The sequence below is a fragment of the Hyaena hyaena genome, unplaced genomic scaffold (genome assembly GCF_003009895.1).
Source record: "Hyaena hyaena isolate Hyena2069 unplaced genomic scaffold, ASM300989v1 scaffold_1840, whole genome shotgun sequence".
Taxonomy (NCBI): domain Eukaryota; kingdom Metazoa; phylum Chordata; class Mammalia; order Carnivora; family Hyaenidae; genus Hyaena; species Hyaena hyaena.
The window spans coordinates 78618-148318 of NW_024082476.1; the positions used below are offsets into that span (position 1 = coordinate 78618).

Sequence of the window (69701 nt, forward strand, 5' to 3'; positions counted from 1 at the left end):
TTCGTTACAGAGATGCTAAAAAGCTTATTCATTTGGTTAAAAATAATGATGATAGTAATGTTAATTATAACTGATGTACATTAAAGGCTAGCTTTGTGTCAGGTTCTATGTGAAATTAATAGTAGGGAAATAAACAAGCAGAGGGGGTGCTTGGATCAGTTAAGCGTCAGTTAAGTGGCTGGCTTCAGCTCAGGTCATGATATCACAGTTCATGGGTGCGAGCCTCGCATCGGGCTCTGTGCTGATAGCTAGCCTGTCTTTGGATTCTGTGTCTTCCTCTCTCTCTGACCCTCCCCTGCTTACTCTGTCTCTCAAAAATAAATAAAAAAATTAACAAACAAACACACAAGCAGATATGTGTTTGTTCATGGAATCTGCAACCTAATGGAAGGAGACAGACTTTACGCAAATAAGTGCACAAATAAATAAATATATAGTTACAAACAATGGTAAGAGCTATGTAGGAAGAACTGGGTGTCATGATAAAAAAAATAAGGACCATATAAATTAGATTGGGGTCAAGAAAGTCATAGATTTGACTAAAGCCTTGGAACTCAGAAAATTCAGATCGGAGGAGAACAGCCTGAATTTGCGCTGGACGTGAGAGAAGAAGACATTGAGTGCTAGGAGATAAAAGTCTGCTCTGACTCCCAAGGAGCTTTCAGCTCTGGAAGTACTTGTAAAAAGTACAAAGACCATTTGGGCATGTGGAGTCAAGCAGCTACAAATGATGATTTCCCTGTGTCCCCTCTAGAGCTGGGATTCCACAGCCCTGATTAATCGCTGTCTAGGACAGATGGAATTGGGGGCAAGTAACAAACCCCGGGGTAGGAAGGGGCTGTCCCAATCATCCCCAAGGTGGCCTTCCTCAAGTCTATGCTGTGACCCAAATGGCAGTATTCAAAAGTTTGGTGAAAGAAGCTCACGTTCCCAAACGTTTGAAAATCTGTCCTCCAGGAGCCATTTTATGAACCACCAGAGAAGAAGGGGCAGGTCATGCAGACCAGCTCCAGAGACCACAACTAGGGCTGGTTCTGTGGTGAGTCACTACGCTCCAGGGTTCTCTGTCCCCCTTGGAGGAAAAAGGACAGGCCATTGCAAACGGCTCTCCGAGAACCTCATCATTAACCGTTCTGCAAAAAGTGTCGCTCTGTTTCTGGCAGAGTTCTGAGCTCTTTGTCCCTGGAGTGGGGGATCGGTGGGGGGCAGGCTGGTGGCAGTCTGGAGTGACTCTCAGTGGGAACTGGCCGAGCATATAATTATATCATGAGTCAAGCTCTCTCCAGGGATGTAAGACGACCAGAGGAAAATGAAATAACATTATATCCCACATGAATAGAGGCGCTGGTGGGGAAAGCTGACTCCTGAGAAAGAATACTCAGACGAAGAAGTTTCCCAGCACTTCTATGCCTCATGATTGTCCTTGAACCCCTCCCTCCTCTTCAAAATGAAGGGATTCTGTGGGCGCAGTTTATGCCTATGCCTTAAACCTGGGGAGTGAGTGACTGGACAACAGTCCATGTGGATAGATGGCCTCAATAACAGACAAAAAAGCCATTTAGCTGGGAAGCTTCGTGTATCATTCAGCCCCGACTGAGCACTGTTTATACAGGAAGAGACAGCACTGACAAATGTCGTGGTGGGAATTAAAAAAGACTTTTTCCTCCCTACACCACTTCCAAAGGTATATGTTTATGGATCCAGGAATAGCAGCCTGTTTGTCTTGCTCGTGCTGGTTCTCGCTCTTGTTTCTTTTTGGTCAACATCCAAAGAATTAGCCTCTTTGCACAGTGGCGACCTCGTGGCTGAAGCCAAATTAGTATGAATGGTGCTCGCTTTCCTCCACGGCCTCTCCCAGCTTCCCAGATGATATAATTAGCCAGGGGACTTTTGATCAGTTCACCAAAGGAAAACAATTATAGGACAGCCTATAATTGTGTTGTGCGGTTAGGAATATCAAAATAAGAATGACACCCTTTGCAGTTGATTTCCAAAAAGGGTTATTTTAGAAACTGCCGAAACGAGGAAATGCTCTGAGCAGGAGAGAATACAGCGATTATGATATTCACCTGCCTTCAGTCATTAGCAACGTTCCTGAAGGGAACAGGAAGAAGGTGGACTGGGTGGGAGAATTTGGGAGGTAAGTGAAAACCTCCAGGAGAGATTGCAGGGCAAGGTCGAGACTGTCCGTCTGGGGGAATCAATCAAGGTAAGCATTTAGAGTTCAGTTGTGATTTGTTCAATGTTTGATGTTCAATTTGAACGTTAAAGTTATTCATGGGAAGGTGACGTGTAAAAGGAGGAGAAGTGCTTGAAAGAGACTGTAATTTCAGCATCACGTTTACCCTTGAGTGGTGGCTGTCCTTACAGGAAACTCTTCTTCTCAATTAGAGGTGGGTAACAGAATCAAGTGGGATACACCCTCGCATCCTCATCCTCAGAAATAAATATGGAGGCTACTTGGCATTAATATTGCTCCTATGTTAATATCCCTGAAATGATGCTATCAGATCAGTCAGTCAACATTCACTGGCTGCCTACTGGCACTTATTTATATAAGGAGCCAAAGGCACTGTCGGAATCCAGAAAGAAGGGTCTAGTAAACAAACAAACAAAAACCTATGTCTAATAGAGTGGTCAATGTACAATGTTCAGTTTCTCATTAAAAAAATTTTTAAATATTTATTTTATTTTTGAGAGAGAGAGAGAGAGCATGAGCTGGGAGAGGCAGAGAGAGAGGGAGACAGAGAATAGAAGCAGGTTCTAGGTTCCGAGCTGTCAGCACAGAGCCCAACGTGGGGCTCAAACCACGAATCGTGAGATCATAACCTGAGCCAAAGTCCAATGCTTAACTGACTGAGCCACCACACACCCCCAGTATTCTGTTTCTTCATGAAGGAACATTGTGTGAGTATGAGCAGCTCCTCTGCTTCCATCCTCACTCCCGGGCCGACCTACCCTGCAAATCTCTTTCGTGATGTTAGGGATGTTTAAAACGTGGAGCTAACTGGTCTGAATGGATCTCCACGTGGGGTGCCATCCTGCTATCCCTCTTTCACAGGCCATAATGATTTTAATTTAATTCCAACCATTAGAGATTTCGTTTTCTGGATATTGCAGGAGTTTCTTAGTTTTCAAAGTCATGTGTTACCAGGTTTCTTCTAAGACAGTTTTTTCTCTTGCTTTTCATGTTTTTTAAGTTGAGATGCACCTTGAAATCAATGGGTATATATATTTCACCTGGAAGTGTTTCCCCTCCCCCTTGTATAGTCCTGGAACTGATAAAATTGATTTAATATTGAGGAAGTAAGGGAAAAGGTAAGTCTCTGAGGTAAAGGATTTCTCTTTTCTCTTCTTTCCTTTTCTTTTCTCTTTTCTTTCCTTTTCTTTTCTCTTTTCTTTTCTTTCTTTCTTTCTTTCTTTCTTTCTTTCTTTCTTTCTTTCTTTCTTTCTTTCTTTCTTTCTTTCTTTCTTTCTTCCTTCCTTCCTTCCTCCCTCCCTCCCTCCCTTCCTTCCTTCCTTCCTTCCTTCCTTCCTTTCTTCCTTTCTTCCTTTCTTCCTTTCTTCCTTTCTTCCTTTCTTCCTTCCCTTCCCTTCCCTTCCCTTCCCTTCCCTTCCCTTCCCTTCCCTTCCCTTCCCTTCCCTTCCCTTCCCTTTCCTTTCCTTTCCTTTCCTTTCCTTTCCTTTCCTTTCCTTTCTAGTAAGCTCCACACTCAACACAGAACCCAACGTGGCGCTTGAACTTACAATCCTGAGATCAAGACCTGAACTGAGATCAAGAGCCAGATGCTTAATTGATTGAGCCCCCCCAGATGCTCCTGGGGTAAAGGACTTCTGAGGTAGATGTGTATTATGGACTAAATTGTGTCCCCGCCCCCACCCAACAGTTCATATATTGAGGTCTCTACTTAAACTCAAGTACCTCAGAATGTACTTTAAAGTACTTTAAAGTACTCAGAATGTACTTTAAAGACAGGTCTTTAAAGAGGTAAAATGAGATCAGTAGGGTGGGCCTTTATTTAGTATAACTGATATCCTTATAAGAGGAGAAGATTAAGGTAAAGAAACACAGATGGAAGACCCTGTGAAGACACAAGGAGAAGAAAAGCATCTGTAAGCCAAGAAGAGTGGCCGTCAGAGGAAACCAACCCTGTTCACTTCTTGGTCTAGGACTTCTGTGAGGAAATACATTTCTGTTGTTTAAGCCCTATAGTCTGTGGTGCTCTGTGATGGCAGTCCTCACATACTATTCTAATGTGTTATGAGTTCCGGCTAGAGTTTGATTGGCAGCATGGCCAGTGGGAAGAGAGTCGTGGAGCCAGAACACAGAGGGAGAAGTTTAGAGATACTTTATGTCAAAGAATGGCTATTTCCCAGATGCCATATCTCACTGCAAAGATGCACCAGCTCTTTCTCTAACTTTATAAAATGACAGAGAAGCATCAGTATAAGGACCATCCTTAGTTTTGTCATTTTGCTTTTTCATCAAATACCAGCCTTCTCCAGAGGCCTCTTCCATCCCCAGAACTTCATTCTGACTGGTCCATCTTTCCTTCCTCTTTTACCTGATTCTGTATGAAACCAAAATAGCAGGTCAGTTCTGTCAAGTCACTTGGGAAAGCAGATCACTCAGATTGGTTGGTAATATTCAGGTACAATTGTAGACAGTGTCCTGAAAAGAGCCTTTATTTTTTCCATCTCCCTTTCCAAGTTTTTTTTTCCTCAATATTATCTTTTAAAATTGTCAGACCATTATTTATAGGATCTCTGCAAAATAGCTTTAGATGCTCTTGGTAGAGGAGATGTGGTAGGGAATCAAATTAGATTGGGTCGCAAGGGAAAGTGTCTGTAAGAAATATGAATAGGACCCACGGGAAATGAAAATTGAAGAGAAACCAGACTTGAGCAGAAAATTCTTTATTTTGCCAAGTTGGACTTGGATTATGTCATCATATGTAATTTCAAGGAATGGGGCAAACTAATTTGGATAAAAAAAAAAGTGATCTTTGTTTCCCAAAGCATGAATTAAACCAGAGAAAGAGAGATAGAATTTTCTTGGCTGCAAAATAAATGTTTTTGATATCTTTTTCCTGTGTTGTCTATTCTCATGAAACTCATTGCTTTTCATTCTAAATAAGATGCAAAATGCGGGAATTACATAAAGATGATCATTTTCAGTGTATGGATAACTTCCTCACACCTTGGCATTAATATTATCACATTGCATTCAACTAAAAGTGATCATTTTCCTCCTTATGAATAGCTGCAGGATATATCCCACATGCTTATGCCTCCTCTTCTCACTTATAATTGTATTTTAAATTTCTTTTGTATTTCTTAAAGAGTATAGCAAATCCTTGATAGATATCAGTTTGCTATTGCTGCGTAACAAATCAACCCAAACCCTAGTGTCTTAAAACAACTAAAAAAATGATTTAGCTCATGATTCTGTGGGTCACCAACTTAGATAAGGCTATTTTGGTGGTACTACTTATCGGTGCCAGGCTTGGCTGATCTCAGCTGGGATTTACTCATATTTCTGCAGTCATCTGTTAGAATAGCCAAACGCTGACTGACTGATTGTTAGCCTGGGTGCCTCAGCTCTCCTTTGGGCTGTCCCTTAACTGGCAGGATGGCTTGGGCTTGTTGCTATGGCTGCTAGGTTTTAAGAGCAGGAAGCAGAGAAGCCTCAAGGTAAGTTTTGAAGTTTTTCTATAACTCTGTTAATGCATAACATCATATGTGCTAATGGTCCATGGGCCAAAGGAAGTCACATGGCTGAGCCCAAGGTCAGTGTGGGAGCCACCACCAAAGGGCATGGATCATGGGAAGGGTGAACAAATTGAAGCTGTTCCTGCAGTCAATCCACAAGAGTCGGTATTTCAAAGTCTGTTTGATAATGACAGTCAAGGTATCTAATTTTGCCTACTTTCGTAATTTGTCATGCAGCAGATACAGTAACTCCTGCATTGCCAAGGGATGTAAATACCATCATTCAAATAATATTTTTCTTCTGAGAGCAAGAAATGACAGAAAGCCAGTTATGGAATGAATATTTGTATCTCCTCAAAATTCATGTGTTGAAGACTTAACCCTTAGTGAGGCTGTATTGGAAGATGGGTCCTCTAAGGAGGTAATTAAGGTTAACTACAGGTGGGGCTGTATTGTGCCCGAATTAGTGTCCTTATAAGAAGAGACATCAGAGCGTTCTCCTTCCTACCCTCCTTCCCTCCTTCCCTCCTCTCTTCATTTCACTCCCTCTCTCCCTTGCTCCCCCACTCTCTCTCTGTGCACACACACTGAGGAAAATGCCATGTGAGGACATAGACTAAAGGCAGTCCTCTGTAAGCCAGGAAGAAAGCTCTGTCACTAGAAACAAATTTTCAGGCACCTTGATTATGGATCTCCAGTCTCCAGAACCATAAAAATAAATGTTATCTGTCTGTCTGTCTATCTATCTATCTATCTATCTATCTAATTTTTGTTTGTATTTTTGTTTTTTATTTTTTTAAATGTTTATTGTTTTTTGAGAGAGACAGAGAGACAGGGAGTGAGTGGGGGAGGGGCCGAGAGAGAGGGAGACACAGAATCCAAAGCAGGCTCCAGGCTCTGAGCTGTGAGCACAGAGCCCAATGAGGGGCTCAAACCCATGAACCATGAGATCGTGACCTAAGCTAAAGTTGGATACTTAACTGACTGGACCACCCAGACGACCCTGTTTGTTTGTTTTTGGAAGAGAGAGGGGACATTTGCAAGTGGCAGAAGGGCAGAGGGAGAGAGTGAGAAAATTGTGAGCAGGCTACATGCTCAGCGTGGACCCCAACACAGGGCTCCATCTCACAACTGTGAGATCATGACTTGAGCTGAAATCAAGAGTCAGATGCATAACCGACTGAGCCACCCAGGTGCCCCCAAATAAATGTCATTGAAACCACCCAGTCTGTGGTATTTTGTGATGGCAGCTCCAGCTGATTGAAACAAATCTACAGAAGAAAAACCTTGCTCTCCTTAGATTTTTTAACTAGAAATCATAAATTTGAGAACATTAAGATTCTTTTGGGTGAAAAAGTCGATCAATGAATCAATCAACCAACCAACCAACCGATCAGTAACACTGAAGCCACCTGTATTGGGAAGCCACAATATTATATGTTGATCACGTCTCAACAAAGCTGGGGGGAAAGTAACCATATATTAAGCATTTGACCATTTATCTGGCACTTTACTCATCTTACAATCTTTAATCTGCACATGCCTGAGATAATTACTATTCTTAACGTGTTGCAGATGAGAGAACTTAAGTCTAGAAAAGTTAATTATTTGTCCTGAATAACACAGCCAATAAATGGCAGCGTGGGCACTCAAACTGTGGTCTGTCTCCAGGGCCACTCAATGTTCCCCACTCACTGGGTATGTTGTCACTCCCCAGAGCTTCTTCGAACACCCTCCGGGGAGATGACAGTAGAAAAATGGCATTCTTACTGGAGTGCTTCCTGTCCTTACCAGAACTTCTTCTTCCCCTCTCTTCTGGCTTCTGTAGATGCCCCAATAAATTCTGTTTTTGCCTCCGTGCCTGGTGCCTGTTGCAAAAGAGTTTAACAGTGCAAAGTTGTTTTGACGAGGTAGGAAGTTAAATGTTCTTTTTTACCAGGGCTACAGTTAACTCTTGTCAACTCATCCAGCAGAAAATGGAAAAGAGGCTTCCCTACATCCAAGAGTTGTCCATCAAATATGGAAGTCCTTTAAGAGGAACATTGCATCTTGGGAGGAGGCTTTGACCCAAGATGTATGTAGGAAGCCAAGTAATATTTCTGAGTGTAGATGGTAATTTGTTGACAAGGGATGTCTAGGTTTAAGGGCAGAAGGATAGGTTTTAAGGTTCTTAAATATTTATGTATGGTATAATCAGTTGTCTGGGACATTTTAACTATCTCTTTGATATTCCTCTATGAATCTAAACCAATGTGAATTCTTTGTTCTCGTGAGTAAAGGGTATATAATTAAAGGAAAATTAGATTATTAAAACAAACGCCCCAAACATTTGACACTATGTGGAAAAGAACCAACTGCTATGCAAATGATGAGGGCCTTTGTCTCCTTTGGTACAGACTGATTTAAGGAGAAGTGGGGACTACGGGATGTGGGAAAACTAAAGGGCACATCATTGTTTACTCTTCAAGGGAAAGAGTCCAGAGCAATTACCAAAGCCGCCAGGGCAATTAGAGACCCTGAGGGAACTCTTGTAATGCTTTTTGGCTTCAGTAGAAAGTGACTGGAAAAAATGAGTCCACATGGTTAATACAGGAAATCTCAGATCGCTTTGCCTTTGGGCACCTCACACCCATTTACCAAACAATGGTGTCTCAGACTCTGCATGGGCAGCAAGTGTATGTCATCATTTTCTCCATGGTCGAGTATGGCTTGGAAACTGTATTATGTCTGTAATTTAGGGGGAACATCCTTGGGATGGAACGCCAGCTTGGAAGGCACAGGGGAATAAAGGTGAACATGACCTTTGCCATTGTAAATCCTGAGTTGTCAAGGAGTGCCTGCCAAAGTGGGGGTCATGGGGAGTCTGGCTCTGAGAGCTCATTACAGCCTGAGGCTAATGAATTCAGTGGCACTGGTCACAGTCCTGCTACATTCATTTTTCTTTTCCTGGGGAAATATTGCTTTCAAGGTCCAAGGCAGCCATCTTGTGGGTATATATCCATGTCAGTCATCAGCAGTGTGAATGGTGACCAATTCAAGCTGGGGTTACTGTTCTTAGTTCAGTGGGAGCAGCTGGGATGGTTAGGCCAATTCACTGCATATTCTGAAGATAATTGAAAGCAAAGAAGACCAAGCCATTGCTTGATGATTTCAGTGGCTGTGGATAATCAGGAGAAGCCAAGCTGAGATTCTCTTCCTCACTAGCCTATCATTCTCCTGAATAACTTAGATAATGAACCACTTTGACTTACTATTTGTCCCCTAAATACAGCTTTAGGGTGAGTCTAAAAATCTTACATCAACTAGAGTCAGGTAATTAATTTATCAGCAGAGTTTAATTCTAATAGACTAGTCACATCAGTAGCCCCCCAGTATAAAACCCATTCATTATGTTATTTGTTTATTCATGTTGCTGTCTTTTTAAAAGCAGATTATTTTTTAGAGCAGTTTAAGATTTACAGAAAAATTGTAGGAGCACCTGGTTGGCTCAGTTGGTTAAGTGTCTGACACTTGATTTCAGCTTTGGTCATAATCCTAGGGTCATGGGATCAAGGCCCGCTTTGGGCGCTGTGCTGAGCATGGAGCCTACTTGAGATTCTCTCTCTTCCTCTGCCCACTCATACTCTCTCTCTCTCTCTGTCTAAAGTTTTTTAAAAAAATGTAAAAATAGTAGAGACTTAACCATATACACCATCCCCAATTTCCTCTGTTATTGAATCTTCCATCAGTAGAATTGTTATAATGAATGAATCGATATAAATAGAATACTATTAACTAAAACCTATAGTTTATTCAGGTTTTCTTTGTTTTTAACTAATGTGCTTTTACTGTTCTCGGATCTCATTCGGAATACCACACTGTATTTAGTTGTCATGTCACCTTAGGCTCCTCATGGCAGGGACAGTTTCACAGACTTTCCTTGTTTTTGATGACCTTGACAGTTTTGAGTAGCATTTGTCAGGTATTTTGTAGAGTGTCCCTTTATTAGAATTTGTCTAATGTTTTTGCCCATGATTGGACTAGAGGCTTATTATGGATGACATTGACTTTATCTGGCTGAAGTGATGTTTGTCAGGTTTCTCCATAAAGTTATCCTCCACTCCACCCCCACCCTGTTTCTGTACTGTGTTCTTTGGAAGAAGTCACCATGCCCAGCCCATAGTTGAGGACTGGGGATTTGTGTTCTCTTTTCTTGAGGGAGGGGTATATACATAAATTGTTAGAATTTTTCATGGAAGATTTGTCTCTTCATTTATTTACCTATTCAATCATTTATTTGTATCAGTTCAGACTCATGAATATCTATTTTCTGCTTTGGGTTATAGTCCAATGCTCCTTTGTTTATTCTGTCACAGAAATTATCCCAACCTTGGCCACTAGAAGCTCTCTCAGTTGGCCCCTGCAGTCCTTTGGCATACCCCTATCATTTTCTTTTCTTCTCTTCTCTTCTCTTCCCTTCTTCTTCTTCTTCTTCTTCTTCTTCTTCTTCTTCTTCTTCTCCTTCTCCTTCTCCTTCTCCTTCTCCTTCTCCTTCTCCTTCTCCTTCTCCTTCTCCTTCTTCTTCTTCTTCTTCTTCTTCTTCTTCTTCTTCTTCTTCTTCTTCTTCTTTGGAATTCTTTACCTTTGGGCATTGCAAAATGCTTCAGGGTCTTGTAGTACATTTTCTGCTCTAGTTGTAGAATCAACCATTTCTTTATGGAACACCTGTTACTTTTATTGCAGAATGGTATTAGAAAGCAAGACTGAGAGGTGCCTGGTTGGCTCAATCAGTTAAGCATCCAACTTTTGATTTCAGCTTCGGTCATGATCTCACCATTTGTGGGATGGAGCCCTACATCGTGCTCTGTACTGACAGTGCAGAGCCTCCTTGGAATTCTCTCTCTCTTTCTCATTTGCCCTTTCCCTGCTCTTTCTCTCTCAAAATAAATAAATAAACTTAAAAAAAAAAGAAAGAAAGATTGAGTGCTGGGTGTACTCCTTTCTATCAGGGTGTCTTTGCTTCCAGACCTTTCAGCTAACAGAGTAAGGAAATATATATGTGTGAATACTAACCCAGGTATAGACACACACCCATAAGTATTTTTATCTATAACTATTTGCATCTACATTACACTAAACATGAGTTCACACTGATGTATCTAATACTAATCATTGCCATATGGATCATTCTAGCCTCTTCCCTTACTTCTCTGTAAAATCTCACTGCAACAATGAGACACCTGTCCCCACCATCTACCATCCATTTTCCTAATTGTTCAGATCCAAAATACATGGGCAGGAGTATCAGAATTGTTGATTCATATCCCTATGGAAAACAATTTAGTAGAGTTCAGTGATTAGGTGCAGTTCCTTTTATCTCTAGTCTTGAGGACTCAAATCATTTCCAAAGTTCCTATGTTAACACTACTGTCCCTCTTCCTAACAGTGAGGCTGTGTCATAACTTGAAATACAATTTGATGCTCTTATCCCAGTCCTCCATCTTTTCTGGGATCTCTGATCTCCTAAATGATTTTTTTTTTAAATTGCCTACATTAAGGTTTTCTATTGGTTCTATACAGTTCTATGGGTTTGTCAAATGATGTCATGTGTCCACAACTATAGCCTAGCACAGAATAGTTTCACTGCCATGAAAGGGCCTTGAGTTTCACCTATTCAACCCTCCTCCTGTCCCCTCAATACCCTGGCAATCACTGTAATTTTTACTGGTTATAATCTTGCCTTTTCCAAAATGTTATAATTGGAATCATGTACCATTTAGCCTTTTCCGATCGACTTCATTCACAAGCAATATAAATTTAAGGTTTGTCCATGTTCTTTTCATGGCTTGATAGTCGATTTCTGTTTAGCACAGAATAACATTCCATTTCATGGATTTACCATGGTTTGTTCATCATTTATCTATTGAAGGACATCTTGGGTCCTTCTGATTTGGGGTGCTTATGAATAAAACTGCCATAAACATTCACGTGTGGGTTTTTCATGTGAATATAATTTTGTAAATCAGTTGATGAATACCTTAGAACTTGACTGCTGGATCATATGATAACTGTGTTTAGGTTTGCAAGAAATTGCCAGACTATCCTCCAAAGTGGCTGGATCTCCTAGCAATGAGAGGTCCTGGTGCCCCACATCCTGCTAGCAATTGATGTTTTCGGTTTTTTAGATTTTAGCCATTTTATTTATTTTTTTATTATTATTTTTTTTTATGTTTTATTTATTTCTAGGAGAGAGAGAGAGAGAGACAGCATGAGCAGGGGAGGGTCAGAGAGAGAGGGAGTCACAGCCTGAAGTAGGCTCCAGGCTCTGAGTTGGCAGTCAGCACAGAGCCTGATGCGGGGCTCGAACCCACGAAACGCGAGATCATGACCCAAGCGAAAGCCGGACGCTTAACCGACTAAGCCACCCAGGCGCCCCAAGATTTTAGCCATTTTAATATGCAGTGATATCTCATTGTTGTTTTAAGTTGTAATTCTCTAATGACAAATGACGTTAAGCATTTTTATATGCTTTTTAGTCATCTGTACATTTTTGGTGATATATTAAATCTTTTGCCGGGGCACCTGGGTGACTCAGTCTGTTGGGCGGCCGACTTTGGCTCAGGTCATGATCTCACAGTTCATGAGTTCGAGTCCTGCATTGGGCTCTGTGCTGACAGCTTAGAGCCTAGAGCCTACTTCGGATTCTGTGTCTCCCTCTCTCTCTGCCCCTCCCCAACTCAAGCTCTGTCTCTTTCTGTCTCAAAGATAAAAAATAAATGTTAAAAAAATAAATAAACATTTGCCAAGTTTTAAATTGGATTTTGTGTGTGTGTTATTATTATTATATTTTTTAGTTTTGATAGATTTTTGTGTATGTGTATATTATAGATACAGTCCTTTATCAAATATTTGTGTCATGTATATTTTATCTATGTTAGTGGCTTGTCTTTTCATTACCTGCTAGGAGTTTTTTACAATTTAGAATTTTACATTTAAGTTTTTAATACATTTTGAGTTAATTTCTACAAAAAGTGTAGGGTCTGTGTCTAGATTAATTTTTTTGCATATGAATGTCCATTAGTTGAGAGGATTATGCTTTGTCTTTTGAATTTCAATTGGCTATATTTTCGTGGGTATACCTCTGGTATACCACACCTTCCCGGATTACTGTGGCTTTATAATATGTTTTCTTTTTCTTTTTAAGCATTGTTTGTTTTTTTTTTCTGGTTCTTTGCCTTTCCATATAAATTTTAGAGTCTATTAATATCTATAGATAGATGTGCTGGTATGGTGTGGGGAAGGGGAAACATTCTATAATTTTACAATTGAATCTAAAAAGTTTTTGAAAGCCTGTGACCTTGAGCTGTTTCCTCTACCTCTTTTAGCTCCTCCATGTTCCCTCAGATGAAGCAGAAAGGCTAGAAGTGGTGGAGTTAGGTAAAAGCCCTCAACTTCTTCTGCTTGGGTAGAATAATACTCTGATAAATTCTTTTTCCCTGAGGAGAAGGACTTTGTTATGTGGAATGTTCTGGGTGTATTTCAAAATGGTTCCTTTTACCTCCATCCTCTGCGCCACCCCCACTGCATCCTTGCCCAAGTCAGGTCACATATTCCTTAGCTCTTTATCATGAGAGCCTGGTAAGCTTCCTAGAGGTAAATCTCACCGAAGTGTACATTGTTCTCGAAGACTTCAGCCCCTTGGGGTTTCTCACTGTCATGAAAGTCCACACTAGCCTCAGCAATTTTTCACAATTACCATCAAGTATCTCCTGGTCAGTTGGCTGCTATTTTGAAGACCGAAATCCCTAGTCTGGGGCCATTCCACTTACAACAATAATAAAGTCTGCTTAAATTGAACTAAATCAACCACAAGTCACTTAAACTGTCCACATCTACATTATATACAGATATTCAGGCCAGAGGAATCAAGACCAAGGTTAGGGTCTCAGGTAGGCAAAGGAACAGAAGAGCCCTAATGTGTTTTCCCTTCTTCCATTCTTACTGTAGGATTTCCCTTCCTTGTTTGGCCACTTTGTTGTCCCTTAAGATATAAAGAGACCACATGAACCAAAAGAGAGGAGTAAAAAGGGAAGAACAAAAAGAATAAAGGCCAGTGAGAAGTGTTGTTTTTTGCCGACAAAGAAGAAAGAAAAGGCAGTCGGGAGAAACTGCTCTCTCCACTCTTGAATCCATTTTAATGATGTCTTTGGGTGCCCTGACCCCCCCCCCCCCCGCCTCCGAAGCATGCCATCTGAATGCTTAAGTCCCTCACATGCACATGGGTATATTCCTCGGTGCCTCCACCCAGCCAGTGCAGCCGTCTCCGATGTCAGACCAAGTTTAATCCTGGCTTCCCCTCCTATCTGCTGTATGATTCTGGACAAGACACTTGAATTCTCTGCGCCACACTTTGCTCATTGATAAAACACCCCTCAAAATTAAATAAATATATCGATACTTATACATCTATATCCGTTAGAATGGTGCTTGGTGTGTAGTCCGTATTCGATAAATGTTAACTTACCGCACCGTTCCTTGCCCATTTTGTCCCCGTCAGGCCCAGCTGTATGTGATGAGTTCAGTGGCTTTCTCCCCAGGACTCATTTTTAGCTTTCCTGAACAGGTATATAACCACAGGCTAGCAGAGAGGATGATTTTTTGGTCGGCTTTATATCCCTTTTAAACTACTGGGATCTGACTTTAAGTTCAACCTCAGACTTTTAAGAGTTTTGCTAATTTACTGGGTCCGGCAAATAACTCCTTGTGCCTCATGCCTACAGGGCGTGATACAAGGTGTACCTTTCTGGCTTGGCACTGGCTTCCCTGATAAACTCCTTCCACTCCCTACTCACTCACCCTTCTCTCACATAAAATTATATTCTTTGGCCATTGCATTTCATGTAATTGTAGCATTTAGTTTTGAACCTATGCCCAGAGGCCTGTGGGCAATGGGCATGTTTAAGAAATCCAATAAATGAAAGGAAATAAATGTACAGAGTGAAAAGTAAATGGGCCAATACTATTCGGAGAAAAACCCCAAAGTGACTCCTTGCTTGCTAGAACAGGGATAATTTTAGAACAAGTCAGTAATATAAACAAAGTTAATGAAAACATTTTGCTTAGTAAATACGCCGGGTTTGTGCTTTCTCTCTTTCTCCTGGGCCTTTGCTTTATAAGAGGCACCATTATGACCCTCTTCTGGTGAATAAAGTGCCTTGACCAGAAGCCAACAGAGGTCAGCCTTTGCCTACATTCAGCTCTCAGGTGACTAAGGAGGCAGTGGACTGATTTAATTTTCCTTTACTGGCTCCTCTGAGTAAGGTAACGCACACGTTGAGGGTGCACAAATGGGGATCCTCCCAGTCTGCTTGCAAAGGCTTTTTCATTGTTGACTTTGTCCGTGGATGTGCCTTGGTGGGCTTCATTTCTGTTCTGCTCCCTCCTCGGTGCAATTAAGTGGCTTCCTGAGGAACAGATCACGCGGGTACACTTTCACCCAGTTGGCCACACCAGGGGCAGAAAACACTCAGACCGGTGTCTTTCACTTATTTTCTTAATTGATTCTTTTTTTTTTTTCTGTTAAAAAGTATACTCTTCTCCTGGAAGCGGGACCTACTGAGCCATGTACAAGGCGCCAGACAAGATAATCAGCGCTCTCTCTCGTGCCCTTCCTTCCATTTACCCAATTTACAGTCAACTCTTTTTTTTTTTTGCAATTCCTGCAAGGAGCCATGCTTTCTTCTGTTCCTGGGCCTTTTACCTGTTGCCGTGTCTGGGCCTGAAAATCCCTTCTCCCTCTTCACTATGAAATCCCAACATCATTCATTGCTGTTGCTCCTTCAGCACCCCACAGACGCATCCTCTCCTCCAAGAAGCCTTCCTTGATAGACCACCAGCAAAGTTGGCACATGTAGCCCTCCCGTGCGCTCGCACCAGCTTTTCGTGTCCCTCCATCATGGTAGCAGTTACCACAGTGGATGTGACTGCCTGTCTTCCTGTCTGTCTCTACCACTAGCCCCCCTAAAAGAGAAGCTCTCCTGCTCATCTGGACCCAGGGCTAAATGCACTGTTGTCTTTCAAGAGAATCCTTTGCACAGCTTGGGTGCAAGATCAGCTCTGCACAGACCCCTTCCAGAAATTGCTGAGGACTCATAACCACAGGCCTTGCAGGAACTTCAAGGCAAAAAGAACTGTCTCTCCTCTTTGTAAATATTAAGGGAAAATTATGGTAAGGATTCTTTGTCAGTTATTTATTTATTTATTTATTTATTTATTTATTTATTTCTCACCGGACATTATCATTTTATTTTTTTCATCATGATAAGTGTACTTTTTAAAAAATGTTTTTTAAATGTTTATTTATTTGAGAGAAAGAGAGAGAGCGAGTGAGCGTGAGTTGGGAAGGGGCAGAGAGGGAGGGAGACACAGAATCCGAAGCAGGCTCCAGGCTCTGAGTGGTCAGCACAGAGCCTGACGCAGGGATTGAACTCACAAACCGTAAGATTATGACCTGAGCTGAAGTCAGACAGACACTTAACTGACTGAGCCACCCAGATGCCCTGGTAAGTGTATTTTTTAATCCCCATTCTCTCTATATTTTTATTTTACTAACTGATTTTTTAAAAAGGCTTTCTTCTATCTATCTATCTATCTATCTATCTATCTATCTATCTATCTTCTACCTACCTATTTATCATCTATCTAGTTAATAAATAAGAATTTTTATTTATGGATTTATTTGTTTCCTCAGTGACCCCTCTTGAAGAATAATTATGCTTTACATTCTTAAAGTACTTTGCACTCGACAAAGGACAATTCACAAGGACTTTTTTTTTTTAATGTTTTATTTATTTCTAGGAGAGAGAGAGAGAGAGAGACAGCGTGAGCAGGGGAGGGTCAGAGAGAGAGGGAGTCACAGACTGAAACAGGCTCCAGGCTCTGAGCTGGCAGTCAGCACAGAGCCCGACGCGGGGCTCGAACCCACGAACCGCGAGATCATGACCTAAGCGAAAGTCGAAAGTCGGACACTTAACCGATTAAGCCACCCAAGCGCCCAACAAGGACTTTCACAAAGAAAGGAAAAAGCCTGGGGCTGATCATTGTATTCCTGGTTCAATCCCTGTCTTTGTTAGTTGCTAGTTCTGTAAAGTGAGGCAAATCATTCATCCTTTCTGAGCCTCTGGAGGCATCATTATATATGTACCATGTACTGCGTGCTTGCAGGAGTGTGTGAGGAATGTATCACAAAATGCCTATGTGAGCACTACGGATTAGCACATAAATATTACTTGTGATTAATCTTTCAACCATTCCATGAAGTGATTGAGGCAAACTTTTTTATCCCCATTAAAAAGGAGAACACTGAGCGTAGTAGGCACCTTTTGTGCCCTGCTGTGTGAGTTTTTCTCCTGTGCAAAGTCAAGTGCAGTTACTTCTCTTATGCTCGGTGAGCTTCCTGGACCTTTCTGCATGAGGGCGTGCTGTGTCCTTTGGGCAGGCCGGATGTGCTGGAGAGCTAACATTTCAGGAGCGATGCCCGATTAATGAGGGACAGGAGCAGATGGGTAAATATGCTGGCGTCCTGCCCCTCGGTGGCACAGTTCTGAGCTGAGTTCTACACAGCTTCACAGAATTCTGGGTGAGGTGGGTGGGCTGGGAGGGCGGACTGAGCCCCAGCTGCCCAGAGCCATAAACCACACTCTAATGTTCCCTTTTCTGCCTCTCGTCCCCACTGGGTCATAGTGCTTCCCGGGATCACCCCACCGCCACCACCTCAGATAAGCTATTTGCACCCAAATCCTTGTCTCAGATCTGATTTTGGGATGACCCAAATAAGACAGCGAGACTCTCAGAAGTTAAGGGGCTCGTATGGTCATAGCACTTGAGGGGTGGAGAGTTTTATAAGCCTTTTCTGCTGAAATACACTACCATTGTGTTATGGGATTACACAAGCAGGGACCTAAAAATCAATTTTATTTGATTTTTTAAAACGGAGAACATAGTGATTAATTAGGAAAAAAAAATCCACCACCTTTCCCCCATATCCTTAGACTTATACAGCATGTATTAGAAAGACAGGGGCAGAAGCACAAATCTTTGGGTGAATAAACAGAAGTCGCACAGCCGATAAAAATGACTTCTGGGAGGCAAAGGTGGAAAATGAGTTGAGATTGCTTTAAAAATTTTTTGAAACCATCGGGAAAAAGTTTAAAACAATTATCTTTACAGTAAGAAGAACAAGAAGAGAATGGCATTTCTGCCTGGGGACGATGGCTTAAAAGTTTACCAAATCAGAGAAAGCAGAACCGTTTGAATTTTTCTCTTTCATTTTCTTTTTTCTTCAAGGAGAACAGTCTTCAACTGATAAAAGTGGACACTCACTTGCTAAAGATGAAATTGGCATCAGTTTGGGGAGGATCCGCTAGGCTATCATTTAAGCGGCTCACAATGCAGTCCTGTCTCAGGCCAAGACATTACTCGCCTCCTCCGAGAAACTAGAAGTTGTGATAGAAGAATCATTCCAATACTTTTCAACTTACTCTGAAGATGTGGAGGAGTCCCTGAAGTTCTGACCCATCAACCTACAAGACAGGAAGTATGGACAACATGCATCTGAATTTTGTGCTAGATAAAAACCCTGAAATTATTAGGATACACTTATTTTAATATTTAGAAAAAGGAACTGGTCTTCACTAGGAACCAGGAAAGGTTTAAAACAAATTATTGTGATTAACTTGACTTTGAATTTTTTTTAAACTTTTTTATTTTTTAAATTTTTGGTATAGAGAGAGAGCATGAGCAGGGGAGGGACAGAGAGAGAGGGAGGCACAGAATCCAAAGCAGGCTCTAACCTCCGAGCTGTCAGCACAGAGCCTGATGTGGTGCTCAAACTCACAAACCGTGAGATCAATACCTAAGCTGAAGTTGGATGCTTAACCGACAGAGCCACCCAGGTGCTCCATTGACTTTGAATTTTTGATTGCACTATCAGATGAAAATCAGGGCGTGTTGTTGCGGCGTGGATATCGTTACACACACAAGAGTATGTTGATTAGTATCTTTATGTTGTTCTAGAGTTTTGTTTGTCGATTTGTATATTACGGGGAGAAATGTGAACTGCATGGCATTCTTACTTGGGGGATTCAGATCTCATGGAAGATGTACAGAGGCTTATTGCTCAAAGCAAGATTGCTGTTTTTGCTATCATGTAGTTTGGGAACAGTGAAGTTTGTATGGTTTCAATGTCAGGCCTGGGTTCAAATATTGGCTCCAAAACTTTTTAAATAAATAATGAAATTCTGAGTGTTCTCAGCTATAAAGGAAGGTAAAAAACATATAAGTTATTTCACAGTGTCCTTTGATGGTTAGATTCACTGGAGTATGTCATGAAACATTATGAATTATAAAGCCATATATGAGTAATAGAAATCATTGCATTTTAGCAAAATCAGTATTAAACAGTACTTTAAATTTCAATTGTGAGAAAATAATGATTTTGTTATCCTAAATTCTAAATTTATCATTTTAAATACAGAATACATCTCTCTTGCTTATTGGTGTTGGAACCAAAGTACAAAGTATTCTCTCTCACTACAGAGGGTTTAATGCTTTGCTACCTAAAAACCTAACCCATTTTTAGAACAGATACAAAATTACTTGACCTGCTTGTTTTATGGAAAGGTTGCCTAAACAAAGCGTAGCAAACTATAGCTCATGGGCTGAATGTTTTCTAAATAAAGTTTTATTGGAGTATAGCCACGCTCATTCATTGACATACTGTCTATGGCTGCTTCCAATCTACAATGGTAGGGTTGAATAGTTATAAAAAAGACCTTATGACTCACAACGCCAAAAATATTTACTAGCTGGCGCTTTGCAGAAAATGTTTGTCAACTCCTGGCCCACACTAGAAAGTGTGTGTGTAATATGATACAGTCATACGTAGCCATATTTGGGAAGGATGTGTTTTAAGCAAAGATGAGGAAATTCTGGTGTTTACGAGCTACAGTGATCACAATGAAAATCCAAATATTATAGACAGTGTGCACATTTTATCTATTAAAGTCACAGGAGAGTTATTAATTTTTGTAAGCTTGTAGCCAGAGAGCAGAACACAAAAAGCGTGACTTTGAAGCATGGGTTTGAAAATGTAATTGGCAATGGAATTCAAGGAGTTGGTCTGAAGAAACACTGAGGAGAGAGACTCCAAAGAGAAACAGTGTGCTTTGGGATTGCTTGGCTGAGATTTTCCTGTTTAACTGACGGAAGTACTGGACCAGCGCTCTCACAGATCCAATCATTTGTGAGAGCTTAGGAAATTCTCTATATGGCTTCCAGAAGCTACAAGCATTATGCCCCTGAAAAAATATATTGCTTGCAATAATAGTTGCTTTGTGCTGAGAGCCTGGCATATTGAGCTCTCTATGGTAGATTGGCTCAGTGGTACTTGAAACAGGCCACCAGCTTTACTAAATAAGAACTGATCTCACCTTTTGCCCAAATTTACGCTGAACCCAAACCTTCTTTAAGAAGTTTCAAAATAGTTCAATGCATTTCCAAGAACATTGCCAGGCAAGCAGGTTCCTCTGATTTCTGATTCAAGGGTAAAGGTTAAGCGAAGGCATTAAGATATGAATTTCCTAAGATTTTCCAACTGGCCAGAGATCATGGATAATGCTGGGATAATGCTTAACCGTAATAAAGTTTCTAATGGTGGACTCTGCTTATAAGTTAGAGCCCAAGGACTGCTTAATTTTGACAATAAAAGCTCTTTGAATTTATTATGTATTTTGGGGGTGGGTAAATCTTTGACTAATTTTTTAAGCCTATGATTTTATATTGGTGAAAGTGAATTAGGAATAAGGATGTTTGATTTCCACTGCTTATCGATGTGTGAGTTGCACTGATTTGTGGGAGGGGAAAAGGACAATTTGAAGGAGTCTGTGGAAAGCACCGTTAGCTAGGGGTACAGAAATACCTGCAAGCTTACATTGAGTCTGGATAACCTGGAATCAATTCACAGAATTTTAGAGTTTGGAACATTTGTAATGATTTATATCAACGCTTTCCCATTTTAACACCATTTTGTAGGTTAAAAAGCTGAGGATGATTTTGCTATAATCACACATCTAGTTTCTGGAATAGCACAGATTAGGACCTGACCCTGAGGTTTAGTGCTGTTTCCTCTCACAACATCCTTAAACTAATTTAGAGAAAGTGTGTGGGTGAAGGAATTCAGTTAATGGGGTATGAACTGAGAGAACCATTTTGTGTTAAGTGAATATGGCTAATACTGAGGGAGGTTGAGACTGAGCACTGAGGAAATGACTGTGTGAAATGGATCTGAGAGGAAAATTATTGCCATATCAGGAACGATGTGGACAACTTCATGTCAGTGACTGATGGGAACTATTGCTCAGAAACACGTCTGACATGTTAGAACCTGTGAAAATCCTGTCAGGAATGCGGCCAGAGAAGCTCCTGATGAGGAGGCACTGAAGGAATGACACAGGCTGACGTGAACTTTTCAGGGATTGATTTTTAAATAGAAGAAATGAGATGATGCTGGTGATGACATTTGGGATCTGTGGGGGGTGGGGGGTTGCGGGGGTTGGAGTCTAATCAGCATTCAAGTTAATAATTTATCAATCTTATAGGTGAGCAAATAATTTCACTTGCATTTATAAATGGGGGCCTGTCTGTGTCTTACCTTGGTAGGAAGGTTTCTGGCTCCTGCCAAGATGGTTCTTTCTTCCTGATTAATCCTGAAGAAAAGAATATAAGTAAACAGAAGAGAAACATGAATGCCAGAAAATGAATTAAACCAACTAACAAACAGATTCTGATAACCTCCTGAGGGAACAGAAGGCCGTTTGTACTGGTGCAGGTCTGCTGCAGACAGAGGTGGAAGGTGTCCTGGGGTGGTTAGCGAAGATCTTTAAATCTGCTCTTGTTTTTCCCCTGTCTTTCCCCTTCACCGCAGAGATGACCCCGGATTAGTAGCCTGAGGGCAGAAAGCATTGCAGGGGGAGCAATTCATAAAAGCAGATGCTGACTGACCAGCTGGTCTTAACTCCTCCACTGTCCGCCCACAGGGTTCATGGATGACAACCTACGGAGACTGCCTCTTTCCCAAAGCATCTTGCCCTTGAGGTTTAAGGTGGAGTCCTGACCAGTGGCAGTATCTGGTAAGTTGGCTACAAATCAGAGTAGCTCACAGTGGTTTGGTGTTACCTGAGCATTCTACACTGAGGCTCTTCATCTAAACTGGACAGAGTGGCTGGTATCCACATGGAAGAATGAGCTCCCGGGCTGAAATAACTAGACTTTGGAGGGCTACTCTGAAGTAGAAATATTGGAAGAGGTAGACCAAGAACTTATTTTTATTTTTTTAAGTTTATTTCTGTATTTATTTATTTATTTATTTAGAGAGAAAGCAAGGGAGGGGCAGACAGAGAGGGAGAGAGAGAATCCCAAGCAGGTTCCGCACTGTCAGTGTGGAGCCCAATGCCGGGCTTGAACTCACGAACCAGGAGATCATGACCTGAGCCAAAATCAAGAGCTGGTGCTTAACAGGCTGAGCCACCCAGGTGCCCAAAGGTAGACAAAGAATTTAAAATAAATGAATGTAAGTGAAGAAAAATATATGCCTAAGTAGTAGGTTAGTACAACTGCAAAATAAATTAATGAGCTGGAAGAGTATATTGAGAAATTCTTCCAGAAGTCACTGGAATGCATAAAAGAACAGAAAATTAATATATAAACCAATGAGAAAACCTAATAGATATGGCAGAGAGAAGTACAAGTGTCAGTATCTCCTAAAAGACACTCCAAAAGAACAGAGAAGATGGATGGAAGGAAATAATCTGAAGGAACAATGGGGATAGATTACTCATACATAAAGAAGGAAGACCTCAGTTTGAAAGGGCTGATAGATTGCCAAACATGGCATAAAAAGAAAACTACATAAACATATATTATGATAATATCTAAGAACATAGAGTACGAAGAAATAACTTTATAAGCTTCCAGAAAGAAAGTGAAGGTCATCTAAAACTAAGCAAGAATCAAATGATAGCAGACTTTTCAGTGGCAATACTGGATACAGGAAGACAATGAGGTATATTTTTTATTTTTTAAACACGTATTTAAACATTAAAAGTAAATTTAAACACGTTTAATCTTTTTAGAGGATCGAAGAAAATAATTTTGAATATAGAATTTTACATCTGGCAAAATGACCATTCAAATGTGAGGGGCAATAAAAATATCCCCCAGGGACGTCTAAGGCCTCAGAAAGTTTGTCTTATGAAAGTGCACATTGAGAATCTTTTTTGGAAAAAGCATTCATTTCAGAAGAGAAATACATTCAGGGGATTGTGCAAGAGCTATGTTGAAAGTGAGAAAGATAACAGGCTGTGGGATCCTAGACAGTATTGATGTGATGTGGGGTGTGGACAGCAGAACACTAAGGGGCCACACAGACATAAGGGTCTGTGAACTTGCCAGACCCCTTTTCTATTTAGGGAGGAGATAGAGATCTTGACAGACCAACTTCACGCATTTGCTAGGGCCACCATAGCACAGCACTACAGACTGGGCAGCTTATGCAACAGAAATTCATTTCCTCACTGTTCTGGAGGCTGAAAGTGCTTGACCAAAGTCTCAGCAGGTTTGTTTTTTTCTGAGTCCTCTCCCCTTGGCTTGTAGATGGCCAATCTCTCCCTGTGTCCTCACATGGTTTTCCCTCTGTGTGCAATTGTATCTGTGTCCTAATATCCTTTTATAAGGAGGCTAGGGAGATTGGATTAGAGCCCACTCTAATGACCTCATTTTACCTTGAGTACCTCTTAAAAGACCCTACCTCCATATATGTAACATTCTGAGCTACTAAGCGCTGGGGCTTCAACATAGGATTTTGGAAGCATAAAACTCAGTATATAATACTGCTATTCTTCTGGCACACTAGCCAATGATTATTCTGATTGGTTGGTGCCAGGGCAATCACCAGGTGCTCTATATTTTCATTATCACCTCTAGATACTGCAAGTTTAAGATATAAACAAGGGTGAATAATTATGTGTATAGGTTAAGAACTATCATGTAAGAACAAAAATTGAATATATAGCTTTTAAACCGGAAGGAAAAATAAACTGATCTGTTCAGTAGATAGCAGGAAGAAGGAAGAGAGGACCAAAATGCAGGACATGGAAGATATAAAAATGAAAGAACAAATATAAGGAAGTAAAACAAAACTCAATAATTATATTAAATGTAAAAGGGTAAATCATATTAATTGACATTCTGATTGGATTTTTAAAAGATACAACAGTATATTCATTTTAAAAAGTACAGTAAGATAAAAGGTATAAAAAGTAAAAACTGAAAAAAAGATACATTTGGAAAATAAGAATTGAAGGAAACCTGGAGCGGGCTTCTTCATAACTGACAGAATAAAGCAAAAATGACCAAGAAGGATATCAGAGGTTGTAAATGGAGCCACAAGACAGAAAGATATAGGTATTTTGATCCACTGTGGACCTAATTACACAGCTGTAAATAATATCAAGCACCAACAAGCAGAATTTCAGGAAGAAATGGATAAATCATCAGGTGTGGCTAGAGATCTTTACACACCCCTCAAAAGCTCATTGATCAGGCACATGTGTGTGTATTCACACACACACACATCCCTTTTATTGTACATACACACACACACACACACACACACACTCCCCACAGACCAGCAGGAGGATCAAGGACCTGAACAATACAATAAAATAAATAAGCTCACTTTAATATATAGAAATACATATGTATGAATTTCTACATCTAACAGAGAATACACATTATTTATAAGCACACCTGGGACATTTACAAAAATAGGCTATAATTCAATTTCATTGCCCAGGTTCTCTGACCATAAGTTCTCTGAATTTTATATGTGACAAAATGAAACGTTAATTACCAAAACAGCAGCAAAGACACATCTCGTGTATGTGAAAGCTAAATATTTAAAAACAATTCAGATGTTAAAAATGAAAACATTATCTGTCAGAATTTGTGAATGAAACTAAGCAGAAAAGACTTATGGCTTTAAAAAAAACACAAAACTACCAAGATTAAAAGTAAACGAGCTGCTTTCAGCTCATGAATTTGGAGAAATAACAGACTGCAGATGCAAAGAAACAAGAAGGAAGGAAATGGTAAGGATAAAAGCAGAAATCAAGAAAATCCGAGAACAGACAATAGTGAAGATTAACAAAACCAAAAGCTGATTCTTTGAAAAGATTAAGAAAGTAGACCTCTGATAAGATTATAGAAGAAAAAAGCAAATAAACAAGACACATAAAGAAATATGATACAACCATAGATACAACAGAGATATGAAACAGACATTTAAGATCCCAGACGAATTGAATAGATTCCCAGTAAAACACAAAATGCTAAACTTGTCACAAGAGAAAACTTGCATAGACCAAATAAATAATAAAGTGAAAATATTCTCAAATAACTATCCAACATCAACAGCAATAAACAAACTAACCCCCCCCCCCAAAAAAAATTTAAAAACCCTCAGGTCTTAATGAATAGTAAGTTTTATCCAAATTTCAAGGAATAGTAACTTCTGTTTTATACTCATTGTTAAAGAAAGTAAAGGAGGATCAAATATCCTCTAGAGTCACTTTTCAGAGTTTTACTGAGGTCTAATTTAGATAACATAAAATTGACCCACTGAAAATATACAATTTGATAATTTCTAATAAATTTTTACAGTTTTGTAACTTTCTTTACAGTTGCATTTCAGAGCCACCCATATTACCCTAGAATGTTCCTTCATGCCTGCACTCAATCTCCACTCCAGCCTCAGTCCCAGGCAACCTCCAATCTGCTTTCTGTTTTTCAGGTTTTATCTTTCCCAGAAACTTCATGTAGCATATGTATAGTATATAATATGCAGCCTTCTTTATGTCTGGCTTTATTCACTTACCATAATGTTTCTGAGGTTCATCTATATTGTGACTGATATTACTCATTCATTCTTTTTTATTGCTGAATAGTCAGTCTTACTGTGGCTTATATTTGTTTCTTGGGGCTGATATAACAAATTACATGTGGGGCACCTGAGTGGCTCAGTTGGTTAAGCGTCTGACTTCAGCTCAGGTCATGATTGCGTTGTTTGTGAGTCTGAGCCCCCCATCGGGCCCTGTGCTGACGGCTCAGAGCCTAGATCCTGACTCACATTCTATGTCTTCCTCTCTCTCTCTGCCCCTCCCCTGCTCATGCTCTGTCTCTCAAAAATAAATAAGTGTTTAAAAAAATGCAAAAAACACTAAATTACATGTTTTTAAAATTTGTTTAATGTTTATTTATTTATTTTGAGAGAGAGAGAGAGCAAGTATGGAAGGGGTAGAGAGAGAAAGAGAATCTCAAGCAGGCCCCATGCTGTCAGTGCAGAGCCTAATGCAGGGCTCGATCTCATGAACTGAGAGACCATGACCTGAGTCGAAATCAAGAGTCAGACGTTTAATGGACTGAGCCACCCAGGTACCTCATATTACATGTGGTTTAAACAAAAGAAATTTATTATTTCGTGTTCTGGAGGGTAGAAGTCTACAATCAATATGTTGGTAAGGCCATGCTCTCTCTGAAGTCTGTCGGGAAGGATCCTTCTTTGCTCCTTCCTGGCCTCAGATGGGTGCTGGCAATCCTTGGTATTCCTTAGTTTGTGGCAGCACGACTCTGATTTGTTTCTGTCTTCACATGACCATCTTCCCTCTGTTTCTGTCTCCCAATTTCTCTCTTTTTATAAAGGTGTCCATCATTGGATAAGGGCCCACCCTACTCAGGTGTGACCTCTTTTTACTTGATCATCTGCAAACACCCTGCTTCCAAATAAGGTCATATTCACTAGTTCAGGGTGGACATGAATTTTGGAGGAAATTATCGAGCCCAGTACACATGCACATACCACATTTTGTTCATCCATTCACTACTCGCTGGATGCTTAGATTGTTTCAAACTTTGGTTATTACAAATATTCTCATAGAAAACTTTGTTTGGACATATGGTTTCATTTCTCTTGAGTAGCTATCCAGGAGAGGAATTGTTGACTCATATGATAAGTACATATTTAGCTTTTTAAGAAATATTCAAATACACTATTTTTACACATAAGTGTCACATTTGGTATTACCATTCTTTTTTGATATGGCCATTCTATTGAGTATAATGTTGTATCTTGTTTTATTTGCACTGCCCTGATGATTAACGATCATGTGCAGCTTTACTTGTGACATTAACTATCATATATAAATATTCTTTGATAAAATATCTATTCAAACATTTGACCACTTTAAAATTAGTATTATTATTAACTTGACACTTTTCTTCATATAATCAGAACACAAGTCCTTTATCAGATACATAATTTGCAAATACGGTAAAACCTTGGCTTGCGAGCACACTGCTCTTCAAAACAAGCAAACATTTCTAATAAATTCTAACTTGATAAGCGAGCGATCTCTTGCGCTATGAGTAGCATGTGACACCAGACATCACATGATCACAACTAAGCCGATGGTTCTTGAAATTCACTTTGATATATACAAGTGCTTTGGGTTACAGGCATGTTTCTGGAATGAAACTTTGAAAATATGACGAAGTAAAAGTTTTCATTTTTTAATTTTATGGATCATAGTTTTGGTATCATTTCTAAGAACATTTTGATTAGCATAAGACCACAGAGAGTCTCCTGTGTTTCTTTCTAAAAGTTTTATAATTTGAGCTCTTATATCTAGGCCTATGATCTGTTTGAGTTGATTTTTTTGTATGGTCTGAAATAAAGAGTTAAGTTCTTTTTCTTACATTCAATTATTCTAGCACTAGTTATTGAATAACCTGTTCTTACCTCATTAAATTGCTTTGGCCCCTCTTTAAAAATCAATTGGCTCTATGTTAAAGGTTTATTTTTACGTCATTAATGTGTAGATCTATCTTTATGGCATACCATACAGCCTTGACTACTGTAGCTTTATTGTCTTTCAAATTGTGATTGATATACCTAGAGATAGGAGTGGTGGGTGAGGATATTGTAAGTAAGGGAATAGAAGGAATGGCTAGGGGGTTGCCTTCTTCCTTTCTGCCCCTGAACTCCAATAATCTAGTCACAAAAGGCCAGGACTTGGATTGACTCAGGATTTGCCCTGAACTCCTGATAAATTGGCATGGGTCTAAGAAGAAGGAACTGGGAAACTTTGGTAGCAGTAAATCAGGAAGAAACATGAAGATGAGGTACCTGGTATGGGAGAAGGTGGCTTTCTCAGGTTAGAAAGGATAGAAGACCATATCTCTATGGAAACACCCCAGGAGAGTGCTGGAGAGCACCAGTTGTGATAGGGGTAATATTTACCATCACACGTAACTAAGTAAGATACAGCAACATGCCAGTGAAACTCAGATATTGAACCTTATTACCAATATGTTCTACAAAATTGGAAAAAATCTTTCATAGACACAGGCGGTGCCATGTTGTTTATCACAGTGGAGTTCAGCTGAGAATATACCAATGGAGTCCTGCAACTCTATTGCCAAGAGGGAAAAAACAAGTCTTTGTCCTACTGCTAAAGGTCTGTGGTCTCTTCCTTCCATCCTCCACCTCTTCATCTAGTTTACTTTCTTCTTGCCTACCTGTCTATCTTATTCTACAGAGGATCTGAGTTAGTTATTGAAGGAAAGCACACGTTTTTCATTCCTTGATACTCGTGTCTACCACCAGGGGTTATTCAGTACTTAGCATAACCATCAGTGGGGCTGAGTTCTAACTTCCTCTCCTTGTTGGGCTCTTTCATAGGACAAGGATTTTGTAGTATGGCCTCTCAAAAGTGCTTCAGATGTTTCATGTTGCGCTTTTCTACTCAAATCTCTACCACCTGTTCTAGAAGGGGAGTGGTTATCCATTTAGTTTCCTAACTTGGTTGTACTCCAATTTGTTACAGAGGCAGAGTCCCTGGAAATCATGGAAACCTTGGCGAGACTCTGCACTTTCTATGGAACAGGATCAGAGAGCATATTTATTTCTACCATGTGATTGGAGAACAGTGTTAGCAGCAGACAATGCAACTATCATATATATATACATATATATATGTAGGATTGAATCCCAATCATAAGCATAAATTTTCACCAAATGAACAAACTGTTGAACTAGCTGAAATTCTCTTCACATTTTTCTGCAAGGAACTCTCAACAGTGTTTAGTTTAATAAACAACGAAGGATGATATATGTTGGTTGTTATATTCTATGCTACACACTGTGCTAAGTATTTCATATGCATTGTTTCGCTTAATGTTCACAACAATCTTGTGAAGTAGATCTACTACTCCCACTTTACACATGAAGCCACTGAGGCTTATAATGTTGATACAACTGGTCCAAGGTGTCAGAGCCAGCATATGTTAGAACTGAGATTTGAAGTCTCGTCTACTGTGCACAAAAGCTGAGTTATTCACCATAATGGTCTGTGATACTTTTGCTTTACTTAATGGGCAACAAACAGACAAAATGAAGTTGTCCAGTGGATTTTTCCATTGAGAGTCTTTATTCCTTGTCCTCTCTGTCACATCTTCATGGAGGGAATGAAGGTATTAAAGACAGCTTAGGGAGCTACAGTCTGAAAAATTCCTTTTAAGATGACCAAATCTATCATCTTGAGCTAGTCATTTTCAGAAAATGTCTGACTTCTGAGAATCTTCTATGAAAATATGTGTTACCTCTAAGTTCTCTGACCATATAGCTGTGTTGGTTGCTGCTGGGAAGGACAGAGATCAGGCAAGATGATCATTTGTCCCTTCCTTGAGTGTCCTTCATTCTCTTAGTGGTCACAGGGGCCCCAACTGACCTGTAGACAGTCTATTTTTAGACAAGGACATTGATCCCAGGGTTTTATCCTTGCAAAAACAGATGATTTTGCTGTATTTTCCACAAGAAGGTGGTTCTGGAGTCTCTTCAAAAAAGCTTCCCTTGACTTTCAAACAAGTACAATTTTCAAACTTGCATTCCAAATAATTTCTTTTCAGGAATGCTTTTGTATGTGACAACTCTGTGAACTCTATGACCATACAACCTCATCTGGAAGGTCTATGCAGAGGCGGCTGAGCAGGCTGCCAGGCTCAGCCTCTGAACCCTAGCATTTCTGCATTATAAATGCTCTTCTCCCCTGACAGCAGCAATTAAATATTCAGAGGCATTTGGCTTAGACTGGAATTGCTACATCAAACCTTAGTCAACTCTCCACTCATAGATCTTCAACCCAGGAAAGGATATTTGTTGGAAACCAGGAAACCAACCTGAGGGACTTTATTCACAATGTTCCAAGTTAGAACTGGGTTCTGCTGGCTTTCTTGAGGAAAGCATGAGCTCTCTGTGGTGTTGGTTAACAAAGGCTGCTGTTGGAGAGTTGTCAACAGGCATTTTTTTTCCACAAGGAAAGCTCTTCCTGTAGGTTCTGTCCCAAGTAAAGCCTTTTTGAAATTAATGGGCAAGTTCAAACATACAATGATAATCAGTCTCCATCCTGGTCACAATATAGAGTTACTGTACATATGTGGGCACACCGTCTTAAAACATTGATTTGAGATATAAAAATTTACCTGACCTAAACTGATATTTGCTATTACTTTTTCTCAGTACCTCTATTATTTTTTTGGGAATTCCTTTCACCAAATGTACCTGGTTCTAGAAGTCAGTAGCAGTGTTTGTTAGAGCTGTGTTCCACCCTGGACCCAGCTAAACTGTGGGCAATAATCCAGGCTGGGCCAATCATGGTGGTCCATCAAGAACAAGACTGTGACTCAAGCGGGGTCAGATTATGATGCTTGATTAACAAAATGAAGTCCACTTGTTACTGGGAGGATACAAATCTAGGGTTACGTATAGTTATTTTTTCCCCTTCCAATGTAGTACTTATTTATGGAAAGAAACATATAAAAGGAAGAAACAGCAGACAGTGGAGTGAGATAAAGCCTTGACTATATGGTTTAGGTCCCAGAAGACATGACTGAAGTCTTTCCAGGTCCATAAGCCAAATTCCACTTTCTGTTTAATTAAGTTTGACTTTAGTTTCTGTTGCTTAATAAGTAAAGATGCCATTATTAATGCCCTATATCAACTATGTACCAAGTATTGTATGAGGTGAGGGAGGGACAATGATGCATAAGACATTCCTAATCTTAACATTCTAGTATCTTTTCTAGTATAACTAACAAAATTGAAATATAGATGAAAGGCTAGGGAAAGATAGTGGGGAAAGAGCTTGTGCTTTAGAGTTATTGAGAGTTTTTGAACATAGAAGCTAAATGGTAAGATCTGTGTTTTCACTCATGTTAGACTATGGACAGTAGATTGTAAAAAGGATGGCCAGGTGGAGTGGTGAATTCTGGGTGATTAAAAGGTTGTAAAGTCTTTGGACCAAAATGAGATTCTGGTCATTGACAGCCAGATCTGTCAATATGGATGGATTCCTGTGGTTTTAGCATTATTTGGATTGATTAGAAAGTATGGCCATTTTGGCTAGGTATGTTTTGAATTCATGTCCTATTTCTGTTTCTTAACATAGCATTCATATAACTTGATGATAATCTCTTTTTTTTAGCACATATCCACCCAGACTTTTATCTAAGAATTGAAATTCTTTACTCAAGTCAAAATATCTCTTCTTCCTGAGCATTTTACTTACATTTTTCTGTTGATTACTGACAATGCAGTGTATTTCTTGAGGTTTAATGATTGGCCCATACTTATCACCCAATGAAATACTACCATCAAGAACACTGAAAGCAGGGACTACATTTTGCTGATTTTGGGGTCAGCAGCACTGAATGCATTTTCTTATTTGTCCTAAGTTCTTAATTTATCAGTTTCCCATTGCTGCTGTGATACATTGCCACAAATTTAGTGGCTTAAGACAACAAAATTCGTTGTTTTGAAGGTCAGAAGTCAAAAGTCAGTCTCACAGGGCTAAAGTCAAGGTGTTAGTGAGCCTGGTTCATTGTTTATGCTCTAGGAGAGAATTAGCTACTTCAACTTTTTGAGATTTTAGAGGCTTACCTGCATTCCTTGGCTTTTTGCCCTTCCTCCATCCTCAAAGCCAGCAGCCCATATGTCTCATCTCTGTATGACCTGTTTCCATTGGCACAAAACCTGTGCCTGACTCTGACTTTCCTGTTTCTATCTTATTAGATAAGACCTTTGTGATTACATTATTCCTTCCTAGATAACCCAGGATAATCTCCTTATCTCAAGACCCTTAACTTAAGGATGTCTTTTTGCCATGTTAGGTTACATATTCACAGGTTTTAAAAATTACAATATGGACACTTTTGGTGAAGCGATTTTTCTACTATCCATGAAAAATATCCTATTGGATGAGTTATTATTATTTTTTTTTACAGAGAGAGCACAAATAGGGTGGGAGGAGGGGCTGAGGAGGAGAGAGAGAGTATCTCAAGCACGTTCCGTGCTCAGCACGGAGCCTGACATGGGGCTCAATCCCATGACACTGGGATCATGACCTGAGTCAAAATCAAGACTTGGACACTTACCTAATGGAGCCACCGAGGTGCCCGTGGATGAATTATTTTAATATGAGTTGATATGTAATTGATGGGTTATTATTAGGAGTCACTATGATGGGCTTCTTGATCTTGATGTTCATCAAGATGATCACAGAACCTTTTTACTCTTTATTATAGTGATGGAGGTGGCCTGCATGAGCTAAAGCTCCAAATTTGAGCTAAGGATGTAGTAGTAAACTTTCATTTAGAAAATAACCATGTAAAAATTATAACCTCTGGCTTTAAATAATTGTTTAAAAATTATAAGATGTCCACCTTGAAATTTGTAAACCTCTGTTGTTTCATGTACAATGATCATATATGCCCCAGTTTTCAGGGCACAGTCCCGATTTTGATAATATGTAATATGGTTACCTTAACCATATTCTCTCTTTTTTAAAAAAATGTTTTATTTATTTTTGAGTGAGAGAGAGATAGAGTGCGAGCAGGGAAAGGGCAGAAAGAGAGGGAGACACAGAATCCGAAGGAGGGTCCAGGCTCTGAGCTGTCAGCACAGACGCTGATGTGGGGCTTGAACTCTTAAACTGCAAGATCATGACCTGAGCCAAAGTTGGGTGCTTAAGTGAATGAGCCACCCAGGCGCCCCTACCTTAACCATATTCTAACAGGTCAAATCCCATAATGCAGTTTTGAAAACAGTCTCCCGTAATAACAAAACTATGAAATTTAGTCATGCTGGCGGGCTCAATAGTTTCGTTGTTGTTCTTCTGTCTAATATGGGGGAGTCTAAAATCCTACATAGGTTTTCATACAATCACCACATTTCATGAGAAACTAGGTAGAAATCCACTAGAAGGAGAGTTTGAGTCCTGGTTGCTTTTATAAACTAGTATCAGGAAATACCAAAGGGTCACTCTTATTATTAGAGGGTGGAGCAGGCAGCTTTGCTTTATACAATAGGGATACAACTCAACATTAGCATGGAACTTGCATGTCATAAATCAGATGTTTTAAAAACACAAGAAGATTTTCATTGTAAAAGGAGTAACAAAACTTTAATGTTTCAAAGTAACGTGTTTTAAAGTAACCTTTAAAATCCCTTTAATTGAGATTTTCCTAAACTAGGTCCTGGGTACACCTTCTATTCATTCAAATATTTATTCAACGCTTTTTCTGTTATAGCCATCCTACTGGGCACCAAGAAAGAAATCTAGGACAGAATGTTTTGCATGATGTAATATTTTTGCTTCCTCTGAAATGTTATTGGTATAAGTGATGAAAATGCTTAGGCATGGCTGACTCTCCCAGTTGGCCATTAATTACAAGCTAACTAATTACATATTTATTTTAAGTAAGTACCTAATTAGGAGGTAACTAATCAGATACTTCTTTTTAAATAAGTAATCAGATGTTATTTATTGTTTCACACTTTTCTCTATAATCAGATATTTGTTTATTGTTTCGTTCTTTTCTCCATAAGAGAGAGATATTTGAATGGAATTTGGGGAAAATTTCTTCCTTTGGGTAAAACTTATGAAAACTCTGAAACGTGCATGTAGTCAACTTGTTGGGGAGGCTGTTTGGACAACAGACAGAGGAGAGGTTAGTCCTCAAGGGGCTCATGATCTAATTGTGAAGGACAGATGTGTAAGCTTGTGGTTGAAAATCAGAGCAATATGAAATCTATGCTGGGTACCTACCCCGAGTGGCATAGGAGCACAGAGGCTGGGGTTCAGAATCTGACATACCGATCTTCCGAGTCTTTCTGGAGGGAGCAGTGTCATCCCTCCCTGTGTGGGAAGATGGGCAGGAACTGGTCAGGTGAAGACGGTGGAAGGGGCATCCCATGCAAAAGACCAGGTATGTAAATTCAGTGAAGCACGAAACAGTATGATGTGCATTTAGTTCCTTGCGGCTGAAGGAAAGGTATATAAATGGAGAGACAAGTGATTGGGACAGAGAGGCCTTGAAGAGCTTCACACACCTGAGAATTTCAGCTTTCCATAAAAAGCTGGAGGAGCGGCTTATTGGAGAATGTTCAATAGGGAAGTGACTTCATTTGTATTTTAAAAGATTGTTGGAGTGCCTAGGAGGCTAGGTTGGTGGAGTGTGCGATTTCAGCTCAGGTTATGATCTCACGGTTCATGGGTTCAAGGCCCATGTCAGGCTTTGTGTTGACAGGGAGGAGCCAGCTTGGGATTCTCTCTCTCTGCCCCTCCCCTGCTCTCTCTGTCTCAAAAATGAATAAACATTAAAAAAAAAAAAACAGAGACAGTCACATGAGCTCTATGAAAAATAGATGGAGGCAGCTAATAGATAGAAGCCTGAGACCTTCAGGAGTTCAGCTGAGAGTGTGGCTGAGAGGTGAGGAGGGTCTAAACCAGAACAATGGCAGTGAGGATAGAAATGAAAGAAAAGTATTTCATGTTTGGTAAAATATACAATCATATAGCAATCTTATTTTTGTATGATAGAAAAGTGGTTATTTCTTTAGGAAGAAGATAATTTATAAAAATCATCTATGGTCATTGGTAAAAAGGTTATTTTCAAAGTGAAATGATGTCTGTCTTCTTTTTAACATTCTTTTTAATGTTTATTTATCTTTGAGAGAGAGAGAGAGAGAGAGAGACAAAGTGTGAGTGGGGGATGGGCAGAAAGAAAGGGAGACACAGAATCCCAGGCAGGCTCCAGGCTCTGAGCTAGCTGTTAGCACAGAACATGGCATGGGGCTCGAATCCATGAACCAAGAGATTGATCTGAGCCGAAGTCGGATGCTTAACCAACCACTCAGGTGCCCCAAGAATGTCTGTCTTCTAATGTCAGACATCAGTGGAATCTATATGGGGAATAGACTCTCTCTAGCACCCACCCCCCCAGAATGTGGTGGATATTCAGTAAGACTTTGAAATTTTAATTTGGGTAAGAAATGTACAGTGCAGTTTGGTGGGTTCTCTGGATATGGCTGTGCACTGAGCTTTATTGGGACAAGGAAGATATGTTATCCTGGAAAGAGCAAAGCATGGAAATGAGAAGAGCCTGCTGGCTGACCTCTCCCAGCTTCCCCAGGCATCCGATCCCAGACTTTCTTAGATTCTGTTTCCTCAACTATTCAAAAAAGGGATTATGGTACCCGTCCTGGATCTCACAAGACTGTTAGGAGAGTAAATATAAGCCAGTATTCAAAATGGCTTTGAATATTATCAGATGCTAGATTGGGAAGCTCTGTGCTGTTGAGGAAAGGTGATGGGCTTTTGATTAGTTAGATGTGAGTTCAAATCCCAGTTGGAAATAACTTGGGGGCAAGTTGCTTACCATCTTTGAGTTGTAGTGTCATCTATAAAATGGACACAAATAGCATCTATTTCAAGGCTTACATGAACTAACAAATGTAAAAGAAGTCCTAATTATATTCCTTCCTCTTCCTTGGCAGGAAAAAGTGGCAGCTGAGAAATTCGTTCTTTTCCTGCTGGCTGAGGCATGTAGTTTTTCTCCCAGAGTGAGGAGGGTGAGGTCGGTAGAGACTGGCTCTTCCGTTCTTGCTGCCGCCCTTGCCATCTGCCAGGCTGAGGAAGACAGATGCTCTCGGATGTTCCCTGTGCCACCTCTTTTAGGCTCTCCCGTCTGCTTTGTTCCTTGAGGGAAAACATCTGCTGCTCTCACTATGGTTTCTCCATTGTCATTTGTCTTCCGACTTGCTTCTGTTGATTTGAAATTTTCGTGGATTATTTTAGTAGCCTCCCACTTGACTTTTTCTCTGTCTTCCTGCCCCCATTTTGCTCTTCACTTTTCCTATTCTGTTTTCACATCTACATCATCTGTCTTCTTATCAGATGTTTGTTTTTTTTGGGGGTAGAGGCTTTGACAAGTGTCCTCTCTGTTGCTTCCATCTTGGGTTTATCAGCTCTGCACAGTGAAGACTTTGCAGGCAGCGGGCATAATTTCCTTTTATTGTAGTTTCCTTTCCTTTACCAACCACCCCATTTCTTCTCTGGCCCTGGACCAGATTTTCCCCTCATGTGTAGGTTATATACTATCGTCTTCCCTTTTTTTTTTTTTTTATGATTTATTTATTTCTAGGAGAGAGAGAGAGAGACAGAGAGAGAGAGAGAGAGAGAGAGAGAGAGAGAGAGAGAGAGACAGCATGAGCAGGGGAGGGTCAGAGAGAGAGGGAGTCACAGACTGAAACAGGCTCCAGGCTCTGAGCTGGCAGTCAGCACAGAGCCCGATGCAGGGCTTGAACCCATGAACCTCGAGATCATGACCTAAGCGAAAGTCGGACGCTTAACCGACTAAGCCACCCAGGCGCCCCTACTATCGTCTTCCCTTAATGTCGTCTCCAGATTGGACTCTGGCTTCTTCTCAGGACATCTCTGTTCTCATTGGCTCTCCACCACCAACAGCTCCCAGGCTCTTGCTCTTGGTATTCGCATGAAATGTCTCCAGCTCACAACCATTGCAGAGGCGCTGTTCCTTTTTCTGGGGACCACAGGTGGATATTGCCAGGGAGATATCTTAGGGAGTAATGCTTCAGGGAGGGAAGAGCCACAGAAAGAGTAGGACCTCACACATTTAAATGTGATAACGTGGGGTGCCCATGGGGTTCAGTCGGTCAAGTGACTGACTTTTGATTTTGGCTCATGTCATGATCTCACAGTTCATGGGTCTGAACCCCACTGGGCTCTGCGCTAACAGTGTGAAACATGCGTGGGGTTCTCTCTCTCCCTCTCTCTGCTCTCCCCCACTTATGGTCTCTCTCTCAAATTAAATAAATAAACATAAAAAATAAAATACATGTTATAACCTGTATGAAGCACATTACAGTGGCTGCCATGTGTTAAGTGTTTGTTAATTAGCACTGGTCAGGACTGGTTGATTATGGATGGTATTTTGGGAGATTAGGTTATGGATACTTTGCAACATCTGGAGATTGCAAAACAATACTATGCTGATCTAGTCACATGGTATTTCATGTTCAGCTGTAGGAACAGAGAAACAAATATGACTTTGATGTTGGAAGTAGAAAACAGAATGTTTAGCTCACTGTGATTTCAACCAGTTTGGGGCAGAATCACCACTCCATTTTTTGGAAGACTTGGTGAAAAGTTTTCTGTTGCTTGAAAACTGTCCCTTTTTCTTATTACTTTTCACTGAAAGTATCCACTCATCTACTTCCATTTTTCAAAGAGTTCCTTGACCAGCTTGTAGTTGATCTAAAACTTAGAATTAGTGGTATTTCCCTCTGCAGCTGTTTACATGCCATTTCTTCCTTTCCTGTTTAAACTCATGTGTTTATCATAGCACTTCTCAGAGCCAGATTCGTATTAGTTTCTTATGTATGATCTGTCCTTTCTGAGGGATTGTGAGTTTCTGGAAATTAGGAATCATGTTTGGATCCTTGCACTTCCCACAGAACTAACATAGCACCTCATATACAGCAGGCATTCTTTCATGTTAAATAAGTTAAAATAAAGAGTCTGGGCCATGATTAAGGACCAAATTTCAACTAATGTCTAACATAAAGGAATAACTCACAATTTTGCAGATCGTCTGTAGAAAACTTATTGACAGAAGCTTCTGCCGATGGGCTAGCATGAGTTTGGATGGGCCTAAGAGTGCAGATTATTAAATATTCAGGAATATTTGGAGCTAGCTGTTAAACCATCGGTGACTGGACATTGGTGTTGCTGGGAATATTTACACCATGGAAATCAGCACATGTTGCAGATCAAGGCTATTTTTTTATTCTTTTCAAAGAGTGTTCTGGCTGTCCATGGCTATATTCAAGATTGTCTTTAACAGCCAACCTTTGCAATAGGAAGTTAAACAGTGCAATCCATGAATTGTCAGTGAGGCAATTAGTTTTCTAAATAGTGGGGGTGAGGGCAAGGTGGGGACAGCATGCTTATAGTGCCTTCATGAGGAACAGTTCAGGTCTTCCTCAAAAACAAAAGCAAAATCAGACCATAGCTGAAGAAAGCAAGATAGCGTCTCCCAGGCAATTTCTCAAAATGGCAAAGCTAGTTCAAGGTATTTGCAAGCACTAAGATGTGTACTATAGTCTGTTCTCGTGGCTCTTATTATTTAAAAATATTTTCTTTCTCTGGCATAGACATTATCAAGCCTATGACAGTATTAAGGAGCACTTTTAACAAATACTGTGCTAGAGGAAATGTTAGAAGATCTATTTGGGGTTATGCAAAGAGTATTTAGTACATATCAAAATAAAATGGGGAAATTATAAACCACTTCTCACTTTGTAATTCTAGCAGAGATAATGATGCAACATATGAGTGATTCCTCAGTGGCCCTTATCTACAAAGACTACAAACATCTTTCATGTTATTGTACCTGCTGATTCATTAACAACATTTTCACAGAAACTTGTAATCATCAAATCCTTCAAACCATGGCGGTCTAAAGAAATCACACTCGTCGAACCCGTACACTGTTGTGAGGCTGTTCCAAAAGAATGATTATAAAGTGATTTTAAGATGATTTTGAAAATGAATTAAAATCTCTTTCACAAGGTAGCAAAGACGTATGATTGGAATATAGTAAAATATTGTTGGGCTCAATTCCACTTAGAAACGTCTTTAAAGATGTCGATACTACAAAATATATTATACCAGGCAGCTGAAAGACATTCCATGATGTGTAAATATGGTATTTTTGGCTAGAAAGACTTCTGCACCTCACAGCCTGTGTATGAGGTCTACTAAAGAATTCTGGGAAAGCTGGAGTTGTTGATTCAGAAGGGCAGAAGTAGCGTAGCTCGCATATCCAGCTAGTCTTGCCTGTTGAAAAGCACCAGGCGAGGACCCTCAATCACCTAGTGGAATGATCTCAGGAGACCTTTTTCTGGCTTCCCACGAGAGCTACTCGCTTTTCAGCAGTCCACCGTGTGCATAAAATTAACAACACGCTACAATGGCTTCTTATATCATAAATGGAGCCCCTTAAAGTGATATTCCTTCCCACACGTTTGCAGCCTTCCGGTGGGAATTACTACTGGACTCCACTTACTTGAACGGAAGGTGTGAGTTTAAAGGCATGAACAAACATGCCGGCAATATATTAGCTGTCTTTGGTGATGTACGGGTGGATGCTTGAGTTACTCATGAGCTGAGTCTGGCCTCAGAAACCTAGTTCATGAAATGCTAAATCTTCACCAAAATCCATTTTGGGAGATTGAAAGTGTTCCAGACAGCTATCTCCAAAGTGTTTTTTTAGCTGAGCTTTTCATTTTTTACTGGGTTGTTTTAGTGCATTGTAGATCCAACCACCATCACCATCTTTTGTGAGGAGTTTTAGGGCTAACTTCTGTGACTAGCCAATAGTGGAATCGGTTATTCCTTACTAGTTTTTTTTTTTTTAATTTTTTAAATGTTTTTTATTTATTTCTAGGAGAGAGAGAGAGAGACAGCGTGAGCAGGGGAGGGTCAGAGAGAGAGGGAGTCACAGACTGAAACAGGCTCCAGGCTCTGAGCTGGCAGTCAGCACAGAGCCCGACGCGGGGCTCGAACCCACGAACCGCGAGATCATGCCCTGAGCGAAAGTCAGACGCTTAACCAACTAAGCCACCCAGGCGCCCCTATTCCTTACTAGTTAGATGCTATAAATAAGGAAACAGAAGGGTGCCTGGGTGGCTCAGCTGGTTAAGCATTTGACCTCAGCTCAGGTCATAATCTCACAGTTCATAGGTTCAAGTCCCGTGTCTAGGTTGATAGCTCAGAGCTGGAGCCTGTTTCGGATTTTGTGTCTCCTTCTCTCTCTGCCCTTCCCCTGCTTATGCTATTTCTCTCTCTCAAAAATAAATAAACATCAAAAAATTAAAAAATAAGGCAACAGAGAGACCTCCACAGGAAGAGTTGAAGCTAACTGAGCTGCTAGTTGAAGTCAAATTTGAACGACTTTCTCAGAACTGAGAATGACAGTTAGGATGGGAAATGATAAACATTTGTTGAGTGCTTACTGCTTCCAGTCCAATAAATCATTTAGTCCTCCCAAAATCCAATGAGATAGGCACAATTTTGATGCTCATTTTACACATGAGGAAACTGAGGCAAAATGGAGGCAACATGCCCGTGGTCACACAGCTGGTAACTAATGTATGCTGCATTTTAATGCCCATAGTCTGACTACAGAGCTGACTTCTTTTTTTTCCTTTAAGATACTTGTGTTTATTATTTTCTCCACCTTTTTAAAAAATGTATATCCAAGTTAGTTAGCATATAGTGCAATAATGATTTCAGGAGTCCGAATCCAGTGATTTATCCCCTACCTATAACACCCAGTGCTCATCCCAGCAAGGGTCTTCCTTAATGCCCCTTGCCCATTTAGCCTATCCCCCCACCCACAGCCCCTCCGGCAACCCTCAGTGTGTTCTCTATATTTGAGAGTCTCTTATGTTTTGTCTCCCTCCTTGATCTTGTATTATTTTTGCTTCCCTTCCCTTATGTTCATCTGTTTTGCATCTTAAATTCCACATATGAGTGAAGTCATATGATATTTGTCTTTCTCTGACTGACTAATTTCACTTAGTATGATACCCTCTAGTTCCATCCACGTAGTTGCAAATGGCACGATTTCATTCTTTTTGATTTCCAGGGCTGACTTCTTAATGATGACCTTTTAATACCCCCAAAGGATCCTCCACGCGGATGCAGCCGGGAATGACAAGGATAGCATCTGGGAACACGTGTGCGTGTCCTCAAAGAGCTTAGGGTTTCCACGCTTAGCAAACAAAAATACAGGGTGCCTGTGCAAATTTTAATTCAGATAAACAAAAAATATATACTTTTAAAAAGAATATGTGTGTCCCAAAGTTTGCACAGTGCCTACTTAATGAAAGAATTATTTGTTGCTCATCTGAAATTCCGATTTAGCTGGGCTTCCTGTATTTTATCCAGCAACTAACTGCAAGTAAGCTAAGCCTCAAACCTGAATGCCAAGGCCACGAACATCAGTCTTTCATCTCTTGGAGATGGTAGGGGAAAAAGCCTCAGCAACCTTGCCTTCCGTTTGTCAGGTTGGAGACACAATGCTGGTAAAATTTGTCTGGGGCTGGAGTTAAACCCACGGGGCCTGGCATTGCTATCAATCACAGCCGCGACGTTCCCTGGTGTTCTTGGAGTTCTGGTGAGAGTGGGGAAGTGTGTCTAGAACGCAGGTTCTTTTACTTTGATAGCTGCACAACACAGCAAGCCTGTCACGTAGATGAAAATAAAATCCCTGAATGTTGTTTTAATGATGTGAGCCTCGCATTGCGAACGGTCTTCTTTGCTGTGGCCTCTAAAATAAAGTAATCGACCTTGACGCCATTCAGCGTGGGACACATAACTCACGTCACGGTCAATTATCTTCCGGTGGACTTTTAACACAGTGGGAGCCATTGTCCACGTAATGACTGTGGGGCTTGCAGGGTCCACGTAACTGCAAGGGGCCCCTCGAGTGCCTCACCTGTGATTAAAGGGCCAGGACTCATTCATCTTTGCCTGCCCAACACTTAGCACTGTGTCCAGCACATTTATATTTACAACAAATGCTTACTGAGCACCCACTTTGCTTTGGATGCGGAGGTCACGGGAGGCAATGACTTAGGTCCTGGCCCTGTACTTACGGAGTTTACAGTCTGGAGAAAGTGTTCAAAAAGTAAGTGGAAAAATACTTAACACAGAGACTCAAAGCCTTTGAGAACTGAGGATTTCTTGGCTACTTGGCATATAGACAAAGACACTGATGCCCAAGGACGGGTACCATATTGGAAGCCAGAAAACTGGAGCTTGGAAACCACTTTACTATTTTGTCTTTGAGGAAGTCACTAAACTTCTCTTGGCCTTAGTTTGCTCATCTGTAAAATGGAGACAATATTGCCACCTAGATGATAAAGCAAAAATAAGATGGTGTTTCAGGGACCGAAAAGCATTCAGTAATTATAAAGTTTAATATTCAAAATCGAGGAATTGAGCTTGTGCAGTTGAAACTAGAAAGAAATCTTGGTGTAGTGGTTAAGAACAGGCATGCTAGAGCCAGGATGCCTGGGTTCAGGTGCTTCCGTTGCCTGATTGTGTGAACTTTGGCAAGTTATTTATCCTTCCTGTGCCTCAGTTTCCTCATCTGTAAAATGAAGACAATTAGGGTACCTACCTTAAAAGATTATTGTAAACATTAATTGAGTTAATACAAGCAAATACGCTAAGCACTCAATACATATTATTTGTAACCAACATCCATTGTAACATCTGGGCGTGGAAGGGGTGGATGTGCTGCCTCTAGACTATTGTGGCAAATTGCCCATCTAAAATCCATTCTTTGTTTCCAACACAGACAGATTCATTTTAAGAATATAGTAAAAAGAGATGTAAGTTCTGCTGTCTGTTTCCTAAATAATTTTCAGGTCAAGAGATGTTTTTATAATCATGTGCTTTGATCAGAGATTTCTGAACAGTCCCCAAATCAAAATATCAGCAATGGAGAATGGAGTGGAATGGAAAACTGATTTATTCATTCCCAGTCAATAAAGTAAGCAAGCAGTAGCTGGACTGTAAATACCCCTGCAAAGTGAGATTTACAAGACATAATATTGGAAGACAGATTTATCCCAGTTGAAAGTGCATTGCCGTTGAAGCAAGTTCAGTGGAATTTATAAGACAAAGCCCTTGAATGAGAAGAACTCAGAAGCCCTGGGGAGTCAGACTCATGAGGTTTGCTAGGCACAAGCTGGATTTGCATCTTCAAGAAGGGCAGTCAAAGCATTTTCTGAAAATATTGCAAAGAAAAGAGAAAAACAACTGGAGGCAGGGGCATCAGCTTTGTTTAAAACTTCCCTTTGCTCAAGACTGTGGGGTTTATAAATCAAAATTATGTGTCCAGTGAGGAAATGGGAAGTAGAACTGTTTCCAAAAGAAAAAAGAAAAGAAAGCAAGTGATTCATTTTGGCCTAAATAATTGAAAATGCAGAAAGTCCAAGTGTTCCTGGCTCCTTGGTCATGAGCTTATTTGTCGTTTTTGCTGTCACGTGGCCGACTCCATGATGAAGACTTGCAAGATGAGCTATCAGAATCCGTAAATCTCTAAACTATTTGGTGAAATTGATTGGAGCGCAATTGTCAGCTACTTACAGGATTTTTTACTTCCTTTTCACTTGGGGCAGAATTGAAATGAAACAGCATGATTGTGTTTATTTTATGTAAAAGAAAAGAATAGGAAAGAAGGAAGAAAAGAAGGAGAAAGGGAGGGTGGGAAAGAAGGAAGAAAGAAATTAGAAGAAAAATGGGGCAGAGATAGCTTTTCTAGAGCTACAAGATCAGATGTCTAAGCCTCACGCCAGAATGTCTGCTGGGCATTTCGTTCAGGGCTAAGTCACTTCTGGGTACAGGACCTAAGTGACTGAGACTCAAACAAGATGTAGACCATGAACTTGTTTATGGCTTTGAACTATCGCAGCCTTCAATAGTGCCACCAGTCAAATTAAGCGCTGTGCATTAACTGGATATCTAAGAGCATCAGCAAAAGCCCAAGGAGTGAGATATCATAGTTTCTCAGGCTCTTCCTTCCAGGAAATCCAAGACCATTAAAAACTAATCATTCTTTTTTTTTTTTTTTTTAGTGTTAGAAAGAAATACAAGTTTTTTCCTTTTATTTAAAGTTAAATTTTAGTTAACATACAGTGCAATATTGGTTTCAGGAGAATTCAGTGATTCATCACTTACATACAACACTCATTGCTAATCACAACAAGTGCCCTCCTTAATGCCCATCACCCATCTAACCTATCTCTACCCACTTCCCTCTGTCAACCCATAGTTTGCTTTCTATCATTAAGAGTCTCTTGTGTTTCATTTCCTTCTCTTCTCTGCATCCCCATCCCAAATGCTCATCTGTTTAGTTTCTTATATTCTACATATGAGTGAAATCATATGGTGTTTATCTTTCTTTGATTGACTTATTTCACTTAGCATAATGCATTCTACCTCCATCCACATCATTGCAAATGTCAAGATTTTATTCTTTTTGATGGCTGAATAATATTCCATGGTGTGTGTGTGTGTGTGTGTGTGTGTGTGTGTGTGTGTATCACATCTTCTTTATCCATTCATCAGTTAATGAACATTTGGGCTCTCTCTATAGTTTCCCTATTGTCATTAATGCTGCCATAAACACTGGGGTGCATGTATCCCTTCGAGTCCATAGTTTAAAAATATTCATTCTTATTATAAAACACAGTAGAAAGAGTTAAATGATACAAAAGCTGGTAGCACAATGGGTGAAGAATGCAAAGGAGGGAGATTTTGTTTTCCTGACTGGGAACATAGAAAGGTTCCTGGCAGGGGTGGGGGGGGGGGCAGGTAGAGGTGTGATGGAGGGCTTTTGAACTGAAGCCTGAAATGTAATACAGAGTCAGAAAGTTGTTAGCAGGATAAAGAAGATGTGATATATAAATATATATATATATGTATATATATACACATATGTATAATGGAATATTACTTAAACATCAAAAAGAATGCTATCTTGCCATTTGCAATGATGTGGGTGGAGCTGGAGACTATTATACTAAGCGAAATAAGTCAGTCAGAGAAAGAAAAAACCATATAATTTCATTCACATGTGGAATTTAAGAAACAAAACAGGTGAACATAAGGAAAGGAAGAAAAAAAAAGAGAAAGAAGCAAACTTTTAGAGACTCTTAACTATAGGGAACAAACTGAGGGTTCCTGGAGGGGTGTAGGTGGGGGGATGAGCTAAATGGGTGAGGGACATTAAGGAGGGCACTTGTAATCATGAACACTGGGTGTCATATGTAAGTGATGAGTTGCTAAATTCTACTGAAACCGATATTACACTATATATTAACTGACTAGAATTTGAACAAAAGCTTGAAGCAAACAAAAAAACACCAAAAATAAGAAAATTGTTAGCAGAGAGGTTTATGGAATGAAGAAGGATGGAGAGGGACAGACTGGGTCTCTTTGGTCATTAGGAGTATTTATTAAAAAAAAAAAAAACTGGTGGTAGCTCTGATAAGTTAAACCAAGGTAAGAATTCTAATTATTTGTCTATTTATAATATGAACGGAGATTAAAAGTCCCCTGTCCCTGTCTACCACCACTTGATATGTTAGTGTGGAGAGTAGATCATTTGTACTTTGTTTTAAAAAGTACAAATTGTTTTAAAATTTACAAATACATAAGATAGAAAAGAAAGACAAACTTGTATAAAATAACCCATTATTCTATGGATAAAGTAGCTGAGTCACCAAGAGGCAAAGTGGCTCATTAAAAAGCCACCAAGCCAGTTAGCAACAGGGATGGACCTAGAACTTTCGGCTCTCAGTTCCAAGTTCAGAAGTCTCCCAAGGACATTACCCTCCAGTAGAAGGTAGAGAATACTTGGTAATTATATTTTTATTACCATTTTTCTGCTTTCCAAATAAGGAAACTGAAAAGCATCTGCAGGATCAACACACACCTGTATCTCTTCAGGGCTCAGCCAAAATTGAGAAGGGAATTAAAATGTTTAGGTTTCAACCTATGTGGTTCATCTTTGCAAAAAAGGTCTCACTCAATCATGGTTGAATGAGAATGTATTCTGTAGAGGTAGGAAAATAAATCTAGTTCTGTTTTTAAGTTAAAAAATTTTTTTGGGGGCGCCTGGGTGGCTCAGTTGGTTGGGCGCCTGACTTTGGCTCAGGTCATGATCTCAGGGTTCGTGGGTTCGAGCCCCGCGTCGGGCTCTGTGCTGACAGCTCAGAGCCAGAGTCTGCTTCGGATTCTGTGTCTCCCTCTCTCTCTGCCCCTCCCCCACTTGGACTCTCTCTCTCAAAAAGGAATAAATGTTAAAAAATTAAAAAAAATTTTTTTGACATTTATTTATTTTTGAGAGAGAAGGAGACACAGAATTGATAACAGGCCAGCAGCACAGAGCTCAACTTGGGGCTCGAACCCATGAACCGTGAGACCATGACCTGAGCTGAGGTCAGACACTTACCGACTGAGCCACCCAGGTGCCCCTGTATTTCTGTTTTTAAGTTTTAATACACAGGGATATCCTAAGAAAAAGAAGATGATACAAGTTTTATTGGTTGATAAGTTTTTGCTCTCTGTTAACTGGTCTCAATTTACAGAATCTTTGTTTTCACTCTTCCAAGAGACGAGGAGACCTAGCCTTGCTTAAGGACTGATTTCTGATTGGATAAGTTCAGGCATGTGTCTACCTTCCTGGAGAGGGTGGACACCCTCAGCTGTGAACCCCCTGGGGTTCATAGCTGATTCATCTCTGTATCCCCAACAACTAGTAGTGTGTCCTATGGTGGTATTCCCTGAAAGTTCTTAAGTGGATCACTGTCTTCCTAGACAATTTTATTCTGAGCTACAAATGCTCAATTTTTTCACAGCTTGCCTTATGAAAATGACAGCAATGAAATCCCAACCAAAGTGTTGCTATGGTATGTGATGTGATTTCCTGAAACAAGCCTTGTGGTGGATGAGTCCCCCAGCTGGGTTTAGGGCCCCGCGGCAATACAGATTAGATAGTATTCCTTTTTTTAGAACTGGTTTAATCAAGTAAAACTTCCCCTTTCCTAGTCAGGGACTATACAAGTCAGAGCTTCGGCTTTCTAATTTATCAGCCAGTAAATTACAACAGCAAAGGTCTTGTGTAGGCCAGGGATTTTCCACACAGGGAGAGAGGGGGCTCCTGGGGGGCCCAGCAGAGCGGATTAGATATGTGACTCACAGTTTGGGTAGCGTTACATGTGAATATGAAAAGGTCAAGCAGGGAAAAACCATTTTCCATGAAAATAAATAAAACCTTTAAAGCTCTCTTTCGTGACACTGGAATTTTGAACTCTGCTATTAAATTATTAATCAGAATGCCTATTAATTTATAGAAGAAATAAGGGATCACTTAAAATATGAGCAGTAAGGCCAATTTGAAAAGCCCAGACAATTATTAAATAAAGCAGAAGCAGCTAAAGAGATCTAATTTTCATAGAACTCACAGATTTTCATACAAGGAAGTGTCATTTCTTTCTGGAGTCTAATATTCCCTATCGTTTATGTTAGCGGAAACCAATAATTATTGAGTTTCTAGCCATACTTCTATTCTGAACCTGAAATAGTAGTTTGTGTAATTATTGTTAATTACACTATAGTTGAGTACATGAAATCATCACCCAACTTGACTCCCAGGTGTGAATTAGAAGTATTAAATTCGAGCATATTTGAAAATGTTATGAATTTGTGCAAGAGGATATAAATAAGATCCCATAATTAGAATTCTTACTTGAAAGAGATGACTAGATGATCTCTGAGGACCCTTCCAGTTCACTGAATCTAATGACTTTTAAAAGCTTTGGGAATACAAACACATAGAAGTACAATTCACATACTTCCTCATGGCTTTTTGCTCTTTCCAACTGGCATTTTGCATCCGTGTTCCACTTGTACAAAGGTCATTATCTCCTCTACTTTGCTTCCTCCCACTGAATGGTGACCTCTTATTGATGCGTTCTAAGCCTTCCAGTGAGTCTGGTGAGATTCTGCACACAGTGGGCAGAAGAGAGGGTTCCTGGAGCAAAGAAATGGAGTCTCTGTTCTGGACCAGAAAATGTAAAAAGGCCAAATGGACTGACCTTTATCCACAAAGTCTGGAATGCTTCTCTAACAGGTCTCCAATCTGACCTCTGACCATGGACCCACATGAGAGAATGAAACAGAACAGATGTACAGAATGGATGAAAGAATAAAAGAGCTAAAGGTTGTTCTCAGCTTGGAATTAAAGGGAGGTGGCTCTGCACCCTTTTGAAGGAGTAGGGATTTGAATTGCTTTTTGTTTATTAAGTGAAGCCCAAGTAAGTTCTGAACCACAAGAAAGGATGAGGGCAGACAGGATGGAAACAATGGCCAAGTCAATGGGAAGAATCCAGCCAGTCGATGTCGCTTCTGCTTTTGTCTTATTTCTTTCCCTTGATTAGGGGAAAGAGATGGTGGAGCTTTCAGGCAGATTTCACAGTGATCTCTTAATTTGAATCACAGAATGTTAGTACAGGAAGGCCATGGGGCTGAGGAAGCTGAGAGCAGAGAGAAGTTATCAGCAAGTTGGAACAAGATCTTGATGGTTGCAGTTCTCCAGTCCAATGTCCCTTTTGCCACATTGCACCAAGGATGCTTCGCTTGACCTTAATCTTTATCCTGTTCCCATTCAATCTCGAATTCTCATTGTTTTCTCTCCTAACCCAGAGACTGTTTGAATGCTCACTGAGGTCTTTGATTGTTTTGTATTATTTTGTCCTGCTCTAGCTCTTCTGGGAGATAAGCTCATTCAATTTATCTGCGATTTCGATCATGAACAACCATCTCTCTTAGATTAGACATGTCTCATCAGAGGTCACTACATCCTCCATTTTCCTCCAGTGAAAATAAGTGCTCTGAAAGGTGACCCAGCCATGGTGGGGAAGAGTCAAGGGGCCTCCCATGACTGTGATATATGATGATATTTCTGAAGAAAGTCAAAAGCATTTGGAGACTAAGTTTTGATGAATTGCAGGAAATGGAGGGTTTGCAACCATTCCAGAATTCCCAGGGACTGATTGTCATCGGGTGACGATAAGAATTTTAACTAGCATGCTATGGAACCGAGACCCAGGCCAGGACCCAGGCATAAGTATTCTGGTTGCGTCTCCTGTTAGGCAGTATTTACCCCTGGGAGAAGTGCTTAAAGTTGTTTTTAACTTACCTGAGACTATTTCTACTTGTCTGCTGAGGCCAAAAGTTAGTAGAAGGGGGGTGGGGGGAAGCCTACTGCAAAATACTCTATGAAGATGGAAAATATCCCTGAGGCCCTTAATTCCTGCTCTAAGGGGACACTTTCTTCTAGGAAACCAATCTGCCTTGTAGAATCCTTAACTTGGGCACATGTTGTCCAGGAAAGGACCTACATTTCTCTGTGTATCGATGGGTGTCCACCTTCCAATAGCCAGTGAGGGTAAAGTTAATAACTAAAAGGAATAATAGTGAACAAAACCTTGTGAAGGAGGCTGGTGTTCAAGGGCTTCTCCTTCTTTTGACCCTTTGAATAATCCAATCCTTGCACCTCTCATTATATCATCTGGAGGATGATCTCTGCCATCTTCTTTGTAAGTTTTCTTCTTTACTTGCCTTTCTGTCAATCATGGTCTTGGGCACACAGCACAAACTCCATGTGCATGTTTTAAATTGATTTCTTTCCTTCAGCTGGTAAAACCAAAGATAGAACTTTGTAGGACAAAACTAGGCCTTTCCCTTGCAACACAGTCATTCAATTATTCAAAGCATGAGATATTTTTATAAAAGCCTGTAGTGTTTTAATAAGGCCAGCTATTTAGGAAGTGGTGACAATGTGCAATCTGCAGAAAGGGGAAGCCTCCGAGGTACTGTGGTAATAATGCAGTTACTTAAAGAACATTTAAACTACAAATATCTCTGTGGTTTTTTATTTGGTTCCACACTACAGTCACTCTGAGAAATTTCTCAAACCTTGGCTAATCACTTTAAAATGTAAGGCTTAGCAAATGAATATACTTCCCCAAATGCTCTGGTCCTTTCTACTCCACCCCGGTGCCCCTTTTTGGTATTTGATAAGGGTAAGTAATTCAATGTCAAGAAGAGCGACTAAGGGAAATCAAGAGAATTTTAGCAAACAGATGGGGGGAAAAGCAGCTGTGACTGGGAAGTTTCAAATAAAGCTTCAGCCATTGATACAGAAAATAAGTAACATGTAATTAAAATACAGGGGAGTCACTTATTTTGAAGGCCAAGCATGTGTTCCATTGAAGTAATGGGAGGTGCTTGGTTATCGTTGAGTGGGGAGAAAGCCCTTAATTAGGGAGACTCAACCCTAGTGATCCAGCGTGTACTGAGTCATGTTGAAGGAAGGAGCTGGAAGTGTGTATGTGTGTGTGTGTGTGTGTTTATATGTTGCATTTGTGTGCTTTAACCTGATTTGGAATGATGCCCACACTTCTCAGAAGCTCTCTATTTGGATGATCACTGACATAAAGTGGAAATTTTTGTACAACCCACTGGTGGCGTGGTAAGAATATATGGATTTTGCCGACTCCCCCAGGGAGCTGGAGTTAGGTCCATGGATTAGGAGAGATGTTGATATGCACTACAAGAACAGCATAATTATGACCGTCTGAACTCTGCAGTTGGCCTGCAAAAAGAGGGGAACCAATGGTTTGCCAGGTCTCATTCTGCTGGCAAAGGACAGCAGAAGGCTGTTATGTAGCCATTTCGTGGGTATTAATCTTGTTTGATCAACTAGATTATGAGTTTCTGGAAGGTAGGGACATGCTTTATGCATAACAGTTATGATACTTCTTTAAAAAATCTTTCTCTGCACCTGGCACAGTATATAAAAGGTACGTATGGCATATTTAATGAATTGAAGAAAAACATCTTTAGATTGGAGGCTCTGAGGTCATAACCTCACTTCCCAGAGGGTCCAAGCTAGCATGCACTCACTATGTCCCCACACCTTGTGCCCACAGTACTGTCTTCTCAGATGTACCCCAGAGTAAATCTCCCATCACGCAGTGTGGGAGCTTTGCACTCACATGTCTAGTTTAGCAGGCCAGTGTAAATCAGACCATCAAAACCAGAATCTTGAACACAATCCAGAACCCTGAGCTGGATGGACTATGGTGCTACTTACACTGACATGTTGATGTGTGCAGAGCGAATACATTTCTATGTAATTCATTTTGATAATTATCATATTTGACATATTTTAAGTACCTACTGTATGCAATGGTCCAAAGCATATGTTCAGATACAATTATCACTTTTTCTCCCAAAACATTTTATGGTAGGTATTGGTGTTCCTATTTTACAAGTGAAGAAATTAAGTCTCAGAAGGACTAAGTCAGTAATCAAAGGACTCATAACTAGGAAGTAGCAGAATAGGGATGTGAACTTGGTCTCTTTGGCTCCAAGGCCAAACACACTCTTTGGCTCCTGCCCCTAAACACACTGCTGTTCTAAAAGTAAGCAACTAATAATAAAACATTCAGTTCATCACAGATATACAAGTATATATAAAGTGTATAAAGTATATATAAAGTGTATACATACATACACACATACATACATACATACATACATACACACGCACATACTTATAAATACACATTGCTTAAAAAGATGAAGTTTTATTTTTTATTATTACGTTTTTAAATGTTTTTTATTTATTTCTGAGAGAGGGAGAGAGGCAGCGTGAGCAGGGGGGGGGTCAGAGAGAGAGAGGGAGATACAGAATCTGAAGCAGGCTCCAGGCTCTGAGCTAGCTGTCAGCACAGAGCCCGGCATGGGGCTCGAACCCATGAACATTGAGATCATGACCTGAGCCGAAGTCGGATGCTTAACCGACTGAGCCACCCAGGCTCCCCTAAAGAGATGAAATTTTAAAGAATTATTCTGAATACTCTTATATTCGACTATTATAATTTCTTTTATGAACTTAAGGCTTTTAATTTGATAAACAACTATACCTTTTGCCATCTCATTTTGTCTCCATTATAGCCTTTTATAGTATATAAGCTTGTGTAATTTGGATTCCAGACAAAGAGGGTAAAAATGAGGTCATGGAAAGGCAAGTAACTTGTCCAAGGTCATCTTGCCGGAAAGTGTAATCGCTTCCAGGTCTTCCCATTCTTTGCTATTTCATAAACAGCTTTCTGTGTAGTGTAAGACACTCGGCCCATGTACCTGAAGACTGATAGGAGTCCATTGTCAGCCATCAGTCTCCACATTAAAAAAAAAAAAAGTAAATGAAGAAGCCATTCAAGCAATCATGGGTCCCTATCTCCCCATCCTACCCTCTGTTTATGACTTTAATGTGACTCTCAGGGCACTTCCTCCTCTGTGAGACAATTCATAGCATTATTCTGCAAGATATGGAAATAATATAGTTTGGGGATTTGCAGGTCAAATAGCCCCAGCATTTCTCCTTGTTCTGCTTTCAGATTCCTTTGTTGGGACGACATCTTCCAGACAGCAGGAGGCTTCTAAGTATGGAATAAAAACAGGCTCTGTGGTGGTTTTCACAACTGTGTTCTAGCTGATGATTTGCATACCTAGTTGCCAGGGCTAATGAGCAGTGCCCTCCCGTCCCACATTTACACTACGGCTGTAAATGGAATCTGGAGAGGTTGAGTGTACTATTGACTTCTACTTAACAGTGGGTGGCAGGAACTCCGAAGTTTAATCCCAGACCTGCTACTAATTTCCTGGATGGCTTTTGGTCCATCCATTAATCTCTCTCTATCACCGTTTCCTTCTCTGGAAGAGATAGCAAGAATAATGGGATGTTTTATGCATTAACACATTTATGATCCTAATGTGCTCTGTAAAAGCATGGCTTTCTGGAAATGCTCAGTGGTAGCAGGTAAATCAAAAGAAAAGCAGTTTCCTTTTTTCTAATATGACATATTGACGGGATCTGTCTTTTTGTGACTGCCGTATTTAGAAGCTAGAACTGGGGCAGATTAAAGAGCTGAGTGTGTTACTTTATGAAAAGCAAAAGCACTGTATTTTCAAATGGCTGGTCCTGGGTTATCTAATGATAATCACAAAGGTGCTTTAAAGTGAGGACTAGTACATCAGGGGTGTTTTCTAGCATCAGGACAAATAAAATTAAAATCTCATGCTTTCTCAACAGAAGCATTTTCATTATTCACGGGGAATATGAAGTTGAGACTGGTCTCATTAGGACTTTGGCTGGAAGTACTTAATTTTTTTTTTTTATATATCAGAAGACTTTGGTTATGAATTTTACAAATATTTTACTGCATCAGAATGACTTATATGAGACCAGGGAGGACAAAATAACCTCCAAGATGTCATTCTGGATGAACTGCATTGCATATTCTCTAAGAAATGTTCTTGCCTATTTTGTCTCCATAAATTCTTTAGCCTCCTAGGAAGAGATGAGAAAGCTCTAAGGAGAACTCAAATCATGTGTGCAATGACCTTGTGCATGATAGAATTAAAAATGTGGTTCAGTTATAAAATGGACTAGTTATATATACTAGTCCAGTCTAGTCTTATTTTTAAAAAGTAATTCTACAATTTAAATGCATTGGCCTGTTTTTACATTTTGGCATTTTCTTTATTCAGGGGCTATTATTTTTGACATTAGAACTGGGGAAAAAAACAAATTATCAAAATTAGTTTATTTTTAAAGAAACCAGACAACTCCACCAGCTTTTCCTTGTAAGGTAAAATTATAGTGCCTGCCTTTTCAATGAATTACTAGTCAAATGAGTCTAAGTGAACCATATGATTATATGAGAAAATGTAAGATAAATCCAGGGAAAACTTTGAACAGATAAGTTGCCCTAAAACAGGGCACTTTGTAAAATGCTCACGTTGTGCTTCCAAAACTCTCCCAGATTGGAAAATGAAATGGAGGGGTTTTGTCAATAGAATTAGATATTGCATGATGAGTGATGCACTATGTGTGAAATATAGCAAATGCAAGACCCTTTCTGAGGTTTGTGGTTTTGGTTTTCCCAATCCATCTATCTCTAAATAATATATATATTTTTTTCATTTTAAAATTTATTTTAGAGATATAGGGATAGAGTGGGGAAAGGAGAGGGGCAGAGGGAGAGAGAATCTGAGGTTTGACACTCAGCACAGGTCCTGACACTGGGCTCAATCCCACGACCCTGGAATTATGACCTGAGCTGAAGTCAAGAGTCAGGTGCTCAATCAACTGAGCCACCCAGGTGCCCCTATCTATAAATAATTCATAATAAGTATAGTTAAGGGTCTTAAGTATGACACCAATGTAAACTTATGTGTAGTATATCATAAAGCTCTCTGATGAGACCCATAATATTGTTGAAGACATACGGTTTAGAGTCATTTAAATAGTAGATTCCCCATGTAGCTTCCAAATTGAAAATTCCCTCTTATAAACTATTTCTGGTAATTATAGCCTAGGTTATTGAAATGTATCTTCTTTTTAAAACTAATAAAAACTGGATAAAAGTTTTACTTGAAAATCAACTTAAAAATCTTTGAAGATCTAAAAAAATAAGGAGGAAATTGCAGGTTCACTTAGGAATGAAAGCCAGTATCCAGAAATGTAGGTAGAATATCAGGACATCCAGGCTGCTTATGACCTTAAAGTATTTGCATATGCAGCACACTTGGATTTGTGGTCACTGGTTTCATGGAGGAAGGGGGTCATAAGTGAAGGTCCAATATCAAGAGTAAGAGTTTTATGGGATTCCCTCACTAATTAAGTGGGGACCCGAAGAGTGATATACTTAGGGCTAAACCAGAACTAAACCCATTTTCTTCCCTTAATGTTAGGGAGTATAGAAAAGACTTCATCAGTAGTGAGCAGAGCAAGAGAAGAGAAGGGAAGGAGGGAATAAATAAATACTTATCCCAGAGATGGCTATAGATTGGTACAGATTATTACTCTGGACATATAAAACCTGGGTGAACCTTAGAACTTAAAGCTTTGGTTTGAAGTGGTTCCTGTGTAAAAGCTCCCCACATATCTGAAGAAGCAAAACAAAGCCACTTTAGTGGAGGGAACTGTTTATCCTAAGTTGGAGATTATTTTTCAAAAGCAATGGTCAGTGCACAGTCAAAGATAACTAGACACCCAACAAACCAAGACAATGAAGGAGAACTAGAGAAATAGCAGGTAGCAGCAGAAATTGGTCAGCACAGATATCAAATTTTATAATTATCAGACCTAGATTATAAAACAACTATGCTCACAAAGTTATAATACTAAACAAGAAGCTTCAAGATATCTATAGAAAATAGGAAACCATAAAAAGTGACCTAGAAGAAATTTAGGATTTCCGTATCTCACAACACAACTGATATCTGCAAAAAGGTAGAGATCTCTCCTTCTTATTCTCAAGCTTCTTCCCTGATTTTGATCAGTAATGTAGTTCTCAACATGGTCTGGGTCTTGTGAGCTCCAAGGAATCAGATAATACCATAACATCTTCTTTATCCTGCTTACAAGATAGTTACCTCAGCAAGTCCTTGAAAATAATTGTCCAACACTCCTTCTTATATAACACAAATCTCCAAACAACCAAGAAAAAACTTAGCTCAGTTTAGTGGTTTCTGGCACACAGGAAGTGGTTATATAAATGATAACTACTGTTTTAGTTTTCACGCCAAAGGATATTGTTTTAGTAATTACAGACAGAAGGGTCTCATGGAGACAGTCTTCTATTATAGTCCTTTTCCAAATCACACTTGGAATCACAAAGAAAGACTAAGGCTAAGCTCTGCATTCCTGTCATTGAATAGTTCATTTTTTAAAAAATATTAACTGACTCTAAATATTTTTTTAATATATCAGAGTGTATTTTTGAGTATGTCTGTATATGTATATATATATGGAGGTATGAGCACATGTAAGATGTGTCTGTGTGTGCATATGTGGGTGGGTGTGGGAGTGACATATGACTGTCTGTATTAGTATGTGAGTGGGGTGTGTGTGCACATGTGCACATGAAATGTGGTACATGTATGCCTGCACTCTACATTTCTGAAATGAGACTCTACACTTTGGGTCATAAATCAAGAACTTCCTTCTTTTCTTAGTTTTAGACTTATTGCTGACAGCTACTTATAACCAAGTTCCCCTAAACACCCACACACAATGGAAGAATGGAGACCTGGACAGTTGGGTTCAGTTCCTTCAGGCTTTTGAGAAATTTGCTCCTATTTATTGAAAAACTTTCTCAAAATGGACATGAGCCAAAGACTGGGGCTGCTAAAGGTGATGTTTACATGGTCCCTTGGTGTTATGATCTCCTGATCCCCCAAAGTACTGTGACTAGAATAATACAGACAGCTCAAGAACTTGCTTAATGCCGACAGGGCAGGTTTAAGAACCACATCTTGTGTGTGTATGAGTGGTGTGATGTGTGTGATGGTGAGCGTGCACATGTGTGCACATATGTGTGCTCTTTGTGTGTGAAATGGTATGTAGTGTGTGTATATGTGTATGCATGTGTCCATGTGTGTTTTGTGTGTATATGTACTGTGGTGCTTTTTATGTGTACGAGGTGTGTATGTGGCATGGTATGATGTGTGTGACATGGTGATGTGTATGTGTGTATGTCTGAGATGTATACACATACACACACACGCACACACAAACACACACACGGCTTACACTGCTACACCAGGAAGCAATGCCTTTAGGGTTCCTGATGTGCCCCAATTCATCATACTTCACCATTTCTTTCACTTTGAAATTGACTTCTATCAACATGACAAAGAGGAGGTTGCTATCCATCCATCATAAGATCATTACTTTAAAAAAAAAACTTTGAGTAAAACAGGAAAAATAGTGAGTGATTCAAAGACATGCACACATTACGACCAAATTTAGATTCAACCCAGAACACACCTTTTTGCCTTCACACTCACACTCAAAAGAAATTAAAAAAAAAAAAAAAAGAATGAAAGAAATGATCAGGTTGACTCATACGTCATCTGCTCTTCTCAGACATTTGGGGGAGAATCTCTGCAGATAGGAGAAATGTGAAAGTTCTTTCCAAGGAGGCCAGCCCCTTACACGTAGGCAGATCTCACGCCATGTTCTAGGGAAGTTTTCTGGAGGCCCTCTTCTGGTTGTCTTCCCAATTTCCCTTAATTCCAGGAACCCCCTGTGCCGAGCTCCCCTACAATTGGGAAGGAAAATGGTTTTCATCTGCCAGGAAGGAGTGTGTGTGACCTGAACATCAATCTCGGGCCGTCACAGTCTCTGATGTAGGAATCATGATCCTTTGAGTTTCCAGCTGAGTTTTGAGGAATTGAGGGTAACAGGCACTGAGCAAAGGGGACGGATGAGAATGTGGACTGGGCGCTCAGGGGGGCAGGGCAGCGCAGGACCGGGGACCGCCACCCTCCCTCGGCATCGGCATCGCACTGGCCTCTGGTGGCTCGCAAGCAGCTGACAGACGGCTCAATCATTTCCTCAGGGCCAGTGGGCTCCCGGCACCAGCTGGCTTTGACATTAGTGCTCAGGCCCTGACTGACAGGGGACTTGTCCTTGGCTGAGCCCTGGAGGCCCGTGAGAGTCTATTCAAACTCCTCCTTTCGTCTGTTGATTTACTGTCCCTGTTGGTCGGTTGTTGATCCATTTTTCCTCTCCGTTTGCTCACAGGGCACCCCAGAAACCATCCTCTAGTAATATATTTGGTTTATGATTTCCTCAGGAGCTAAGGAAGAAAAACAAGCTAGGCAATGCACCTGTTGGATTGTAATATGCACAGGGCTCCTCTACTAAGGCAGCACAGAAAGACAGACGGTGCAGTTCCCTGGCCCAGACGGAGCTCACATTACTCTATCAGGATACGAGCAGAAGCAGAATTAAGTCCCTTTGAAAGAGATTTCTTATTTTATTTATAGCTCCATTTGGGCCCTGCTGCCTGTTAAGTCCGATTTTGGCCCAGGCACTGCTGCAGAGGGTGATTCCAAATGGCAAATATCAGGAAGATGGTGAAGGCCCAGAAACAGCCAGTGTGCACTGCAGGTGGGCAGAGGCCTTCTCTACTGTTGCTGAGGTTCAAGGGCAAAGACAACCTGCTCTTTACCGACTTCCTCACGGACACAAAAGGTGGGTCCTGTGCCCCCTGCCCAAGGCTTCGCTGACTCTCAGCTTGTCATGGAGGAAGTCAGCCTGGGAGAAGTTAAGTCTGTGTGGCCTCTCCTTCTCGTCTCTTTTCTACTAGACATTCATGCAGGATCGTAGAACCTCTTGGAATAAATCTGCTCCTGGAATATATTTCTTTTGTGATCTGGACTGGACTGTTTAAGGGGTGAGCAGTATGCTCTCATAGGACAAAAGCAAATTGATGTCTGACCTTCCTGGTTCAGGAAGGATTCCAAAGTGTCTCTTTCTCTTTGGTTCTCTCTCATTTTCTCCAAATTTGTTTCTTTAAGAGACAATTGAAAAATATTAGACATGCAGAAAAAAGGGAGCTCTAGTGAATGTGTACCATTTTCAGGTTTACGTCTATGTAGGAAACAGATAACTGTGTATAAAAGCATAGTTTGACCTGTGATTTCTGGGTTTATCACCTACACCAGCAGTTCTCAAAGTGTGGCTCTGAGACCAATTGCATTAGCATTTTCTAGAAACGTATTGAAGATTCAAGTTCTTGGTCTCCACCCCAGACTCACTGAAATGGAAACTCTGGAGGTGGGGCCCAGAGACCCATTTTATCAAGCCCTCCGGGTGGACATTCAGCTCAAGTTGAGGGGCCACTGCTCTGGACCAACAATATTTTCTTAACCATCCACTGATTTTGACTCTGGAGGAGAATGTTAGCCAGGGAGAAAGGAGCATCATGCTCAGGGTGGAGGAAGATTCCCAGCCCAGGGGTGACACCGGGGCCAAGGATTTTCAAAAGAATTAAAATAACACAAGCACAAACCACAAAATTATCCTGCCTCCTTTCATCCTGGCAGTTGAAGGGTGTCATTTTCTCCATTTATGAAAAACGACAAAGGCCACATGTCCATCTTCTCCATAGCATTAGGGGCTCTGAAAGGCTCATCTTTGAGATTTACCCATGAGTGATGTTCCTCAAATGAAACAATGAGTACAGTGAAAGTCTGAGGATATGGCTTCCTCCTGACGAGGTTGTACCCTTGGCTCTTGCTCATGGAGGTGGAAGGCCAAATGGGTGTTCCAGCTCAAAGGTCCACATTGTCATGACCACAACAAGCCACCTTCTACCCTATTACAGGGTTGACACTTCACGTTAGGGTGATTGTAGCAGCTTCTCAGAGCATAATGAAACAGCCTGAATTTCCTGTTTTTTTTTTTTTTAAGTTTGTTTGTTTGCTTGTTTGTTTATTTATTGAGTGAGAGTACGTTCATGTGAGTGGGGCAGAGAGAGGGAGAGACTCCCAAGCAGGCTCCACACTGTCAGTGCAGAGCCAGATACAAGTCTTGATCCCATGAACCATAAGATCATGACCTGAGCTGAAATCAAGAGTCAGCTGCTGAACAGACTGAGCCACCCAAGCTGGTCCAGACAGGACCTTCAAAAGTAGCAGATGTTATGCACATTATGGGATTCTAACCACCAAGTTTATCTGGGAAAGATCTTATTACATGTGGAAGTTCCCAGCCCTCGGGACTCTGCTATCAATTGGTTTGTAACCTTATAATCTCATTCCTGGGGTCTTTGTGTCCTTATCTGGAAAATGGGGGGGGGTGTTTGATAAGAGCATCTGTGAGGCTCTTTGACAGTCTACAATGATCTGATTCATGCTGGAGCTCCTCTGCCAGTTCACTGGAGAGAAATGATCTTCCCGGGTGAGAGAGGTCTCTTTACTCATCTGAACATGCAAAATTGCCATTCCTTTTTTTTTTTTTTAATGTTTTATTTATTTCTAGGAGAGAGAGAGAGAGACAGTGTGAGCAGGGGAGGGTCAGAGAGAGATGGAGCCACAGACTGAAACAGGCTCCAGGCTCTGAGCTGACAGTCAGCACAGAGCCGGACGGGGGACTCGAACCCACGAACCGCGAGATCGTGACCTAAGCGAAAGTCGGACGCTTAACCGACTAAGCCACCCAGGCGCCCCGCAAAATTGCCATTCCTACTTGGAATATTTAGTTTAGGTCCTATTGGGTTCAATGACTAACTATAAGGAACAGGTTCACAAGTGGTCCTGGTCACCTGAGTCACCTTAATATACGGTTTTCCAGTAGTTGGGTCATCCCATACTATAGATGGATGAATGACAAGGATTGCTTTATCAGAAGGCAGCCGTTCTCCCTTGACATAATAGTGGAGTGGGGCTGAGGAGAAGGAAGGTCTTCCTCTGGGGCATCTATGCCAAGACAAGCTTTCTCCCATGCTTTAGGGGGAAGGGTTTGGAAGGCATCCCGCCGAGGTCTTCCTTAGGGTGTCTATGCAATTGCCTGCAGGTGCTAATCAACACACCTGCAAAATCTTGTCAACGCACACGCCAACAACTTTTAATAATCTCCAGCTGAAATGATGCCGGGTCCTGGGAGAATGCTGCCCCCTTAACATCTGGGAGGAATCTCAACTTTAACACAGATCCAAACGACTCACCCTCAGGAAACTGCCAGGTACTAAATGTACGTTCTCGGGAGGCTCTGATCTTTGCCAGAGTTTAATGCTGATTCCACACACCTTGGTGTACAAAATCCAGGCTGAGTCTTTTTGAGTTGCTTTACAGGTTGGCCAACTGTGGTTCACAGTTGTCTTGTGACATGCAGTTAGGAAAACCAAAAAGGTCCTATTAATGACAACAGCCTGAAAGCTTATAAAAAGAAGAGTTTCTCCTAAGAACACATGGGAGAAAGAAACAGAGAAAGAGGAAAGGAGGAAGGGAGGGAGAAGAAAAGAAAGAGGGGAAGAGAAAGAAAGAAAGAAAGAGAGAGAGAGAGAGAGAGAAGGAAAGAAAGAAAGAAAGAGAAAGAAAGAAAGGAAGGAAGGAAGGAAGGAAGGAAGGAAGGAAGGAAGGAAGGAAGGAAGAAAGAAAGAAAGAAAGAAAGGGAGAGAAGGAAGGAAGGAAAGAAGGAAAGGAAGGAAGAAAGAGACAGGAGAAGAGAAAGACTGAAACAAAGAAAGAAAGGATGAGAAATTTAAAATGGAATCATACAATTCAGGATTAGTGTACAAGTGTAGTTGTACAATTTAAAAAGAATTGGGAGAAAACTCCTTTAAGTATCGTGCTTCATTTTAAGTTTGCCTGTGATTAGCAGCTACAGAGAAGTGTCAGTGTTAGTGAATGTTATGTACTTCCTGGGGAAAGGTCAGATCTGTGACCTCCTGTTGTTACCGGTAGTAGTTTTCTGGCACTGCAGTAACAAAGTACTGCACACCAAGTGGCTTAACCAACAGAAGTTTATTCTGTCACAGCTCTGGGAGCTACAAGTCTGCGGTCAAGGTGCCACCAGGGTTGGTTCTTTCTGAGGCGGTGAGGACGAAGTTGCTCAGTTCTCTCCCAGCTCCTGGTGATGAGCTAGCAATCTTTGGTATTTCTTGGCTTGTGGATGCATCAGCCCTGGCTGCACCGTCAGCTACACACAGCTGCACACAGCTCCCTGGGGTGTGCATCCATCTCTGTGGTCAAAATTTCCTTTTTATAAGGATACCATCATACTGGATTAGGCTTAACCTAATGGCTTAATTTTAACTTGGTCATATCTGTAAAGACTCACCTCCACATAAGGTCTCATTCTGAGGTATTGAGGGTTAGGATATCAATATATGAATTTTTGAGGCATACAATTTACCTCATAACATAACACTTCTGTGTCATCCTGGGTAAAATATAGTGGTCACACTGTGTCTGATCCATCTGTCTGTATTGTTATTGGGAAGAAGTTCTACCTTATTTAGGTTTAAGATGTGCAGAAGCAGATTGGTGAGGGGGTTCTATTTTTCAAAGATGGTTGTGAGAGCATCTCCCTTCCCAGATGTTCTTCTGGGCTCTGCCACTCTCAGTAGAGAGACAGTCTATTCCTCTCTCCATCAGTCATAACTGCTCTTCATGATTCAATAGAAGACAGCACAATTACTGTCCAGTGCTGACTTCTAGTGTCAAGTCCCATGGAAGTCTTGCAACTTCCTCTGGACCGCTTGGTGGCTTGGGTTTCCTCTTCTTGTGAGAAAGTCCAAGGTTCTGATGTGAGGCTTACATGAGGGGAGATCAAGACCCCTTAGCTGTGTTTCCATTTAACCACCAGTGTCAACTGCCAGCCTTCCAGGGGAGCCATTTTGTGTGCCCAGCTTAGTTGAGCTTTCAGGCCCGACTGATATCTGATTCAACCAGCCCCTCAAGAGGTCCCAAGGGAAAGCCATGAAACTGAGCCCCAGTCAAACCACAGAACCTCTGAGAGATAATATTAAATTTTTGTTTCAAGCCACATCATTTTGTTGGTGGTTTGTTACATAGCAATCAATAGAACAGTTGGCCGTGTTTGAAAAATGATTTTTTTTTTTAAACAGAAAACAGAACTTTAGTCCAAGGGCCAGAGGTTATTTAAAATTATTTACAGTTGTTGAAATCCTGTGGAGGGACCAGGCTTCAGCTCAGCTGAGAGGAAAGCCCCTCCTGTACAGCCACCAAGGGCCTGAAGAGTTCCCGAAGAGGAAGCCTGGCCACACTTGGCCATGTGTCCTGGGGTTTCCTCATTTTACCAGATGATTCTGTACCAGCCTTCAAAGCAAGCTGTCTTGGTGTAGAAATAAGCTAAATAAAAGACAATCTTGGTAAAAACATGCATGGGTCACCACAGGACAATATGCATTTTGATAGGATTAACACTCATATTTTCAGTGAAATTATATTGATTTGTTTCTCGCAGATCATAGTAGAGTTCTTAGCCTAAATCCCTGAAGGCTTGCATGTAGGATTTGAATCCAGTCCAGGGAATGCCTTCACATTTCTTAAAACCAAGGGTGGAAAGAGATTCTTTCTGTTTTTATTATTATTTTTTTATTTTACAATCTGGTTTACATAGAAATGATTGATAGGTTGAAGTACTTGAAAAATGTGGATATTGTACTTTTTTTTTTATACTGAACTACTTTTAAAAAGAAGAGGTAAACTGAAAATACGTAGATGTATAATATTTTTCTGGGCCCTGAAGAAATAAATGAGAAGAGGGAGAATAAAGGAAACGTGGGGAGGAAAGATCCTGGTGTGTATACCTGTGATTTTTATCAAAGCTGAGACACTTGGGATGGAATTCGCTCTACTCGACAACCCTAAAATGCCATTTTGGTATGTGTCCTAAGGAAGCAGAGATTCATGACATGCATTTACAGAGAAAACCCTGATACGGGATTTCTAAATTCCTGAGCTGTGTGGTGGGAGGAATTATTAGGTAATTTATACTTTAGATATAGAACATTAATCTCAGTTTAACAGCAGGCTTAGTGAAATACTGATTTTTTTTTTTTTTTTAACAAAGAGGGATTTCATTTGTAATTTTCTTAGCAGGAACAGTAAAGAAGTGATATGCAGTCATCAAGTGATGTGTCTAGAAAAGATTGTTAATAGGTGGCTCATCTCCTGCATAGAGAGGTATTCAGTTGACTATGGTTTAGTTTCCATAGCCTGAAGGGTTATTAACAAAACTAATTGCAGCACGTCTTCATCGTCTTGTGCAGAGGAGAGGAGCGCGAGCAAAGGGAAGGGGTGAAAGGAAGAAAAAAGGACAGCATACAGAGAGGAACATGGTGCCGATTTCACAGGTGTCAGTAATTTTATGAACAACGAAGCCCAGCACTAGAACGTGGACATCTGAATTGAATCTGTGCACGGGCATGCAAATGGTGGCTAAGAGTCTGCGTTCAGTGAATCCAACTTTCTACTTCTCTCCTGTGCCATGAACTTAAACTCATCAAGCAGCCAACCAACCAGCAACAAATAAATTCATTCAGTAGGTCAATTACTTTTTTTTGCGTGTTAACTAAGTGCAGGGTGCTAGGCTACGCTTGCACACCCAATAGCAATGAAAACACAGTCTCCACCTTCATGGAGCTCACAGCCTAGTAGGATAAATTTCGAACAACCACAAAAAGAAGCTGTAAATGTGGAACCTTGAGGAGTTCTTTGAAGGAGGATTTACATGTGTGTATGCAGAGAGTGGCAGTAAATAATGTCAAGGAGTTAAGGGAAGATGTCTCTTACTGCGAAGTGACAATGGACCTGAGAAGTTGGATGAGTAGAGTTACGCAGGTGGGCAGAAGGGCAGTGTGTGCAAAGGCCCTGTGGAGTCAGAGACAGCCACGCAGGCAGCCTGCAGGCAGGCCCTTGGAGCTGGCATCCACTGCTTCCCTTCGTCCACTCCAGCTCTCACCTCCCTCTCTCGGCTTCTACGTTCTAGTCATGGGGCTTTTACTGGCAGGAAAGGTATACCTCCTAGTGGTCAAGAGGTAATCTACTTCCAAGCTGGTGAAGGCGAGGAAACCCAGCAGCAATGATTCTGCTCACTGTGTAAGAAGTCCAGTGGTCGGAGGCAGTTGAGGAAAACCTCTCTTTGAATGGACAAGGATGGTGGGGAGCTCAGAAAGCCTGGATTATGCCTGGAGACAGGGTGAGTGGCAGGGTGTCCACTGGAATAAGGAGCAAGGAAGCCTTCAGATGATGTTTCTTTTTCTTTTTTCTGACGTTAGTGGCAAAGGGAGGAATTAATCTTAATCTTCAGATCATGGCACATTTTTATCATTGTTCTGGGCAAGGGTTCACTCTTGCTTTGACCAATGTAGGTGTGTGTATATGTACTCAGTTGTGCAAGTGTATTTATGTAAACACGTATGTGCGTGTGTTTGCACGTGTGTGTGTGTATCCATTTCTGCATCCAAGCCAGAATACATAGTCTTTTCAACCTCTATGGATCATTTACATAAATCAAATGTGTCCTAGGTCATGAAAGTCACAAAAATTACAAAACAAATTATGACTGAAAGCATTCAGAAGTAAATAAGGGAGATACCCGAATCTGTTTTTCCCATCATTTATCTGAAGATAATGTAGATATTTATTATAGCATAATTTATAGATTAAAAAATTAATACATTATTAACAAAGAGGAAAAATGGAAGTTATAAAATACATAAAAGTAAAAGAAACAAAGGGGTTTCTAATATCTGTGGAAATGAAGCCAAATGACTCTTAGGGAATATTTTATACATTGAAATGCATTTACAAGTGAAAAAATCATAAATGAACTAGGATTTTAATTTATAAAGTTAGAAAAATACAAACAAACAACAAAATAAGCACAAAAGCAAAGTGGTTGAAAAGAAGGAATAGTAAAGGTAAGGGCAGAAGTCAAGGAAAAGAGTCAAAATAGAGTTGATCAATATCCCAGAAGCTGGGTCTCTGCAACCAAAGCCTGTGGCAACCGTGATAAGGAAAAAAAAAAAATAGAAAAGAAAAGGAAGATTACAAACTATGTCAAGAAATAAATGAAAAATATATACCTCTACATCCAAAAGAAAATGTAAAAACCTCTTGAGTTTACTAAGAATTAAAATAAATTACACCATACATTGAATACCTAGATGTATTAATTAACAGTTTAGGAAAACACACAAGATCACATTGTCCCAAGGAGAACTTAAAAACTTGTGATCCGGGGCACGTGGGTAGCTCAGTCAGTTATGTGTCTGATTTTGGCTCAGGTCATGATCTCATGGTTTGTGAGTTTGAGCCCCACATCAGGCTTTGCACTGTTGGAGCAGAGCCTGCTTCGGATCCTCTGTCTCCCTCTCTCTCTGCACCTCCTCTGTTCTCTCTCTCAAAAATAAATAAACATTAAAAATTAAAAATATCTTAACGAGACTGATATGACCATAATCCAAAGATAGTTAAGAGGGAGAACAAAACTACAGTTCAATCTCAGTTACAGGGCAGGCATGAAAACCCTAAATGAGTTCATTAGGAAATAGGAATCTAGCAGTGTTTTAATAGAATAAATTATGACCATGTAAGGTTTATCTTAGATTGCAAAGATTGTTTGATATTTTAAAAAATGTTTAATGTTTATTTATTTTTGAGAGAGACAGAGACAGAGTGTGAGCAGGGGAGGGGCAGAGATAGAGGGAGACACAGTATCTGAAGCAGTCTCCAGGCTCCAAGTTGTAAGTACAGAGCTTGAAGTGGGGCTCGAACTCTCAAACCACAAGATCATGACCTGAGCCGAAGTCCAATGATTAACTGACTGAGCCACCCAGGCATCCCTGTTTTATATTTTTAAAAAGTATCAGTATAATTGACCACCAATCACAGATTAAAAGAGACACTACCCATTCATTGCATGAGATGTCACAAATACATTTGATGCAACACCTATTAACAATCCAATAGTTTTTATCATATTTTTCTAGAACAAAAGACACCTTGCTTAATCCAAAAAGAGTGACTTCTAGAAACTCACAGCCAATATCATGTAACAAGGAAACATCAGAAGTCCAATCAAAGCCCAGGTGAAAGCTGAGAGTACCTGTCCTTACTTACTAATTCAACATTATCCATTATCCTGGAAGGCCTAGCCATGTTCTAGAAGTCCATACAATTAAATGAAATGTAAATATTTGAGGGAAAAAAAGAACAAAGTTTTCATTTCATACAGTAGTGGGTGCTATGCTATGCCACTTAGATCCCCCCCATTTCATGGCTGAAACACATATTCTCCCAAGCTTCGAAGAGTGTTGAAGGATGACATGTTATGGTTGAGTTTCTTCTTGTGGCGATGAGTCTTGGCTGAGACAGCTGCCTTACTCAAGGTCACAACCCGTCCCTGTATATGGTTCATATGCAAAGACTGGATAAGGTCAGGATATAAAGGCCTGGTCCTACTGCCTCTGCTTTGTAACTATGCAGGGCCATTCCAGCTCTAGATGTCCCCAGGGGAGAGCCCTGTGGCCCACGTAAGTGACAGCACCATAGGCTAACCTCTCCTGCTGCCCAGTCCCACCATGCCCCCCTCCTCAATAGGAGTTATTCTGAAAAGATCTTCCTAATAAGCTGTCTACATGAAAATCTCCATCTCAGAGTCAACTTTCTAGGGAATGTAACCTAAAACAATGCCCCATGTTAAGCAGCAAAATATGAAGACTGACAAAATGGTCAATCAGAATGACCACTAGACCAATACAAGATTAATGTACAACAAACAGTATCTTTCCTTTAATCAGCAAAACACAATTAGGAAGTATGATCAATAAAAATCACTTTTGCAATAGCAGCAAAACTATGAAGTAATTACAAATAAAATTAACAAAAATACACAGGAACTCTTTGAGAAAATAATAAAAATTTTTACTGAGGAACATTGGAGGAGGCCTGGGTAAGTAGAGAGAATATTGTAGAAAGCCTCCCTGTCAGTATTGGGACTGATAATTGGTCAACTGTTGTTAAAAGTTTCTTAAGGCCTGGAATAATTAAAGACCAGATAAATGTAAACTGAAAATATTTTATTGCAAATTTAAATATATAAATTTACATTTTTTCATCAACATTTTTCTGTAGAGCTGAGCTTTAAGTGTTTTCCTTAAGCAAAGTCATTGACTGGAGTTCCTCATTGACTTTTATGTTTTTGCATAAATCGTATCTAAAAAGCAAGCACCCTTCTCAAATTTCACAATTTGCTTGTCGAAATATTTGACTAATTTCTCACATATAATTTTAGCAACTTCTTTTCATGAGTCTCTCCTAGCCACTCCACTTAGCTTTGGTAGGAACAATTCTCTTTTTGCATATCACTATTTGTGTAGTATTTTGTTAAATTGTGTAATAATACTACACAAACCACTGGTATGCAAATACCACTACTAACTAGTGTAGATATCCTGAAAGGGTGTGTAAGCTCTCAACTCAATTAGTGAGAAATAAAATATATAAGTGGTCTGGAAGTGTTTTTCTAGCTGGATGCATTCAGAGTGTAATGGGTGTCAGGGAGTATATTTCAAATAATTTGGTTATGGGGAGTTTGACTCAATATTGTAAAAATGTCAATTCTTTCAAAATAGCTTATAAATTGAATTTGATTGCCAGAATTTTCTTTCCCTTCCTTCCTTCCTTCCTTCCTTCCTTCCTTCCTTCCTTCCTTCCTTCCTTTCTTTCTTTCTTTCTTTCTTTCTTTCTTTCTTTCTTTCTTTCTTTCTTTTCTTTCTAAGTAAGCTTTATGGTCAGTGTGGGACTTGAAGTTGCCATCTTGAGATCAAGAGTCACATACTCTACTGACTGAGCCAGCCAGACCCTCCCAAGGTGGTATTTCTTTCTTTTCTTTTTTTCTTTTTTTAAGTCATCTCTATACCCAATGTGGGACTCAAACTCATGACCCTGAGATCAAGAATTGCATGCTCTACAAATTGAGCCATCTAGGTGCCCCTGACAGAATTTTCATAGAACATCAGAAACTGATTCTCAAATTCATGTATAAGAATTTTAATAAAGATAAAATTGATAAGAGAGCAAAGAGAACTAGTCCTATTAGATATTAAGATGCATTAAGAGTTTATAGTATTGGTATGGGTTACCATGAGAGAAATAGTTCAGAATAAGTAATATGGAAACTATAATAAAGAAACAAATCTATGCATATATAGGTCACATCCTATTCCTGGATGGGGAGCAGATATAGGAATTTGGAATAAAAAGTGACATTTGAGGGTTAGGGGAGAATGGTACTAGGACAATTGTCTCTCCATTTAGAAGAAAAATTCCAACTTTCTCATGCAAAAAACCCAAAAGAACCCCCCTCCAAACTAAATGGATCATATAACTGAATATTTACATGTATTTAGTAAAACTTCAGGAAGAATGTATTTATAAAAGCAAAAATAAAAAGAAATATTGATAAATTTGGCCATAGAAAAAAAGAAAAAAAATCTTCTATATAACCCAAAGATAAGTGAAGAAAAAAATACAAGCAACAGACAAAGAGAAGTTTCTTGCAACATATTTCACAGACAAAATATTTGCCCCTTAAATATATAAAGAAAATCAACAGTCCAATACAAAAAGTACAGACTTCTCAACATAAAAAATGGGCAAAATATAGAAATGGGCGATACACAGAAGAGGAAATACAAGAGGTCAATAACATGTGAAAAGATCCTCAGTTTAAGTATTAATTAGGAAAATAGAAAATAAAACAATGAATGAGACAGCATTTTCACCCTTCAAATTTGCAAAAAAATGCACAAATATATTAATAACATGTAAAAATGACAACTACTAGGAAAAGTGTTAAGAACCAGATACCCTAAGTCATCTCTGATGAGAGCATGGCTTAGTATACTATTTTGTAGTGCAACTTGGCAGTATTCATTAAAATTAAAAACACAGGTACCCAGTAATTCCTCTCTTTTTGGTATCTAACCTTTGGTAACACATGTGTATAATAAGACAAGTGTAAGGATTTTATAAAGAATACTAGTAAATTAACCCATAAATAGTGGAATGCTCAACAAAATGCATTCCATTCATAAGACACAGTCCTCCACCACAGTGAAAAGGAATGACTGGATATTTTTATAGCCAAGTATGAACCAAATAAACGGTATGCTACACCCCAAAAGAACTACTTGAGCTTTCTATTTTACATGGGCAGAAATCTGGGGAATGTGTGTGGGGATAGACTTTAAGGGATCTTAATCCAATAGATGGGACTGGTATCCTTAGAAGAGGAAGCACCAGAATCTATAAGGAACTCACCAAACTCCACACCCGAGAAACAAACAACCCAGTGAAGAAATGGGCAGAAGACATGAACAGACACTTCTCCAAAGAGGACATCCAGATGGCCAACAAACACATGAAACGATGCTCAGCATCCCTCCTCATCAGGGAAATACAAATCAAAACCACACTGAGATACCACCTCACGCC

The 69701-nt window shown here is 40.2% G+C and overlaps 1 non-coding gene across 1 annotated transcript; it reads left to right on the forward strand.

Annotated features, from left to right (window-relative positions):
• Positions 1–45915: 45915 nt before the first annotated feature.
• Positions 45916–46000, forward strand: TRNAQ-UUG. Its single transcript has one exon. It is a non-coding gene; the product is annotated as a tRNA-Gln (tRNA).
• The last annotated feature ends 23701 nt before the right edge of the window (positions 46001–69701 follow it).